The sequence below is a fragment of the Phyllobates terribilis genome, unplaced genomic scaffold, assembly GCF_046119375.1.
Source record: "Phyllobates terribilis strain yellow unplaced genomic scaffold, ASM4611937v1 Scaffold_283__1_contigs__length_2490627, whole genome shotgun sequence".
Classification (NCBI taxonomy): domain Eukaryota; kingdom Metazoa; phylum Chordata; class Amphibia; order Anura; family Dendrobatidae; genus Phyllobates; species Phyllobates terribilis.
The window spans coordinates 1,590,532-1,662,620 of NW_027363043.1; the positions used below are offsets into that span (position 1 = coordinate 1,590,532).

Genomic DNA, 72,089 nt, shown 5'->3' on the forward strand with positions numbered 1-72,089 from the left:
ATTCCTGGGCTGATTTGGTCACTACACATATGGGTCTCGTTACTGTCGGACGTATGGAACTCATAATATTTCATATCGGAGTCGATCTGGCTATGGCTGGTGGCCGGGAATTGTTTGTGAGTGCCTTTGAACTTAACAAACCATTTCCTCTTTCCTCCAAACTCTGGCCTGGGAGAAGGTGTCAATCTATCTCAGGTCTATGTTTTAATTACCTCCTGCGTCTTTCAGAGACAAGATGCTTGCTTCCTAACAAAGTTATAACACTCCTTGCCTGGCATCGTTTGCATTAGCTATTTCTCAGGCGTGTGCTAAGTTTTGCTGAGCAGAAGGGGAATAAGGGAGGGGGGTGAACATCTATGTCAGGCAGATATGGAAGAACATTTTCCTGATACTAATATTTTCCTGACAATAACATTAGGTCATCATGTTGAATAAGTTGTCATTAGTTTTGCGCGCAAGTGCTCGTTACTTGAGTTTGCATCGGGTACTCGGATATGCACCAAGTATCGCGGGTGCTCGAGTGAGATGCTCGAATCTACGCATTTTCACTGTTAGACACCCCCCAAAAATAAACGTGTGGGGGATTGCTCGTGTATGGCAGGCAATCCCCCGTGTTTTGTTTTGGCTGTATAACAGACGCAAAACTTGCGGGGCGGGGCGGAGACTCGAGCACCCCTGATACTCAGTGCATACCCAAGCACCCGATGCAAACTGAAGTAGCGAGCATTTTTTTTTTTATTCTTTTTTTTTAAATAAAGGAGGTTCACAAAACTGTGGCCGAAGGCACTTTTATGCGTGCCTAATGAAAAGACGGACACCGTGGGATCACAGGCCAGAGGGCGTCTCCATTTGCCTCCTTACAGGGAATCTTCCGCCGAGGGTTCCATCTGAAGCACGTATTTCAGAGATTTACACGGATACCCCGGCATAAGCGTTCAGAGCAGGATAAATGTGAGCCCAGCTATACTGCGATCTTTGGGAGGCTTTTTTTTTTCCTGCAGAGACTAGTTTTTGCATCGCCATATTTTGAGAGCTATAACTTTTTTCCATATTTTGGCTGACAGTCATGTAAGGACTTGTTTTTTTGCTGGACAAGTTGACATTTTTATTGGTACCATTATTGGGCACATGACTTTTTATCGCTTTTGTGACCACACAGCTTCTAATCTTAATTAGCCAGACTTCTAAATTTGTTAAGCCAAGAGAAATACACTATTATCGTTGTGTTGACAATATTGACTACTCTTGGTTTGGAAACAATGTTTGTTAATATGCTGATTATCAATTGTACTAAAGTCAGCTAGTTTATTTACAAGAGCAGGGGATTTAGCTCAAACAATGAGACCTGAGCACTGTACCCCCCCTCCCCACGTGACTGATGACCTTAGCCACATATATAAATATAAAAAGGGGTTTTCTATCCTGCTGAAAAGGGAATCACGGAGAATCAGATAGACATTCTTCAGGACAGCAGATGGATAGCATGGCTCAATCCAGATTTGCATTCTACATGATTCCGGCCTAAGGGTATACGACCATGACTGGAAGGATATAGATCTGCTCCATTGACCATCAGAGAACCCATGGATACATTTGGGGGAACCAGGTTGGGACGATGAAGTCATCTAGTCCCATGGATATGTTGTTTGGAGTTGCCAGGTGGGACCCTCTGGTCACCTGGAACCCATGGAGACGTTCGGAGAAGCCAGATTGGGACCAGCCGGTCATCTGACCCCATTGAAGCTCTTGGAGAAGCCCAGGTGGGACCATCGGGTCTCCTGCCCTGTACCTCGGTGGACTGTCAGCTTCCTAAGCTTGCTGCTACCTCCTCTCTGTGGCAGCCCGCCAAAAGTGGGAAGCCACTAGTGAGGTAGCTGGCCCTGGAAGTCCCGAAGTTGCAGCTGATCTATTCTGGGCGGGCCAGCGGCCGGGTGAGACTGTGCAATGTTGTGGCATCTTGGGTGTTTGCTGGGACTGTTCTATATGTTTGGTGGTTCAATAAAGTATTGCCACACTGTTTTACCCTCACCCTGCGTTGTCTGAATAGTGTTATGCCCATGGAAGACTCAAGGTCTTCACAGCATTTAGGGGGTTAAAGTGCGGAGAGCGGTGCAGGCACTGCTCCTGGCACAGAGTGCCAGCTGTCAGAATCAGCTGACACCTGGCGGCTATCACACCCGCACAACCTGTGTGCGATCGCCATGTCGTAATACCTCCCTGGTCAATAAAGCCAAGGGCACAGGAATGTATTACCATGTCAGAAAGGGGTTAAAGGCAGGGAACTTTACCTGTGATTAAAATATACTGCAAGAGAGGAAGGTGTTAAATGTGTATTCATCTACATTTCTCAGAGATCACCTTTAACAATGCTCAAGCACAATTAGCTTGTAGTGAAGTGCAGTCATCGTTCTAAATTAGAGATATACAGTGCTGGCCAAAAGTATTGGCACCCCTGCAATTCTGTCAGATAATACTCAGTTTCTTCCTGAAAATGATTGCAATCACAAATTCTTTGTTCTTATTATCTTCATTTAATTTGCTTGCAAGGAAAAAACACAAAAGAGAATGAAGCAAAAATCAAATCATTGATCATTTCACACAAAACTCCAACAATGGGCCGGACAAAAGTATTGGCACCCTCAGCCTAATACTTGGTTGCACAACCTTTAGCCAAAATAACGGTGAACAACCGCTTCCGGTAACCATCAATGAGTTTCTTACAATGCTCTGCTGGAATTGTAGACCATTCTTCTTTGGCAAACTGCTCCAGGTCCCTGATATTTGAAGGGTGCCTTCTCCAAACTGCCATTTTGAGATCTCTCCACAGGTGTTCTATGGGATTTAGGTCTGGACTCATTGCTGGCCACCTTAGAAGTCTCCAGTGCTTTCTCTCAAACCATTTTATAGTGCTTTTGGAAGTGTGTTTTGGGTCATTGTCCTGCTGGAAGACCCATGACCTCTGAGGGAGACCCAGCTTTCTCACACTGGGCCCTACATTATGCTGCAAAATTTGTTGGTAGTCTTCAGACTTCATAATGCCATGCACACGGTCAAGCAGTCCAGTGCCAGAGGCAGCAAAGCAACCCCAAAACATCAGGGAACCTCTGCCATGTTTGACTGCAGGGACCGTGTTCTTTTCTTTGAATGCCTCTTTTTTTTCCTGTACACTCTATGTTGATGCTTTTTCCCAAAAGCTCTACTTTTGTCTCATCTGACCACAGAACATTCTTCCAAAACGTTTTAGGCTTTCTCAGGTAAGTTTTGGCAAACTCCAGCCTGGCTTTTTTATGTCTCGAGGTAAGAAGTGGGGTCTTCCTGGGTATCCTACCATACAGTTCCTTTTCATTCAGACGTCGATGGATAGTACGGGTTGACACTGTTGTATCCTTGGACTGCAGGGCAGCTTGAACTTGTTTGGATGTTAGTCGAGGTTCTTTATCCATCATCCGCACAATCTTGCGTTGTAATCTCTCGTCAATTTTTCTTTTCCGTCCACATCTAGGGAGGTTAGCCACAGTGCCATGGGCTTTAAACTTCTTGATGACACTGCGCACGGAAGACACAGGAACATTCAGGTCTTTGGAGATGGACTTGTAGCCTTGAGATTGCTCATGCTTCCTCGCAATTTGGTTTCTCAAGTCCTCAGACAGTTCTTTGGTCTTCTTTCTTTTCTCCATGCTCAATGTGGTACACACAAGGACACAGGACAGAGGTTGAGTCAACTTTAATCCATGTTAACTGGCTGCAAGTGTGATTTAGTTATTGCCAACACCTGTTAGGTGCCACAGGTAAGTTACAGGTGCTGTTAATTACACGAAGTAGAGAAGCATCACATGATTTTTCAAAGGGTGCCAATACTTTTGTCCACCCCTTTTTTAGGTTTGGTGTGGAATTATATCCAATTTGGCTTTAGGACAATTCTTTTTGTGTTTTTTTCATTGAAGACAAATTAAATGAAGAGAATAATACCAAAGAATTTGTGATTGCAATCATTTTCAGGAAGAAACTGAGTATTATCTGACAGAATTGCAGGGGTGCCAATACTTTTGGCCAGCACTGTATACACGGCTCCGGAAAAGCTACATTCCTCCAACACATGGTGAATTTACACTTTAGCAGAAGTAGAGTAGAAATTCCCAACTGTAATGCCATCCTTCAATATATGTAACAAGCAATACATTCATTAAAACATTTTTTTTTATTATTTAAGAACAAGCGCACTAACAAAATGGAGGACAAATAAATAAGTGACGTTTCACTGTTTAAACTGTTCAGTCAGTCAGGGGCATCTCCACAGCGATCTCTTCCAGCATGGCAAGGAAAGATGGAAGACTGTCAGCAGCATCTGGAATACAAAGTTATTTTGACTAGTGTAGAAAACCTATTTGACCTGCTATATAGCAATTCAGTGGTGTCCAATGACCCACATTAAGCATATAACGGCAGTTAAAGATCCGGTGCCCCCACCGTTCTAGGAGGTATACTTAATGAGTACCCCTGGATGTGACCCCATCAGGTATTCTCCCATCACCTCTAGCTTCAAGCGCCCTCTAACCGGCAGTATCATTTTCTCTCAAGCTTCCCACCCATCTACACATCCAGATCTGCTGTTCTTTGCAGGGTTCTTCACAAGTCACCATCTGGAGACCTGCTCTTTATGGCTGTTCACTAGACCTGATGTAAATGCACCCAGCTGTAAGGCACACGGGGGGTCTGAGCCCCAGAATGCGGACCCCTGCTGTAGGGACTGAGGCTAGTGACACTGGATAACAGTTATATGGGGAGAGTGAGGAGAACAAGGAAGCTAATGGTCAAGTCACTCAAAACCCAGCCCACAAGTCTAGACATGGATGAGGATTGTAGCCTGTTACCAACATGGCCGAGATTACTACTTAAATGGAATCTGCCATCAGGATTTTGGGACATAATCTGAGCGACCGATTCCAGCGGTGTGACACTTATCGGACTGCTTAGTGTAGTGCTGATAAATATCAATAATTATCAGTAGGAGACCACCACTAGAGGACTAGTAAACCTGCTGCCATGTAGTCCTACAGAGCTCATCCTCATCACTGATTAGCAGCTTTGACCATGGGTACAATTAATGGTGGGGTTACACAGAGCTCAGCATTCAGAGAACTGCTAGACAGAGAAAAGTGATGTCGCTTGCTGTCATTTTTAAGACCACAGGAATCAGGGTCTCTGCTACCCCATCTGAGTGCAGCACAATGTAGGGGCAATCACCTGGTGACAATTTTAACCCCATCAGCTGTACTCCTTCCCCTGCTGCTAGTTATAGGCTGCAGCAGTGACAGTGCAGGGGAAAGGGAGCGAGCTGTAAACCCTGCATGGCAAAACAACGGGGCTCTGATTCATCCAGACTGGTGTTATTAAAGTATTTGCACCATAATTCTGGCGTCATATCTAACTGCTGGCAGTCACTGTTTTCACCAAATGGTTTTAGGCTTTTACAGTGCTTGGTATGAAGGTGTCAGAACTGCAGTCACCCGTATTGATGACAGTACCATGATGTGTAGTGATCTCTGCAGAGTAAGGCTGGCTTTCACCATCTTATCTGCCATTTCAATTATAATCACCTACCTGACACCCAACTAAGTGCAGGGATGTCCATGAGGGCCGGCTCTAGGCTTAGTAGAGACGCAAACCTTTTAGCATCATTCACATTAGCTATAAGACCGACACCAGCCAGGGAGAGGTGACTCAGTTTATGTTCTTCTGGGACATCAAAGGTCTCAAAATCTACAAGGCAAAAAATATATAATATAGTTTTAGCATAGGTTGATCTTTGGAAAAGGAATAAGCAACTGGCTGCTCAAAGATACCCAGCAATCTTGCTGCAAGTCCACTCATATCTTATGGTTTAAAAGGGCTTTAATGTGGTGCTTAAGATTAGGAGGCATTCCTAGATTGTAGTAAGATACGGCACTAAAATCTCTGTAAATACTACACCAACATGTGTGCTAGTTAGAAATTCACACATTCACCAGACATGTGGACAGGACAGTTTGGAAGAAATTACAAAAAACCAATCAAGAACCGAATATAGAAAATGTATGCATAAATAGGAAAAAACCTTTAATGAATACACGGTTAGGTAAGAGAGTGACACTAGAGACCGGCGCTCACACCAATGTACATACAATAGTTAAAATACAAAAATATAGAATAGATCTCACAGACACAGGGCAAAGTGTGTGGTATGGAATCCAATATATAATGTATCAGAGCAAAGATTATAGATCTAACCATGCAATAGCTCTGTCCAAGAGTAATTGAATAAATCTACTATATGACAAGATAAGAGTGCTTGTGCATAATCCAAATAGGGATTCCCAACACTTGGGTGGGCTCCACACAAGTCTCTGGACCACACAGGTACTAATGCTTTATTCACTACCGACCTTGATATGCACTAAGCACCTTTACATACTTCCTGTGTTGGGAATCCCTATTTGGTCTATGCACAAGAACTCTTATATTGTCATAGAGTAGATTTATTCAATTACTCTTGGACAGAGCTATTGCATGGTTAGATCTATAATCTTTGCTCTGATACATTATATATTGGATTCCATACCACACACTTTGCCCTGTGTCTGTGAGATCTAGTCTATATTTTTGTATTTTAACTATTGTATGTACACTGGTGTGAGCGCCTGTCTCTATGGTGTCACTCTAAAAAACCTTTAATGAATACACGGTTAAGTAGATTTCCTATTTATGCAGAATTTGACTATTTTGTTCGGTTGTTTTTGATTGGTTCTTTGGCATTCCTAGTTTACCTTTGGGCTCAATGCACCAAAATGGGTCATCTAGCATCAATGAGCTTGAACCACCTTCACTGCACACGTCAGTGTTGTGCCCTCCTCTCCCCACCCCCAAATAGCTGCAGAGTCCCACCTGTATAGTGGAGCCCAAGACCACACTCTGGATCTCTGGCACTCCTGATGTCACGTGCAGGGGCCCCAGGAGCCTCCGAACACCACACTGACATCTGTCTGCTCTCCTCCACAACTGAGCAGCAGCAGAAGCCCAGCTAACAGACATTGCTGTCACTGCAAACACTCATTGGATTAACTGACACGATGTCAGCGAGTTTCTGAAGATCCGGATACTGCAGCCATGAGATCTGTGGCTGCATTAGGCAGATGGGACATTGCAGCTAATAGAGAGTAAGAGTGTAACAGAGATGGCCCTAAACTGCATTTAAAGGGAATCTGTCACCAGGTTTATTGCCACCTGATGTGAGAGCAGCACAACGTGGGGACAAAGATCCCCAATTCCAGAGACGTGTTGCTTTCTGGGCTGACTGCTGTAGTATTGATAAGTGATCCTCCCCCAGCAGGAGACTGCCACCAGAGGACTAGTAAAGCTGCTGCCATGAAGTCCAACCCTGTCCCCACAACGGATGGATAGCTCTGTACACTGTGCATAGGCAGAAAGCTACTAATCAGTGGTGTGGGTGGGGTTATACAGAGCCCAGCATTCAGAGCATTTGTAGATCTGCAGCAGACACAGTTACTCTAAACTGCACCAAGTGACCCATCACTGTAATCAGGGTCTCTGCCCCTAAATCATGCTGCTCTCAGATGGGGCAGCAAAATCCTGGTGACAAATTCACTAACCCCATCCAGCTTGAGGTGCAAATATTAGAATTGATTCTGATGCTCAAAATTAAATGTAAAGGCAAGTGGCTAATGGCAGGCAATAGGTACAGCAAGGTGTGGAAGAGTTACCTGCAGGATTGTAGGGAACAAACTTCTCAATGTCGGGGTACTGCTGCTCGTCTGTCTTATCAGAAGTGTCAGAAACCTAGTGGGGAACGGGAACCAGGTCACAAGCTTCATTTATCCAGTATTTACCATTAGGTTCTCCATATATGATCTGAAAAGGAGTCAGCCAAGCCCTTGTGGCCTAGCTGTGGCCTGGCCATACACTGTTTGGCTAGCAGCCATCTCTCCCAACATACAGATGAGCTCTCATGTGTTCTGTGGGGAGGAGGGTAATCTGCTGCCTCTAAGCAATGTGTGCCTAGAGAACAAGGAGCGGGTATTTGAACTGAACATTTGTTAGGGCAGCCAGGAGACCCCCATACACGTTACACAGCTAGATTAGCCAGATATTAGCCCACTTTAATCCAACAGATAATAATGGGACCTGTAATAGTAGAAAATGCCATGTGATCTTCTTGCAGAGGTTCCTGTGGCATTTTAGGATTATGTAGATACAAGTCTGTACATCAGTACAGGGCAGAACACAAGAGCGGTGTATGATCAGAGCTGCGGTAGTACATTATACCTGTATAACAGCTGGCGCAGGCTTTGGCACTTTCCGGTCTCCTTTCAGAGGCTGCCCGTTCTTCTGGGTCATTACTTGCTTGTTGATATTTCCTAGAGCTTTTCTTGATGTTTTCCCACATGATACAGAACCGTGCACTTTGTCCTGGTAGGTTTTCACAAGCGACTTTCCTTTTTTAAAATAAAAATCAGATACCTTTTATTAAAAGGACTTTTTTAACATTGCACATAAACATTGAGGCATCACCCAACTGGCAATGCCCTTCAAAACCCACCCGTTCCCCCTCCCCCCGCCCATTACACCCCCAAAAACCATATGGCAAAGACAAATTTAATTACAGACGGCATATTATCATATAGCTTATCTAACTGTTAAAGCATTGATAATTTGATCCATGGATACAGAGCATAATATCTAATAGTCAGTGATTAGTTAAGTAGAACCTGAGAGACCACAACATTTCAGACTCAATTGATATTTAAAATGGACATAATATGATAACCATGAAACGTGCTCCATCTACCCCAGATTTGATCAAATTTCCGTATAGCCTTCCACTTTTTGTACACTCCCTCTTCTAATCTTAATAAAAGACGCAATCTATCCAAGAATTCCTGGAACCTGAGAGGGATCCAACCAATGTGCAGCTATAAGCTTTCTGATCTGATATAGAGTCCTCTTAACGGCTATTATTTCATCCTCGTCACATCCTATTATTTCTACATGGCCCAACACACACTTTAGGATATAAGGGTAGATTACACTCAAACACATTATTAATGTACTACACACACATTCCAGAATACCGCGACCCTCCTACACGTCCACATCATATGCATAAGATCTGCTCCTTCCTCTCCACATTTTGGACACACACTGTCATTCCTTGCTCCAATGCGCTGTAGAAATTTGGGAGTTCTATATACCCTATGCAATAAGTACAACTGTGAGAGTCTATGTGCCGCACATGTAGATAGTATCGGAACACTCCCCACCACATCTTCCCATTCTTCCGAGGTTATAGTACCAATGTCATGCTCCCACCTCTCCTTAACATTTAAGGGTCTGTCCCACTGAAATTGCTGCATAAGTATCCCGTAGATTCTGGAAATCAATCCCTTCCCACCTCTATGGCATAATAATGTGTTAAACAGTAGATGATGTTGGATTTTACTCTGCATATGTCGCAGCTGTACAAACCATGCATGCCTTATTTGGAGATAAAAGTAGAAACTAGTTTGTGGAATACAGTATTCTTCTTTCAGCTGATGGAACGATTTAAATATTTCCCCCTCTAATATTTGTGCCACATTAGTTATTCCCAATTTTTCCCATATTCCGAATCCTTTCAATTTCTGGATCTCTGGAAGGCCCGCATTATGCCACAATGGGGTAAAACCCTCTATTCCCAACAACAGTTTGATTTTCTGCCACGTTTTCCCCATAAGTGCTAGGGTCGGAAGATGCCGCCTAGCATCCCACCCCGAGATTCCCGTTTCTAGAAAGGAGGTAATTGGCAAATTGTGTTTGAGTAGACGTATCAGTTTATCTAGGTTCCCCTGAATTAACCAGAGTTGTTGAGTCTGAGAGGCTAGAAAATATATCCATGGATTAGGTGCGGCTAGTCCCCCCTGATCTTTGGGCCTTTGAAGTGTATCCAACCCCTTTTTTTCCAGATCAATTCCCGAAATAGTACTTGAAATTTATAAAATTTTCTCATGGGGACCCAGACAGGTGAATTATGAAGGATATATAATAATTGGGGCATTAACACCATTTTAATGAAGTTAGTTCGACCTACTACTGATAGGGGGAGTTTGCTCCAAGTATTGGCCTTTTGTTGAAATCTGGTAAGCAGTTCAAGTAAGTTTAAAGGAATGTAATCTCCGATAGATGTGGTCACTCTAACTCCGAGATATTTAAATTCTCGCACAATCTTCAATCAAGTATTCCCTGCCCTAGTATTCAGAGACAAACCATCCACCGGCATAAGAACTGATTTATCCCAATCAATCCGTAGGCCAGAATGATCTCCAAACTCCCTTATTAAATTCATAGCCGTCGTCAGAGATTGCTCCGTGTCGCCCAAAAACAACAGAAGGTCGTTGGCATATAGGGCCACCCGCTCCTCCAGTGTTTTATAGCGGAACCCCTGTATTTCGCTGCTGGAGCAAAGCTTAACAGCCAACGGCTCCATAGCCAGGGCGAACAGTAAGGGAGACAACGGGCAGCCCTGACGCGTGCCTCTGCCCATTTCAATGCTACCAGAAAGATTGCCATTAATTCGAATCTGAGCTACCGGATTGTTATACAGAAGCCGCGACCATGCCCGAAATCCAGTACCAAACCCCATCTTTCTCAAAACAGCCCATAAATACTCCCATTCGACACGATCAAAAGCCTTAGCGGCGTCAAGTGATAGCACTGCCCTACCACCCGCATTTTGTGACTGCATTTGCAGATTAAGAATTAATTGCCGTCGACTTGGCCAGTATAAACCCAGTCTGGCCTTCTGCAACCAAATGTGTGATAACCGCCACCAGTCTGGTAGCCAAGACCTTAGCTAAAATTTTTACATCTACCGAGAGTAAGGATATTGGCCTATATGATTCAGGGTTTAATGCATCCTTTCCAGGTTTTGTCAAAAGAACTATGCTAGCCTCCCTCATTGAAGTCGGCAAAGCCCCCCCCCTCCCTCGCCCCCTTAAGCCCTTCCAGTAACCTGGGAAGCAAAACCCCCCCAGCTTCCTTATAAATTTCCGCGAGGATCCCATCAGTACCAGGGGCCTTGTTATTTTGAAAATCTTTTAAAGCTTCCTGCATCTCCTCCAGAGTAATTGGTGCATCTAGTTGCTCTCTCTGGCCATCTGTCAGACATGGTATTTGCATATCATGAAGATAGAGATCTATGTCCCTTTGCGCCTTAGTCAGTTTGGAGGAGTATAATTGTCTGTAAAACTTCCATTGAATCAGTAGTTACCGCACCCTTAGTATCCCTGATAGGTGCAATCATAGGAGCCCCAGTCTGGGCCTTGGCTATGGTGGCCAGCAAGTGCCCTGTACTCTCTCCCTCCACATAAAATTGCTGTTTAAGAAAGAACCGTTTATGCTCCGCTTGTTTCAATATATGATCATTTAGTGTAGCCTGTGCCCGTGTCCAGTGTTCCCTATCCTCTATGCTTGGGGACCCAACATACCTCTGTTCCAATATGTCTACTTCCCTCCGCAGCTCCTGAAGACGGGCCCTGTTTTTGGATTTGATCATGGAAATTTCCTTAATCAGGATCCCCCGTAAAAATGCCTTCATGGCTTCCCATACCGTATTTAAAGGGGCAGAGCCTATGTTGTCTTTAAAGAAACGATCCAATTTACCTGCTAAGTCCATCTGTTCCCCAAATACATCCAGCCAGTAGGGGTTAAACCTCCACAGTGCCCTTCTGTTTATGGTGCCAGGATCGACCCCCAAAACAACCAATAATGGTGAATGATCAGATAACAATCTCGTGCAGTATTCTACTTTAGTAACGAGAGGGACTAGATGACTATTTCCCAGAGCCAGGTCAATTCTGGACAGAGGAATAGGATGGCGAGTAACACGAATACTGCTTAACATTTGGGAATCGAGCCCGCCACACATCTACCAAGCTAATTTCCTGCAAGACCCTTGCCAACGACGTCTCTTGATGAGCCCCTCCCCCCATATTACCCCTATACTTATCAAGCTCAGCGTGTAGGTACATATTAAAATCACTGATGACTAACAGGGGTATGGTAGCAAATTCCGTTATCCACGGGAATAGCTGGCGCACAGTCTGTATAGAGAAAGGTGGAGGAACATACAGAGCAATTAGACAAGTTCTAAGCCCAGCCACTCTGCACACTAGACATACATACCTTCCCTCCCTGTCACAAATACTTCCTTCACATTCAAAGGGTAAATTCGGATGAATCAATCTACTAACCCCCCTAGAATAAGTACTATGTGTAGAATGATAGGCCGGCCCCCTCCAAAACTTGCTCAGTGCCGCAGCGGCCCCCGTATCGCAATCCGTCTCCTGTAAATCTTTAGTTGTGATCTCCCATACCTCTAATATTCCAGGATACTACATTAACCTGCTTAACCATATTTTAACGATTGAAAATGAACTGTCACATGCCCCCCTCTGTACCCACTCCTGCGTCTGACCATCAACATTATAACATTGTACTAATACACAGTCTGTATTAATCAAAGTAGATTTTGTTCTTTTACCGCCATCACTCCCTCATTTAACATCCCCCCATTAATTAAATGAATACCAACAGCCGTAACATGAAGAGCCGGATATTTAGCCTCATGCAATCTAACACGCCTTAGCACACGAGGCGCCGTGGCATAAGGTGCATCACAGACTCCCCCATTTTTCCCCCACACAGCGACTTTCCTTTAGGGAAATCTAGATCATGTGAGGACGGTTCCTGAGCCAACCATGTGGACCATCAATGGGCATGAAAGTGTAAGATTGCCAACACCAAAGCTGCAGAGGCAAAAGTCTTCCAATATACAAGGAACAGAATTATGCCCACCTGGATGTCAGGTGTACTAGTAATCCCAGCACCCAGCCCTCATGCCCAAAAGGACTACGTCATTTCTGCACTAAAAGGATTTCACGCAACAAAACCCCACTGGAGTGGCACTTTAACCCCTTACCAACATGATTTGCAGTTACATCATATGCCAGATGTGACTTCACGCCTGGAAGATGATGGCTGTGATATTTAGCCATCATCTGCCTTTAATAGCCACATGTAGGCCAGAGCTCCACCTGTTAGAGATGGACAGCAGCATTACCAGCGAACTGAGAAGGGAGTCATGCCATGTGCCCATCTGTGCCCCTGTAACACGATCATGGGATGCCATCACTGCCAGGAAGGAGTCTGCTGAAAAGACCCATGCCTGTCATGACAGATCTGTGAATGCTGGCTATATACTGCAGTATTGCTGTACATAACACAAGAAATCAGATGATTGCATGTTCAAGTCCCCTAAGGGGACAAAAAAGAAAAAGTAGAATCTGAACATTCAAATCACCCCTGCCCCTCTATGACCCATTTTAAAATAAAACATATGGGCGTTACTTCTGTAAAAGTCCAATCAAAATATAAAAATAATTTACCTGATCAGTGAACGACATAAAAACAAAAACCCTCATATGGCTGTACTGACAGAAAAATAAAGTTACTGCTCTTAGAAGAGTAAGAAAAATGCAGAGACGGGAAATAACATGGTCAGGAAGGGGTTAAATTCTGCCACTTCTATAGAAAATTGAACCCATTTCGCTGACTGCCTTCAATGGCAGCCAAATAAGACAGAGGGTTAGAGGAACACCGACCTTATATTGTAGAGATCAGGGGTGGTCTTGTAGACTTCTAGGATGCTTAAGAAGTGGACATTCCCTTTAAGCTACATTGTGCAGACAAAGCCATGGCAGTGTAGAAGGCCGACAAGATCTCAGTGGAAAGGCTGCAGGTTTGCGTCTGCATTAGGCAAGTTATAGAGGTAGAAGTGTTGGGACCTTGTTGCTGTGCAGGTAGAATCTGGAGCCTCGGCACCGTCCTGCGTAGCCCATACTACAGGGAGGAGGAGCAGCGCCATGTGTAGTAATCTGAGCAGGATAGTCAGTGTTCAGCCAGCACTGATGGAGACTGACACCCCAACTCATTACCCAATACATGACAGGCTTAAAGACCCTCTCCCATCAGAGCTTATCCTCTTAGTATATTGTAATCAGATTATACAGCACTGCACTTACAGCTGCTCATTATACCTTTCTACTGGGCTAATTATTCTCTTTTCTCTGCTCTATGTAGAATTAGGAAGACTCTTCCCTGCAAAAATCATTCCCCTCCTGACCAAGCTGCTCTCATCCCCCTGCCAGGGACTTTTGCAGTGACTTATGACTCATACAAGGAAAACTGACCTCCTGTTTCTACATACAGCTTATAAATATTATCAAAAATGTCCAATCACATTGTAAATATAACGACATCCAAAAATGGGTGTGTGGCAATGGACACATGGACAGTGTAGAGCAGGGGTCCTCAAACTACGGCCCGCGGGCCACATGCGGCCCGCGGAGGACTTTTATCCGGCCCGCCGGGCTATGGGCGGAGGAGAGGAGAGCGGTGCCATTGCCCGCCCTTCCGCCCGCTTGCTCAGGGCCCCGGCAGGCGGATACTTACCTCTTCCCGTGCCTCCGCAGATCTGCTGTCTTCCTGCTGTGCGCTTCCTGTGACGTCTCAGGTCAGAGGGTGCGGTGACGTCTTTACACCGCGCCCTCCCGAGTGCTGTCACAGGGAGCGCAGAGCGGGACGCCGCCGCCGCGACGCTGGAGTCCAGACCAGACCAGAGCAGCGGCAGCAGGTGAGGAGGAGTGAGGTGAGTATTGGATTTTTTTTTTTTTTTATGTATGGAGGCATAGGTCATTATATGGGGGGTGACATCCTGCATGGGGTATGATATGGGGGGTGACATCCTGCATGGGGCATTATATGGGGGGGTGACATCCTGCATGGGGAATGATATGGGGGGTGACATCCTGCATGGGGCATTATATGGGGGGGTGACATCCTGCATGGGGCATTATATGGGGGGGACATCCTGCATGGGGCATTATATGGGGGTAAAGGGACATCCTGCATGGGGCATAATATGGGGGGGGGGTGACATGCTGCATGGGGCATTATATGGGGGGTGACATGCTGCATGGGGCATTATATGGGGGGGTGACATGCTGCATGGGGCATTATATGGGGGGGTGACATGCTGCATGGGGCATTATATGGCGGGTGACATGCTGCATGGGGCATTATATGGGGGGGGGGGTGACATGCTGCATAGGGCATTATATGGGGGTGGCATCCAGCATGGGGCATTATAAGGGGGAACAGCCTGCATGGGGCATTATAAGGGGTGGAACAGCCTGCATATGGCATTAGAAGGGGGAAACAGCCTGCCTATTGGGAACATTTACCTGCCCATTGAGGACCTATGCTGCCTATTGGGGATATTTACCTGCCTATTGGGGACATTTACCTACCTATTGGGGACATTTACCTGCCTATTGAGGACCGATGCTGCCTATTGGGGACATTTACCTGCCTATTGAGGACCTATGCTGCCTATTGGGGACATTTACCTGCCTATTGGGGACATTTACCTGCCTATTGAGGACCGATGCTGCCTATTGGGGACATTTACCTGCCTATTGGGGACCTATGCTGCCTATTGGGTACAGTTACCTACCTAATGAAATACCGGTTGATTTAACTTTACTTGTTCTTCATTTTAAATATTATATTTGTTCCTGTATTGTTTTTTTTAACTACAAAATAAGATATGTGCAGTGTGCATAGTAATTTGTTCATAGTTTTTTTTAAAAAACTATATTCCGGCCCTCCAATGGTCTGAGGGACCGTGAACTGGCCCCCTGTTTAAAAAGTTTGAGGACCCCTGGTGTAGAGGGTTATGTAAAAGAATGGGAAGCCACTAGGCGGCAGCACAACCTCACATAACAGGATTTTTGATCCAGATGGCTGTGAATCTACTAGTCATTAGGTTACCTGACTCAGGGTCCTTCTAAGAATGAAATAATCATTCATAGATCCCAACAGCGTATTGAAGTACAACAGTGAGACATAATACCTGTGTAGGATTGCAGTGCCAAACCCAGGAAAAAAAAACCCAACCCAGACGTACATTTCGGCTTCTGCCTTCTAAAATTTTAAGTGCTATACAATATGATGATTGCAATATATTGAGAATAAAAACTTTGATTATTGCTTCTTTAAAGATGGGTGGGCAGAAGAAACCAAGTTCATTATGAGGTGGACCCCAAATTAACACTTGTGGGGAGGCGCAATTAATTTGTAAAAAACCAAAACACTGGAGTGGTGCTTTTTTTTACTGCATTGCTTGAGTGGCACTTTATATACAATTGCCCGGCCTCATACTCACTTGCTGCCGCCTTTGTTTTCCAGAGTTGCTCCCATCGTTGGCCGGTGAAGAGTGACCTGTTGGCTGCTCCAGTGTTTCATGGAGCTGCGGAGGTCACTTTCCCATACAAGTCTATGAGAGCCTTGTTCTGGCTTCCATAGAATTGCATTGAGATCTTGTGTCGTAGCTTCTGACTTATGCCCAGTCAGCTGCGCTCACAAGATAGTGCCATAGGAACAGAACAGTGCCGAAAAACAGTGAAGACGCCGGAGGGCGAGTATATGTCCAGAGGCCCTACATTTAAAAGAGCCATCCCAGCGCTGAAAACCAAACAAAAAAAGCTGGAGTGGTGCTGTAAGTCCCAACTTTCCATGAGTATCAGGCGGCTCCACCATGCCCTGTTCATGCTCCACCCACTTGGCAGAGCTGGCTGACCCTGGCATGAAAGCGCTAAAAAAGGTCACAATTTTTAATCATTAAGTTGCATATAAGTTTTGACCTGTCAGAGTTCTGCTAGAAATCTATTAAACCCCTTGATTAATTGGGGCCAGATCGGCCGTTACCTTTAGAAACTACTTACCGGCAGCTGATAGTTGTGCACGACCTCTGGACAACAGCGCAGCATTAACTTCACCGTTCTCCTGGTCAGTGCAGATCACGGTCGCCATTATAGTCAGATTCTGCAGGCAAAATATAAGAATGAGCCACGTTTCATTGTACAACACACAAACAAGTAGTGTCCTCCTCACCAACCCCTGGACAATCTCCTCACACCACAACTCAGGAATATTAGAGGAGCCCTTCATTATGCTGGTCCTTGTCAGGAGGAGTATAGCGTAAGCTCAGAAGAGGAAGCCATTCCTGGTAAGCAGGTGCCCAGTGTTATAGCGATGATCCTCCTACAGATGCCAGGACCAGAGAATAGAGGCCTGTGCCTCCAACCACAGCAACAACCCATTACAGGGACCGGACAGATCCATAGTGCTATGAGCAGCACTGATCAGCCGCCATGTCCACAATGCAGCAATTACGCATTAAAGGGTCCTGACAGATCCATAGTGCTATGAGCAGCACTGATCAGCAGCCATGTCTACACTGCAGCAATTACCCATTACAGGGTCCTGACAGATCCATAGTGCTATGAGCAGCACTGATCAGCAGTCATGTCCACAATGCAGCAATTACCCATTACAGGGACCTGACAGATCCATAGTGCTATGAGCAGCCATGTCTACACTACAGCAATTACCCATTACAGGGTCCTGACAGATCCGTAGTGCTATGAGCTGCACTGATCAGCAGCCATGTCTACACTGTAGCAATTACCCATTACAGGGTCCTGACAGATCCACTCTGCTATGAGCAGCACTGATCAGCAGCCATGTCTACACTGCAGCAATTACCCATTACAGGGTCCTGACAGATGCATAGTGCTATGAGCAGCACTGATCAGCCGCCATGTCTACACTGCAGCAATTACCCATTACAGGGTCCTGACAGATTCATAGTGCTATGAGCAGCACTGATGAGCAGCCATGTCTACACTGCAGCAAATACCCATTACAGGGACCTCACAGATCCATAGTGCTATGAGCAGCAATGATCAGCAGCCATGTCTACACTGCAGCAATTACCCATTACAGGGTCCTGACAGATCCATAGTGCTATGAGCAGCACTGATCAGCCGCCATGTCTACACTGCAGCAATTACCCATTACAGGGACCGGACAGATCCATAGAGCTATGAGCAGCACTGATCAGCCGCCATGTCTACACTGCAGCAATTACCCATTACAGGGTCCTGACAGATCCATAGAGCTATGAGCAGCACTGATCAGCCGCCATGTCCACAATGCAGCAATTACCCATTACAGGGTCCTGACAGATCCATAGAGCTATGAGCAGCACTGATCAGCAGCCATGTCTACACTGCAGCAATTACCCATTACAGGGACCGGATAGATCCATAGAGCTATGAGCAGCACTGATCAGCCGCCATGTCCACACTGCAGCAATTACCCATTACAGGGTCCTGACAGATCCATAGTGCTATGAGCAGCACTGATGAGCAGCCATGTCCACAATGCAGCAATTACCCATTACAGGGACCGGACAGATCCATAGTGCTATGAGCAACAATGATCAGCAGCCATGTCTACACTGCAGCAATTACCCATTACAGGGTCCTGACAGATCCATAGTGCTATGAGCAGCACTGATCAGCAGCCATGTCTACACTGCAGCAATTACCCATTACAGGGACCTGACAGATCCATAATGCTATGAGCAGCACTGATCAGCAGCCATGTCTACACTGCAGCAATTACCCATTACAGGGTCCTGACAGATCCATAGTGCTAGGAGCAGCACTGATCAGCAGCCATGTCTACACTGCAGCAATTACCCATTACAGGGTCCTGACAGATCCATAGTGCTATGAGCAGCACTGATCAGCAGCCATGTCTACACTGCAGCAATTACCCATTACAGGGACCTGACAGATCCATAGTGCTATGAGCAGCACTGATCAGCAGCCATGTCTACACTGCAGCAATTACCCATTACAGGGACCTGACAGATCCCTATGAGCAGCACTGATCAGCAGCCATGTCTACACTGCAGCAATTACCCATTACAGGGTCCTGACAGATCCATAGTGTTACGAGCAGCACTGATCAGTAGCCATGTCTACACTGCAGGAATTACCCATTACAGGGTCCTGACAGATCCATAGTGCTATGAGCAGCACTGATCAGCAGCCATGTCTACACTGCAGCAATTACCCATTACAGGGACCTGACAGATCCCTATGAGCAGCACTGATCAGCAGCCATGTCTACACTGCAGCAATTACCCATTACAGGGTCCTGACAGATCCATAGTGTTAAGAGCAGCACTGATCAGTAGCCATGTCTACACTGCAGCAATCACCCATTACAGGGTCCTGAGAGATCCATAGTGCTATGAGCAGCACTGATCAGCAGCCATGTCTGCACTGCAGCAATTACCCATTACAGGGACCTAACAAATCCATAGTGCTATGAGCAGCACTGATCAGCCGCCATGTCTACACTGCAGCAATTACGCATTACAGAGTCCTGACAGATCCATAGTGCTATGAGCAGCACTGATCAGCAGCCATGTCTACACTGCAGCAATTACCCATTACAGGGACCTGACAGATCCATAGTGCTATGAGCAGCAGTGATCAGCCGCCATGTTTACACTGCAGCAATTACCCATTACAGGGTCCTGACAGATCCATAGTGCTATGAGCAGCACTGATCAGCCGCCATGTCTACACTGCAGCAATTACCCATTACAAGGTCCTGACAGATCCATAGTGCTATGAGCAGCACTGATCAGCAGCCATGTCTACACTGCAGCAATTACCCATTACAGTGACCTGACAGATCCATAGAGCTATGAGCAGCACTGATCAGCAGCCATGTCTACATTGCAGCAATTACCCATTACAGGAACCTGACAGATCCATAGTGCTATGAGCAGCACTGATCAGCCGCCATGTCTACACTGCAGCAATTACCCATTACAGGGCCCTGACAGATCCATAGTGCTATGAGCAGCACTGATCAGCAGCCATGTCTACACTGCAGCAATTAGCCATTACAGGGTCCTGACAGATCCATAGTGCTATGAGCAACAATGATCAGCAGCCATGTCTACACTGCAGCAATTACCCATTACAGGGTCCTGACAGATCCATAGTGCTATGAGCAGCACTGATCAGCAGCCATGTCTACACTGCAGCAATTACCCATTACAGGGACCTAACAGATCCATAGTGCTATGAGCAGCACTGATCAGCCGCCATGTCTACACTGCAGCAATTACCCATTACAGGGTCCTGACAGATCCATAGTGCTATGAGCAGCACTGATCAGCCGCCATGTCTACACTGCAGCAATTACCCATTACAGGGACCTGACAGATCCATAGTGCTATGAGCAGCACTGATCAGCCGCCATGTCTACACTGCAGCAATTACCCATTACAGGGTCCTGACTGATCCATAGTGTTATGAGCAGCACTAATCAGCAGCCATGTCTACACTGCAGCAATTACCCATTACAGGGTCCTGACATCCATAGTGCTATGAGCAGCACTGATCAGCTGCCATGTCTACACTGCAGCAATTACCCATTACAGAGTCCTGACATCCATAGTGCTATGAGCAGCACTGATCAGCCGCCATGTCTACACTGCAGCAATTAACCATTACAGGGTCCTGACATCCACAGTGCTATGAGCAGCACTGATCAGCAGCCATGTCTACACTGCAGCAATTACCCATTACAGGGACCTGACATATCCATAGTGCTATGAGCAGCACTGATCAGCAGCCATGTCTACACTGCAGCAATTACCCAGTACAGGGACCTGACAGATCCATACTGCTATGAGCAGCACTGATCAGCAGACAGGTCTACACTGCAGCAATTACCCATTTCAGGGTCCTGACAGATCCATAGTGCTATGAGCAGCATTGATCAGCAGCCATGTCTACACTGTAGCAATTACTCATTACAGGAACCTGACAGATCCATAGTGCTATGAGCAGCAGCCATGTCTACACTGCAGCAATTACCCATTACAGAGTCCTGACATCCATAGTGCTATGAGCAGCACTGATCAGCTGCCATGTCTACACTGCAGCAATTACCCATTACAGAGCCCTGACATCCATAGTGCTATGAGCAGCACTGATCAGCAGCCATGTCTACACTGCAGCAATTACCCATTACAGGGACCTGACAGATCCATAGTGCTATGAGCAGCACTGCTCAGCAGCCATGTCAACACTGCAGCAATTACCCATTACAGGGACCTGACAGATCCATACTGCTATGAGCAGCACTGATCAGCAGACAGGTCTACACTGCAGCAATTACCCATTACAGGGTCCTGACAGATCCATAGTGCTATGAGCAGCATTGATCAGCAGCCATGTCTACACTGTAGCAATTGCTCATTACAGGAACCTGACAGATCCATAGTGCTATGAGCAGCAGCCATGTCTACACTGCAGCAATTACCCATTACAGAGTCCTGACATCCATAGTGCTATGAGCAGCACTGATCAGCCGCCATGTCTACACTGCAGCAATTACCCATTACAGGGTCCTGACATCCATAGTGCTATGAGCAGCACTGATCAGCAGCCATGTCTACACTGCAGCAATTACCCATTAGAGGGACCTGACAGATCCATAGTTCTATGAGCAGCACTGATCAGCAGCCATGTCTACACTGCAGCAATTACCCATTACATGGAACCTGACAGATCCATAGTGCTATGAGCAGCACTGATCAGCAGCCATGTCTACACTGCAGCAATTACCCATTACAGGGTCTTGACATCCATAGAGCTATGAGCAGCACTGATCTGCCGCCATGTCTACACTGCAGCAATTACCCATTACAGGATCCTGACAGATCCATAGTGCTATGAGCAGCACTGATCAGCAGCCATATCTACACTGCAGCAATTACCCATTACAGGGACCTGAAAGATCCATAGTGCTATGAGCAGCACTGATCAGCAGCCATGTCTACACTGCAGCAATTGCCCATTACAGGGTCCTGACAGATCCATAGTGCTATGAGCAGCACTGATCAGCAGCCATGTCTACACTGCAGCATTTACCCATTACAGGGTCCTGACAGATCCATAGTGCTATGAGCAGCACTGATCAGCAGCCATGTCTACACTGCAGCAGCTCAAAACCATTTGACAAGGAGCAAGGTGGTGGATGTGACTGGTCTGACACCGGGGCCTACTTCTAGTCACGATGTGATTGGTCTTTACATCAGGAGAGACCTGCCACATCTGCCATGGGACCAGTCAGGTCTCTTTCTATAGTCCATAAACTACATTTTCTCTGAAGTGTCAGGATAAAACACATCTGGCTCCATTTCATGCTGTCTGTGGTTTGGGCAACATGAACCTAGTGACAGGTTCCCTCTAAATGCCGTAGACATTGTTTGACAGCAGCTTTATCATGATCCGGATGGCAACAGTTTAGAGCACCCATCGGTTCCCCCTGAAATGCAATGTAGGGTACTAACGGGTAGGCATGGGGGAACCATCACAGGCTCTGGCACAGCCATAAAAGACCAATTAAAATGTGACCCTTCTGGGTAGAAAGTAGAAACCAGCTCTGATTGTTCAGGTCAGCTTTAGTGATGCCAATCAGTGCCAAAAATAGAAAGAAAACAACAAAAAAAAACCCACAAACCTGGATTAAATTGTGTGCATGGGGGAGGGTGTTTCTTGCCTTTTCACTGCACCTGGAGATTCCCGATTTATGGGGTAAAATGAATGGTGTCATTCAAAATTACTACCCAACTTATGAGAACAAGCCCTTACATGGCTGTGTGCACAGAAAACTAAAGCACAAAGTGGAACAGTTCATGAACACGGTGCGGCCAGAAATGCCACAATAAGTGATCCCCGGATCAGCGGCCCATAGACCAGGAGCAGTGCGTGGCCTCAGCTCCTCCGCCAGGCAGCACAGGGCTGCAGCACAGCTCAGGATAGGAGGCGCCGCAGCAGTGTAAGAAGTTATTGCCCTAGGAAGGCAACAACCAGCACAGGTGAGGAGCACAGAGACTGCAGAGTCCTGGTGTCTGCGCAGCGCATGGAATGGGTTTAGGATACAGCAGCAAACACCATCACAGCACAAGAGCGACAAATCAGAGCTTTTACTCCAGAAGAGGCATAAGACAGGAATAAGACAAGAAGTCTTTTTTACATAATGCAAATTTGCACAGTGTGACGGCAGCAAGACACAGAAGAAGCTTCATTCAGCGACGTGCGCCTCTTAATGATCATCCTCCAGTAAGATCGGCTCATGCACAACTCCAGTCTTATCAGCCCAAATGATTGCTGTGTGGATACTCCCAATCCAAGTCACTGTCTAGGGGACGTCCTGCCAAACACATCACCAGACCACTGTACCGGATACAAGAGTCTTCAGTCACCAGACTCCTCAATGGCCCCACATTCATTACTGCAATGAAGTAAAGGAATCTGTCACCAGGCTTTTAACACCTAATCTAAGAGCAGCATAATGTACAAACAGACCAGGATTCCAGCAATGTGTCACTTACTGGGCTGCTTGCTGTAGTTATAAAGTCAGTTTTATCAGCAGGAGATTATCTAGATATATAAATCTGCACCAGGTAGTCCAACCCCACCACCGATTATAAGATTTCTGTGTACACTGCATACTCTGAAATCTGCCAACCAGCGGTGTTATACAGAGCTCAGCAGTCAGAGAAATGCCGCAGGTAGAATTTTTTAATCAAAATCGCAGCAAGTGACATCACTGGAATCAGGGTCTCTGCACCTACATTATGTCACTCTCCGATGAGGTAGCAAAAACCTGCTGAGATTCCCTTTAAGGGTGCAGTTATCAAGGAGGGCTTTAAAGAGAACCTGTCACCAGATTGAGCCCATGAACAAATGCCACCACTTTTACTGCATCCCACAAACGTGTCCATCAGCTCCTGACTCCCCCTGTGTACCCCAAATAATACCATTTGATCTGCTCCCACTATGTAAATGAGGGTGGTCCAGTCTTATGATCGTCCTCGCTGCGGCCTCTGTCCCTCTCTGCTCCTAATCAGCAGTGCGCCTAGCAGCATCGGAATAAGCTACTGCACAGGCCAGCGATATCAGCTCGCTGCTCACATGAAACAAAGCTATGCGCGGTGCTGTTGTATGCGCTGCTCACAGTAGGGCAGAGCAGAGTGCGCCAGTGCGGTGCCATGAAGCTACTGCGCAGGCGCGAACTCTCTGTTCACTATGTGGATGACACGTCACATCTATCATAGGAGGATGCGTTTAGGAGCGGAGAGAGGGACAGACACCGCAGCGAGGAAACCCATCAGACCGGACCACCCTCATTTACATACAGAGCAGATCAAGTGGTATTATTTGGGGTATATAGGGGGAGTCAGGAGCTGACATGTTTGTGAGATGCAGCACAGGAGCAGTAAAGGTGGTGGCATTTGTTCATAGACTCACACTGGTGACAGGTTCCCTTTAACAGCTGGAATCCCACAGATGTAAATGGTATGGGCTGATGCAGCAAAGCTTTCACCAGAAATCTGACAAAAGCTGCAAAGTTTAAGCCCAACTCAGTTGAGCCATCATGTCAGTTTCTCCCAGGGTCAACAAAATGGGCAGAGGTGGCGCAGGGGCATGGTGGCCGCTGCTCATCGTACAGACAAGTAGAGACGTTCACTACAAGTATTAGGCCAACATGGGGTGGATTAGGATTATGGGCACAGGTGTACAACATAATCTGACACTCCTGACTCATGAAGAGGTTTGCCTGACGAGCTAGGACTCCAGGACAGCCGCTCATCAAGACCAGCACCAACAACACTGGTCTTCATTAGTGATGGGCGAGCACTAAAATGCTCGGGTCGAGCACATTGGAATACTCGGGTGCTTGACCCGAGCAACAAGCCCAAAGTAAGTCTATGGGAAACTTGAGGATTTTTCAGGCGGCTCCCCTTGGCGGTCTGCAGAGGGCCTAAAAATTGCCCAAATCAATGGGAAATGTGCTCAAATGACATGGGAACAACATGGGGAAGACCCCTGGAAGCATCTCTGACTCCCAGGTCACTGCTGTCAACAATGTTGTCAGAGGTATTACGCCACTTTTACGGACTCACAATAAAACATACAAAAACGAAACCATAATGGATTTTCCTGGGAAATATGTTAAGGAACATTCCAGGGTAATGACTTGTATATAAGGCAAAATAAATAACCAAAAACAAAAATACTCCTCCACACCTTGGGCTATGTTCAAACTTAGCGTTTTTGCATTGCTTTCACCTGTGACAAATGCATTCACCGGGAAATGTCATTTTAACATTTTACAACCTTATCTGGCCATGTGGTGTAGGACACATCAGACACATCCTGTTTTATTTATGATGGAGGGACTCTGAAAGCCGCAAACCTATTTTTAGGGCCATCATGCGGCCTTTACTATTCTTAGAGAGCCATCAGCTGGCTAGGCTTTGCTGTTCCCATTACTAAAGAGTGGGTCTCCTATACTGTTATTGCGTATGCAGTGAGTGGCTGGGCTGCCAAAAATTGGGAGGCACTCCAATGCCCCTTGGAAGAGACGTGGAGGAGGGCCTCATAAAAAAAAAAAGGTTCCCATTAGAAAGGAGCGGGTCTCCTATACTTGTAATGCCCATGCACTAAGTGTATAGGCTGACAAACATTTACCCCTGGGGGGTATACATGAACATACGGCATAAAAAAAAAATTTTTTAAGGGCATCATAAACACCCTTTAAAAAAATTATGTGGGTGTTGCATCACGGAGCACGGTCACGCTGGTGATATGGTGGTGGAGGATGAGGAGAAGGAGGAGGACAAGAGCAAATAGCCAAAATCAGGAAGCATATACCCATGTGTGGGTGTGAAAAGGTGCATGGGAATACACCTTCCAAGAAAAGACACTGGCTTTGAGTTTATGTTACACTGCTATCATTCGGTGGTGTTGAGAAGTCTGGCCCAATCCAGTCCTTGTTCATTTTTATAAGAGTCAGCCTGTCAGCATTTTCAGTTGACAGGCGGATGCGCTTATCAGTTATAATTCCACCAGCGACACTAAAAACCCGCTCTGACAAAATGCTAGCGGCAGGGCAGGTCAGGACCTCCGAGGCGTAGAGAGCCAGTTCACTCCACGTATCCAGCTTGGATACCCAATAATTATAAGGCACACAGGAATTACAGAGGATGTTGGTACGGTCGGCAAGGTACTCCCTCAGCATCTTCCCAAACTTTGCAGTCCTTTTGAGATTACCCCGAGCCTCAGGACCTGTGCGATGGGAGGGGCTGAGAAAATTCTCCCAGAACCAGAAATTTTGAGAACGCGAGGGTCATGGGAAAGGCAGCGTAACAAACTTAGCCATGCGTGCCAGACTGCTAACAGGCAAGACTTCCGTGTCCTCACCAAGAGGACTGACCATGCTCTCCTCCTTCTCCTCTCTGTCCTCAGGTCATCCACGCTGAACAGACGGTATGACAGTAGTGCAGGTAGTACCATCTATAGCGCATGAACCTAGCTCCTGTCATTCCTCCTCCTCATTGTCACCCAATCCAAGTTGGGATGAGATGAGGCTGGGCTGTGTGTAATCACCCTGTATGGTTCCTTGCTCCATCTCATCGTGCTCCGCCTGCAATGCACCCTCTTTTATTGTGAGCAGAGAGCGTTTCAGAAGACAGAGAAGCGGGATGGTGACGCTAATTATGGCATCATCGCCACTCACCATCTTGGTTGAGTCCTCAAAGTTTTGGAGGATATGTCTGACATCCATGTCCACTCCTGAGGTCTTATGTGTGGAGTCTGAACTGAATACCGACGGCTTTGTTGATGCTGGTAGTCAACAACTGCTCTCTTCTGCTCACAAATCCTTCCCAACATCTGCAGTGTAGAGTTCCAACACATGGGGACATCACATACCAGTCTGAGCCGGAAGCTGCAAATGCTGCTGAAACACAAGGGTGGCGGAAGCTGTAGGCGATTTTCTAAAATGGGCACACAGGCGGCGTACTTTAACAAGCAGATCCGGCAGCTCCGGGTAGGAATTGAGAAACCGCTGAACCACGAGGTTAAGCACAGGGGCCAGGAATGGTACATATGTGAGCTCGCCTCGCCTCAGAGCCACCACCATGTTCCGGCCATTGTCACACACGACCATGCCTGGCTTTAGGTTCGGCGGTGTGAGCCACAGATCTGCCTGCTCTTTCAGAGCTGTTCACAACTCTTCAGCATTGTGCGCTTTGTCACATAAGCATATTAGCTTCAGCACAGCCTGTTGCCGCTTGGCCGAGGCAGTGCTTTCAGCTTGTGACTGATGTGGTCATTTCGGAGATGGAGGAGGCTGAGGTGCAGGAGCTGTAGACTGTGGGGGCAACCCCGATTGACCTAGGGTCCGCAATCCTTAACCCAGTGTGCCGTGATTGAGATGTACTGTCCCTGCCCACAAGCACTTGTCCACGTGTCCGTGGTTAGGTGGACTTTCCCAGTAACTGTGTTGTTCAAGGCACGGCTAATGTTTTGGGACACGTGCTTGTGTAATGCGGCACACGGGGAGAAATAGTGGGTGCAGGGGACCGAGTACCGAGGGACGGTGGCCGCCGCCATCAGGTTGCGGAATGCTTCCACCTCCATGAGCCTAAAAGGCAACATTTCAAGTGTAAGCAGTCGTGAAATGTGGGAATTTAGTAGTGTGGCCTGTGGGGCGTTGGCTGCGTATTTGCGCTTGCGTTCCAAGGTCTGGGGTATGGACAACTGGACGCTGCGCTGGGACAAGGACGTGCTTCCTGATGCTGCTACTTGATAGAGTGTGCAACGACTGGTGCAGGGAAGGAGGCATCTTCGCATGCATTATGGACAGGGGATTGGCTTGCATGCACAACAGCGGAAGAAGCAGTGGTGCCACCTGCAGACACTGTTCCTGGACCCTGGGGTTTGGCCCACAAAGTCGGGTGCTTTGCTGCCAAGTGCCTGATCATGCTGGTGGTGGTCAGGCTGCTAGTTTTGTCACCACTGCTGATGCTGGCCTGGCAGGTGGTGCAAATGGCCTTTTTGGGGTTATCAGCAGAGTCTTTAAAAAACAACCAGACTCGGGAAGACCTAACAGTTGCACTGGCAACTTCCTTTGTGTTGGTGTTACGGGGAACGGTTGCCTGCCTTCTGTCTGCGGCCACCACACTGCTTTTTCTTGCCTGTTGGGGTGTTCTGCCTCCCTCCCCGTGTGCTGCTCTCTTCTCTCTGCATCTCCTCCTGCCAGGTTGGGTCAGGTACTATATCATCCACCACCTCGTCTTCCACTTCTGCACCCTGGTTCTCCTGACTTTCTGGCAATTGTGTCTCATCATCGTCCACCTCTTGTGACAGTTTCCCACCGTCGCCTTCGTGTGGCCGTGGCTGCTCAAATATTTGGGCATCGCTACATGCAATCTCCTCTTGCCCCGCTTCAAGTGGACCGAGCAAGAGGCCCGAATCTATAAATTGAAAAGTGAACAACTCTTCAGAGTGTCCAAGTGTGGGATCAGTTGTCTCCGGGCACGCGGCATGGTGGGAGGAAGGAGGTTCAGGGTGAGGAATATGCGGTCCAGACTCACTGGCCACTGAGACTTGACTGTTTGGAAGACAGGGTGGTGGTGGCTAAGTGACTGGAAGCATTATCTGCTATCCAACCAATGATCTTTTCACACTGCTCTGCGTTCAATAGTGGTGTTCTGCAGTCCCCTATTAATTGGGAGAGGAAGGTGGAGCGAGAAGATGTGGGTGTTTGTTGCGGCACAATTTCAGCTTGCCCACGGCCTTGGCCTCTGCATGCACCATCACCATCACATTCAGTTGCCCCTTCCCTTGCCCATTTTAGCAAACTGGTGTCAATTGCAACAAAATTTTAATGGAGGCCAGAAATGGCAATATTTTCAGAGCAATTATATGTGATCCGTGTGACGGACAAACAGTTTTAAATACCTGGACTTTTAGCGCTGTAATATGAAAAGGACCTGGCTGTATTCTGCAGTGCCAACAAGCAAATGGCGCAGATAAATGGTGTTCTCTGACTTGCTTTTTAAGCAAATAATGAGGATTAAGATCCAAAAAAAAATTATTCCTGGCCCCTGAGACCTGGGGCTATGTCTAGAATTGTCTAACAGCAGCAGACAGAACTGGAATGGAGCCTCTTGTGCTATTTGCACTGCAGTCTGCTATATACCCTGCCTGACTGGTATCTCTGCAGATGGATTAGTCCTCAGAAGGACTGTTTGTTGAGATGGATATGTGTAACTTACTTCTGTTCTCCCTACACTACCTAATAAACAAGCAAATCTCTCCCTAGCTCAGCAGCACCTCTCCCTACACTGTCTGATTCCGGAGTGACTGACGAGCGCAGCGGCCCCAGGTCTGATATAGACCTGATGACTCTGTGCGGCCAGCCAATCACTGTAATGCCACAACCAACATGGCTGCGGCATTACAATGAGTGGCAGGCAATCCCTGCATGTTCATTAGCTCGGTAAAGAGCAACAAACATGCAGGGAGGGGACTCGAGCTCCCGCCGAGCAACCCCGGAAATACTCAGCGAGCACCACCGAGCATGCTCGCTCATCACTAGTCTTCATGCATCAGGTCCATGTATTTAGCAGTACATAATTCATCTGCACTACCACAGACTGTAGAGACAAGGAGAAGAGGAAACCCCAGAGAATTAGTAGGGAGGTTTCTCTCTAACTACAGAAGCCGGGCGAAGAGCAGCTCATCATTCAGCCCCATGCTATACCTGCATCCACCACCAGGGGGAGCCTAGGGAACAGACTTGGGTTATAGAGCCCATATATGAAATCCTATGCACAGGGCTCCCCCTACTGGTGTCTAGCAGCAGCGCAAGACTAGAGTAAGCCACAGGAGCGCCAACATCGCGACATTACAGCTCCCAGCACCATCAGGACATAGGCGGGAATGCTGGGAGTTGTAGTTTCACGAGAGCCGACAAGCCAGCGCTTGTCATGTAACGGAGGTAATAAGACGCCATACCACAAACCGCCCTCCACCAGCAGCGTAACAGGCAGGGAAGCCGGGAACGTATTCACAGACGGTTACTAGACACAGCCTGACAGCCGCTCCTGAGAGCGGACCGGGCACCGATAAAGAGCATGGCCGGGAAGCCGGAACCGCCGATACAGAACGCGGCTGTCATCAGCGCGTCCTGATTGGTCGCTGCCCCGGCACCTCTGTAATCTGATTGGATAATGGACGGGCCATTCTTATTGGCTGGAGACACGTTACCTACTCGCCTGTAATAGCGCTATAATAGTCCTGTTATCACTGTACAGGGGAGGAGCTTGTCTGCGCTTTATAGGGGGTCGGGGGGTTATAGGATTTCATCCCTGGTGGGTCTCATCTGTTTTATCTTATGTAACGTAAATCTGTAGGCTCCAAGATACATAAAAGCACGGGGTTTCCTGTGTCCCTGCTGGGCTCTTGTTATTCTCAGCTGGGGATACCCGTGTTACATTGTGGGGTCCAGCACAGAGTCTCGCAGTGTCTGCCAGTAAGGCTGTGTTCACACTGCGCCTCTCACAGGCGGATTCCGCCACAGAAAGCCCCTGAGGAAGCCGGAGGCCACTGCCAGGAATAGACGGAGTCTCTGTACTCCCTCGCGGGGCCCATGGCGGCTCAGACACGTCTTTTATCAAACCGCAGAGAAGTGTCCCCTCCGTCCTCCGCTCCGTCCTCAGTTTCTTCCTCCCCTCCGCTCCGTCCTCCCCTCCGCTCCGTCCTCAGTTTCGTCCTCCCCTCCGCTCCGTCCTCAGCTCCTCTATCCTCCGCTCCGTCCTCCCCTCCGTCCTCCGCTCCGTCCTCTGCTCGTCCTCAGCTCCTCTCCGTCCTCCTCTTGTCCTCCGCTCTGTGCTCCGCTCCTCTGTCCTCCGCTCCTCTGTCCTCCGCTCCGTCCTCCGCTCCGTCCTCTGCTCCGTCCTCCCCTCCGTCCTCCGCTCAGTCCTCTGCTCGTCCTCAGCTCCTCTCCGTCCTCCTCTCGTCCTCCGCTTTGTGCTCCGCTCCTCTGTCCTCCGCTCCTCTGTCCTCCGCTCCGTCCTCCGCTCCGTCCTCCGCTCCGTCCTCAGCTCCGTCCTCCGTTTCGTCCTCCCCTCCTCTCCGTCCTCAGCTCCTCTATCCTCCGCTCCGTCCTCCCCTCCGCTCTGTTCTCCTTTCCTCTGTCCTCCGCTCCAGCCTCCCCTCCGTCCTCTGCTCCGTCCTCTGCTCGTCCTCCGCTCTGTCCTCTGCTCCGTCCCCCGCTCTGTCCTCCGCTCCTCTGTCCTCCGCTCCTCTGTCCTCCGCTCTGTCCTCCGCTCCGTCCTCCGCTCCGTCCTCCGCTCCTCTGTCCTTCGCTCCGTCCTCCCCTCTGCTCCGTCCTCCGCTCTGTCCTCCGCTCCTCTGTCCTCCGCTCCGTCCTCTGCTCCTCTGTCCTCCGCTCCGTCCTCTGCTCCGTCCTCTGCTCCTCCGTCCTCCGCTCTGTCCTCCGCTCCTCCGTCCTCTGCTCGTCCTCTGCTCCTCCTTCCTCCGCTCTGTCCTCCGCTCCTCTGTCCTCCGCTCCTCTGTCCTCCGCTCCTCTGTCCTCCGCTCCTCTGTCCTCTGCTCCTCTGTCCTCTGCTCCGTCCTCTGCTCCGTCCTCCGCTCTGTCCTCCGCTCCTCTGTCCTCCGCTCCTCTGTCCTCCGCTCCTCTGTCCTCTGCTCCTCTGTCCTCTGCTCCGTCCTCCGCTCTGTCCTCCGCTCCTCTGTCCTCCGCTCCTCTGTCCTCCGCTCCTCTGTCCTCCACTCCTCCGTCCTCTGCTCCGTCCTCTGCTCGTCCTCCGCTCTGTCCTCCGCTCCTCCGTCCTCCTCTCTGTCCTCCGCTCCTCCGTCCTCCTCTCTGTCCTCCTCTCCTCCGTCCTCCTCTCTGTCCTCCGCTCCTCTGTCCTCCGCTCCGTCCTCTGCTCCGTCCTCTGCTCGTCCTCCGCTCTGTCCTCCTCTCCTCCATCCTCCTCTCTGTCCTCCTCTCCTCCGTCCTCCTCTCTGTCCTCTGCTCCTCTGTCCTCCGCTCCTCTGTCCTCCGCTCCGTCCTCTGCTCCTCTGTCCTCCGCTCCGTCCTCTGCTCCTCTGTCCTCCTCTCCGTCCTCTGCTCCGTCCTCTGCTCGTCCTCCGCTCTGTCCTCCGCTCCTCCGTCCTCCGCTCTGTCCTCCGCTCCTCTGTCCTCCGCTCCTCTGTCCTCCGCTCCGTCCTCCGCTCCGTCCTCTGCTCCGTCCTCTGCTCGTCCTCCGCTCTGTCCTCTGCTCCTCCGTCCTCCGCTCTGTCCTCGTCTCCTCTGTCCTCCGCTCCGGCCTATACGGGACAAGGCAGGAGAAGGAGCAGAAGATGTCAGGGGGGTCTGGGCTTTTCCATTTGTTAATAAACCACAAGTGTCTCTTCATTATTTAGTGGAACGAGACCGAAAAACCACAATAAAGAAAACGCCACAAAAACCGTGAGAAAGGCTGTGTGACCACTATGCGTTTTTTAAGCATTTCCACAGCAGCAATTCCGCTGCAGAAACGCTTAAAAAAAACGCTTGGTAGAAGGTCTGCCATGTTCCCCAATGATGATCCGCATGTGCTGTGCACATGTTGTGGAAATTTCCGCTGTGGATTATCATTGCGGAAAAATCCGCAGCACAACCAATTATTTTGCGGAATCGAGGCGTTTTCGCCGCCATTGACTTGCATGGAATCCGCATCACTGCATCTGCACATGCGTATATCATGCGGTTCAATGCGCGGATGGTACCAGGGTTTGGAGAAGAGGAGACTCTCCTCCGGAATCGGGTACCATAGTACCTGTAAAAAAAAGAATAAAATCAAAAATATACATTATACTTACCTTCTGATGGCCCCCCGGTGTCCTTGTCCTGGCTTGCCGGCAGCTTGTGGTGGACTAAAAGGACCTGCGGTGACATCATTTAGTCATGTGACGGGTCACTCAACCTCTGACGTCGGCGGTCGCGTGACCCGTCACATGAGTAAATGACGTCATGGCAGGTCCTTTTAGTCCACCGCGAGCTGCCGGCAAGCCAGGACAAGGACACCGGGGGCCATCAGAAGGTAAGTATAATATTTATTTTTTACCATTCTTTAGGGTCACACTATATAAATCCATGCCGGTTGCATGGATTTATATAGTGTGACCAAGTTGTCAAGCACTTTCTAAGTGATGCTAAAATCGCTTGGAAAGCGCTTGTCAACCCGCATGCGGAAATGCATGTGAAGAACGTTTCACATCCACATCTCCCTGGCAGGAAAATGCATGTACAATCCGCATGTACAATCCGCATGTACAATCCGCATGTACAATCCGCATGCGGTTTTTCTGCCAAGGAGATGCAGAAACGCTCAGGAAAAAATCCGGAGCATTTCTGCATCGTGGGCACATAGCCAAAAACTATAAAAAAAAGTCCTGGAAAAACACTAAAGGGAAAATGCTCAGGAGACGACCGAAAAACACCCAAAAGAAGATTCAGGTAACATGTCAGAGAGTCTAAGGAACGTGGTGTGAACACAGACCTGAGGCCGGAGACACTGAGGATTATACAGGGCTCTTCCAGCTAAACTCACTGCAGCAAAATCCACATAAACCTGCACTTCAGCTCTGCTTGTATACAGCTTATATATATCCTGTATACAGCTTGTATGTATCCTGTATACAGCTTGTGTATATCCTGTATAAAGCATGTATGTATCCTGTATACAACTTGTGTGTATCCTGTATACAGCTTGTGTGTATCCTGTATACAGCTTGAGTGTATCCTGTATACAGATTGTATGTATCCTGTATACAGCTTGTGTGTGTCCTGTATACAGCTTGAATGTATCCTGTATACAGCTTGTGTATATCCTGTATACAGCTTGTGTGTATCCTGTATACAGCTTGTGTGTATCCTGTATACAGCTTGTATGTATCCTGTATACAGCTTGTGTGTGTCCTGTATACAGCTTGAATGTATCCTGTATACAGCTTGTGTGTGTCCTGTATACAGCTTGTATGTATCCTGTATACAGCTTGTATGTATCCTGTATACGGCTTGTATGTGTCTTTTATGTATCCTGTATACAGCTTGTATGTGTCTTGTATGTATCCTGTATACAGCTTGTGTATATCCTGTATACAGCTTGTATGTATCCTGTATACAACTTGTGTGTATCCTGTATACAGCTTGTGTGTATCCTGTATACAGATTGTATGTATCCTGTATACAGCTTGTGTGTGTCCTGTATACAGCTTGAATGTATCCTGTATACAGCTTGTGTATATCCTGTATACAGCTTGTGTGTATCCTGTATACAGCTTGTGTGTATCCTGTATACAGCTTGTATGTATCCTGTATACAGCTTGTGTGTGTCCTGTATACAGCTTGAATGTATCCTGTATACAGCTTGTGTGTGTCCTGTATACAGCTTGTATGTATCCTGTATACAGCTTGTATGTATCCTGTATACGGCTTGTATGTGTCTTTTATGTATCCTGTATACAGCTTGTATGTGTCTTGTATGTATCCTGTATACAGCTTGTGTATATCCTGTATACAGCTTGTATGTATCCTGTATACAGCTTGTGTGTATCATGTATACAGATTCTGTGTATCCTGTATACAGCTTGTGTGTATCCTGTATGTGTCTTGTATGTATCCTGTATACAGCTTGTGTGTATCCTGTATACAGCTTGTGTGTATCCTGTATACAGCTTGTGTATATCCTGTATACAGCTTGTGTGTATCCTGTATACAGCTTGTATGTATCCTGTATGCAGCTTGTGTGTATCCTGTATACAGCTTGTGTGTATCCTGTATACAGCTTGTGTGTATCCTGTATACAGCTTGTGTTTATCCTCTATACAGCTTGTATATATCCTGTATACAGCTTGTGTGTATCCTGTATATAGCTTGTGTGTGTTCTGTATACAGCTTGTGTGTATCCTGTATACAGCTTGTGTGTATCCTGTATACAGCTTGTGTGTGTCCTGTATACAGCTTGAATGTATCCTGTATACAGCTTGTGTATATCCTGTATACAGCTTGTATGTATCCTGTATACAGCTCTTGTGTATCCTGTATACAGCTTGTATGCAGCTTATATGTGAATTGTAGGCAGATTCTGTGCCTCTTATATGTATCTTGTGTGCATCTTGTATGCTGCTTGTATGTAATGTCGTGGGAGCCCTTCCAAGAAGAGCTAATTTGGATTGAGATAACAAATTCTCTCTAAATCTGTCTGCCATTTTTGGTTCAAATTAGAGAAATAGAATCAATACGAAGCATCGGAGATAAGAGAATAACTCACAGCCAGTGTCTGAGTGCACAATTCTTGTCTGAGTCTCAGAAGCCCAGTCACATATATTTATTACAACAACAGAGATATGAAAAGGGGAATGTCTTTACAGGCTTTACATCACCTAATGCTGCAGATATTTTAATTGGGGAAAGAAAGCATTTTAATTGGAAATAACAAAATCGTAAATTATGGAAACATCTGCAGTTGTCCTTGAAACTAAAATTAGCTCTATCCAATTAAATATACTTAAAAAAAAACAGAGGAAAGTGTAACAGAAACACAGCTCTACTGTTATGATCTGCAACATGAGCTAAGGAAAGATAGGGGAAAGCTGTCCCTACAGTAAGACTAAGCTGAATCCCTACGATGTAAAGGGCTGCCTGTTCCTAGCGAACAGACCCGCCTTAGTCCTCGGCTAGTCTGATCGAAGACCTATAGCATTAGGGGAGGGGTCCCTAAAAGAACTAAGTACTGGGACAAAAATTGGACACCTCCTAAACAGAGAAGTTGTTGCAGAACACAAAAGACAAACTGACAAAAAGGTACTAAAGGTCCCAGAAGGACCAAGCGAACTGACAGAGAAAGGCACCAAAGTACCTGGCTAGAGAAACAGTCAAACACTGAAGTCCAGCACAGCCAAAAGGGCGGAGCTGGAATATAAAGGCAGATGGTCATGTCACTGCAAAACACAAGATGGAAAAAACAAACAGGAAGGTTCTAACAGTACCCCCTATTTTATGAGAATCCTCCGGATCCTCCAGGTCCAGGCCTATCCGGAAACCTCTTGTGGAAAGCTCTGACTAGCCTAGGGGCAGAGACATCATCTGCCCTTACCCAGAAGTTATCCTCGGGACCGAAACCTTTCCATGAGACAAGATACTGCAATCTCCCTCTATGCCATCTAGAATTCAAGATATGAGAAATTTCATATTCACCGTCTTCCACCACAGGTGGAACTGTGACAGTGGCATCCCTATCTGATACATCAGCCTTTTTCAACAAGGAAACATGAAACACAGGATTAATCTTCCAGGAAGTAGGGATATCCAACCTAACAGCAGACGGGTTAACAACCTGAAGCACTTTAAATGGCCCCTCAAACTTAGGACCCAATTTTTTAGAGGGAATCCTCAACCGCAGGTTCTTTGAGGACAACCAAACCATGTCACCCACAGTAAACAAAACCTCCTTACGTTTCCTGTCAAAATACTTCTTGGACTTCTTGTTAGCCTCTTGAAGGTTGCAACGTACATTAGTCCAAACTCTCTCCAAATCACCAGAAAAATTCTCCCCCTCCGGCACCGCCGACCCCAATTTGGAGAACGAACCAAAAGACGGATGTCTCCCAGTACAACAAAAAAAAGGAGAACACCCAGCAGAGGAGGATGTATGATTGTTAAGAGCAAATTCTGCGAGAGGCAGAAACTCAGACCACGCCTATTGATTGTCCGCCACAAAACAACGCAAAAACTGTTCAACATTCTGGTTCTTTCTTTCAGTCTGTCCATTAGACTCAGGATGATACCCAGATGAAAATGACAAATGGACTCCCAACCTGTCACAAAAAGCACGCCAAAAGCGAGCCACAAACTGAGGCCCTCTATCAGAAACAATATCCGTGGGAACGCCATGGAGCTTGACAATCTCCTTAACAAACGCCTTAGCGAGTGTCTTGGCGCAGGGCAACTTAATGAATGGAACCAAATGACACATCTTACTAAAATGGTCCACGACCACCCAGATGACAGTAAAACCCTCAGACACAGGAAGATCAGTAATGAAATCAATTGTGAGATGCGTCCAAGGCGCACTAGGAACCTCCAGAGGGCAAAGCAACCCCGCAGCAGGGGTATGTGAAGCCTTTGACCTAGCACACACAGTTCATTGACGCACCCACTTGATGACTTCCTTCTGCCATCCAGGCCACCAAAAACTGTGACTGATAAGTCTCTTAGTCACCGAAATTCCTGGATGACCTGCCAACCGAGACTCATGACACTCCACAAACAAATCTCTCCTAAAGGCTTTAGGCACGAACAATCTCCCATGGGGAGTGTTAGATGGAGCATCATCTTGAGCTTTCAGAATCCCATTCTCCAAAACGGAGTCCAATGCCGCCACCACAACTCCTTTCTGTAAAATGCTCTCCTGCTCCTCGGCACCAACCATAGGAGAAAAACTGCGAGATAAAGCATCGGCTTTAACATTCTTAGTACCAGGGATATAGGAAACAGAAAAATGAAACAGAGAAAAAAAAAAGCCCACCTAGCTTGACGGGCATTCAAGCGCTTGGCAGCATCCAGATAGATCAAATTCTTATGAACTGTGAAAACCTGAATAGCGCCTTCCAAAAAATGACGCCAATGTTCAAACGCGAGTTTAATAGCCTGCAACTCATAATTCAGTTCAGTTTCCGAAAATTTTTTCGAAAAGAAGGCACATGGATGTACTCCATCCTTGTTCTCCTGAGACTAAACTGCTCCGACCCCCACCGATGAAGCATCGACCTCGACCAAAAAAGGCTTGGTCTCATCAGGCTGCATAAGGATAGGGGCAGAACTGAACCTCTCTTTGAGATACTCAAACGCTTCAATGGCCTCAGTAGTCCACTGGACCGTATTCGCACCTTTCCTGGTGAGATCGGTCAGAGGCTTAACAATTATAGAAAAATTCTTAATGAATTTCCTGTAATAATTGGCAAAACCCAAAAATCTCTGTATAGATTTCAAACCAATAGGCCTAGGCCATTCATGCACAGCCTGAACTGTCACCGGGTCCATCTCAAAGCCCTCGCTGGAGACAATGTAGCCCAAAAAACTAATTCTCTGCACAGCGAACTCACATTTCTCCAGCTTAGCAAAGAGTGAATTATCACTCAACCACTGCAAAACTTCACGTACACTCTGCCAATGGGACTCTAGATCTGGTGAATAAATCAAAATGTCATCCAAATACACAACCACATTCTTACCAATCAAAGGTCTCAGGATGTCATTAATAAGGTTCTGAAAAAATGAAGGTGCATTGGTAAGATCAAAAGGCATCACCAGATTCTCAAAATGACCTACCGGAGTGTTAAAAGCAGTTTTCCATTCATCACCCTCCTTCACTCGTAACAAATTGTATGCCCCCCGGAGATCAATTTTAGAGAACCACTTGGCCCCCACCAACTGGTTAAACAAGTCAGGAATTAACGACAATGGGTAGGAGTTGCGTACGGTAATCTTATTAATTTCACAAAAATCCAGACATGGACGTAAACTCCTGTCCTTTTTTTTTAACAAAGAAAAATCCAACTGCCAGAGGCGACTTAGAAGGTCTAATGTGACCAGCAGCCAGGCTAGTCTATGTACTCCTCCAAGGCCTTTCTTTCAGGAATAGTCAGATTAAATAAGCGACTCTTGGGAAGAGTAGCTCCAGGAACAAACTCAATGGCGCAATCATAATCCCTATGGGGAGGTAAAACTTGCGACTCCTCCTCTGAAAACACCCTCCAAAAATCCTGAATAGGTACAGGTAATTCCCCTTTTTCCACAGCCGCAATGCGACCATTACAACATCTATCATAGTACTTCGGACTCCCAAGACTTAATAACATTAGTAGACCAGTCCAGTAAAGGATTGTGTAGTTTTAACCAAGGCAAAGCTAAAACGACCGGAGAGGGTAAATTATCTAATACAACCAAGTCCAAATTTTCTTGGTGAACTCCATTGATAGTGAGGGGAAATGCAGCAACCTTGTGAGTAATACATTTCAAGGGAGTGTTATCAATTGCAATCACAGAAATAGGTGATGACAAAGGTTTGGATTCCAATTTAAGGTTTTCCAAAAACCCTTTATCAATCACATTAAGTGTTGAACCACAATCCACAAATACCTGAAATTCAATCAAATTTTCCTGCAAAGTAGTACTCCCTGAAAGAAATACTCCTGCGGAGCGTAAACAAGCAATACGGGTGTAACTGACCTTTTTTTTTTCTTTACTTAAACAAAGCTTATAATCCTTAATCAAATGGTCAGCTTTATCACAATAAAGACACAATCCCTCCGCGAACCTCCGGTCTCTTTCCTGAGAGCGGAGTGACATCGCCCCAACCTCCATCGGTTCTCCGCCGTCAGAGCAGATTTTCTGGGGACTAGGACCTGACGTTAAAGGAGTTTTTACCTCATTAACCCTGGACCTCAGTCTCCTGTCCACACGAACAGCTAATTGCATGGCATCCTGCAGAGTCTCAGGTGCAGGGAATGCAATTAGCAGATCCTTAACCCTTTCACTCAGACCAGCAAGAAATAAACATTTCAACACAGGATCATTCCATCTGACTTCTAAAGCCCATCTCCTGAAGTGTGTGCAATAATTTTCAACATCACCTGACCCCTGATTCAAACGCCTGAGTTCTGCTTCAGCAGATGAGATTCTATCAGGATCGTCATATAAAAGACCCATAGCAGAAAAAACATTTTCAACAGACCTTAAACATGGATCATTAGGTTGGAGAGAAAAGGCCCACCCCCCCAAGTGACATAATAAAACCAATGCGCTGTGATTCATTCCCAGAGGACCTTGGTCTCAAACAAAAAGATAACAAGCATTTTTAAAGGAAAAAAAAAATCTTGCTGTTTACCATAAAAAAACATCAGGCAGGCCTACCTTCGGTTCCACAAAATGCGCTCCAGGACAGCTACTCACGTGTTGCTGTAGCTCGGTCACCTCCAGAGACAATCCCTGCAAGCGTTGAGCCAAATCCTGGACGGAAACCATACTGATCCCCAAATTTCTTTCCTTTTAGTTTTTTGGGCTGGACTTACTGTTATGATCTGCAACATGAACTAAGGAAAGATAGGGGAAAGCTGTCCCTACAGTAAGACTAAGCTGAATGCCTACGATGTAGCGGGCTGCCTGTTCTTAGCGAACAGACCCGCCTTAGTCCTCGGCTAGTCTGATCGAAGACCTATAGCATTAGGGGAGGGGTCCCTTAAAGAACTAAGTACTGGGACAAAAATGGGACACCTCCTAAACAGAGAAGTTGTTGCAGAACACAAAAGACAAACTGACAAAAAGGTACTAAAGGTCCCAGAAGGACCAAGCGAACTGACAGAGAAAGGCACCGAAGTACCTGGCTAGAGAAACAGTCAAACACTGAAGTCCAGCACAGCAAAAAGGGCGGAGCTGGAATATAAAGGCAGATGGTCATGTGACTGCAAAACACAAGATGGAAAAAACAAACAGGAGGGTTCTAACATCTACACCCTGTGTTATCGCTTTTATGAGTAAAACTTATAAAGCTAATATTAAGAATATTAAGTTATTTAGATATATAGGTAGATTTAATTGTCTAAAATAATAATCAACGCAAAGTATAAATATTTACCACAACAATTCCTCCCTTTTTATGATTTACAGACAATTTATCCGTCAGCTACTTCCCCATGCTATGAGAGCATGGAGGGGACAAATCCCATTCACTGACAGATAACTTGTCCGCAAATCTCATCATAACAAATACACCAGTTCTAGCAGTTACATACACTAGTAATACCAACATTCATGTAAAGAAAGGGTAAATGAATATACTTTTATTCCCTATCCCCATTTCCACTATATGAGGTCTACCATTCGGTTGAATTGTCTGCAACTCATGTATATAGGGAATGTTTGTGGACAGCATTTATACCTAGGTCACCATGCAGAAGTCTGAAGATTGCAGGCGTAAGGCGTGCTAAGGTGCAGGTTCCTTCTGCACCTGGGAGAAGCCATTTAGAGGCTTGGTGACCACATACTAGATATAAATCCTTGGCAATATGCAGGGTATGATGTCAGTGAGTCTCCCAAGACAATAAGTCAAAAGTCCTTGCATCAGAGGTTTCCTCCGTCGTAACGGGCAGTATCAAATGTCTCTTTGTAGAAACAGCTATAGTTGAAAGCCTCATATGGGGTTAGGGGCACTGCGAGATATGGCATAGTATCAGAGGATATTGGGCTGTGGGTGCATATCCAGCTGTTCTTAGGACAGTCTTTAGAAACTATGTCTCGCAGCAGGACTTGGTGATACTTATCAGTTTGTTGTCCCAGTGCTCTCCTAGTACGTCATTGAGAGTTAGGGTTAGGGATGCAATTGCCATCAGTATGGTCCAAAGGGGCAGGGTCAGCTCTGCGGCCGGGAATCAGGACCTTTTCCAGTTGCTGGTGTTGATCTTTGCCTTGGAGCTTGACAGAAATAGCAGTGGTCAGTACTTAAAACGACTCACTGTATCTGGGTCCACTGGTCTCTTCATATGTCTCTTGACCACGACCCAGTCTCCTGGTACCAATGTGTGTGTGCCGCTTATACAGTTGGGGTCTGGAGGAAAGAACATGGTTAAAAGTAACAGTCAGATATTTGTGCAACTCCAAGACATATTCAGTGAGGGAACCATAGGAGGCTGCAGTTGCTGCGGGAAATACAACCGTCTTAGGGACGCCACCAAACAGTATTTCATCGGAGACAGCTTCTGTCTATACCTTGGGGCGGTCCTCACTGAATATAATGCAATGGGCAAGCAATCTACCCAGGACTAGTGTGTTTCCTGCATGCAATTCTGGATTTTTATCTTCAGGGCACTATTAAGGTGTTCCACATTCCCACTACTTTGTGAGAGATAGGGAACATGGAAAACCTGTTCGATCCCCAGAGTGGCCATGATCTGTTCCATCAGTTCTCTAGTGAAGTGTGTCTCTGTCACTCTCTATAGTTTGGCCACCCCATATCTGCAAACCACCTCATTTATCAATTTTCCTTTTTTCTTTTTTGTGTTAACTTTGGTCACAGCCCAAGCTTCAGGCAACCAAGGGAAGAGATTGGTGCATACCAGGACTTATTCATAAGTACCCACCTTAGGTAGCTGTATGTAGTCCTCCTGTAGTCTCTGAAACGGGTAATCTGGTTTTGGCGTGCATTTTGTGGGACCTTCGAATAGATCTACCGGGGTTATATTTTGCACAAACGAGACACACTTTGTAGCCGCATTCAGAAACCCTGGAGCGCACCGGTTTTGTAGCACCACTGCACACATAACACCATTTGAGTTGTGCACCGGAGGAATGTGCTAGGGCAGCCATCATGGGGAACACGCAGCGTGGGAGGCAAATCCTGGTGTTTACCTGCCATACCACTGACTCTGACCGTACAGCACCCGCTTTGGCACATGCGTTCTGTTCATGTGGGGGAGCCTGGGTCTGGAAGACCTGCAGCAGTTCACGATCAACGGCCACTGAGGCCGATGCGGTGACAGTCCCCTCTGTGAAAAGGTAGCTTCCCGCACTCTCGGTCACTGAGTCCCCTAGCGGGGCCGTGTCTGCTATGGCCAGTATTTCAGTCAGAGGTAGTTGTGCTGCTTCCTTAGCCGCCTGGTCGGCCAAGGCATTCCCTACAGCAAGGGGCGTTTGTTCCCGTGTGTGCGCCGGTAGCTGCCCTTCGGGTAAGGGTGAGTGCTGTGAGTAGCTGCTCTACTGCCTCATAGGATTGCTAGCAGAGGTCAGAAAATTACGACTCCGCCAAATGGCGCCAAAATCATGTGCGACCCTTTAAAACATATCTGAAGTCCGAAAATACATAAATCTCTTTACCTTTTCCCAGATTACACGTTGCAGCGAGCGCCTTCAGCTCAGCCTCTGGCGCAGAGCAGCTGGAGAAGAGTGGTTCATGCATTACTGCCTTACCATTGTGGACTACTGCATGCCCGGTGATGAACCATCCTTGTTCACTGTCCCGAGCTCTGTAACCATCTACAAAATACTCAGCAGAGGGGTTAGTGAGGGATACTAACAAGCCCTATGTCTCTGTGTTACACACACGCCGTTAGGTTCAGATAGGGCGAGACGGGTTTCAAAGCCCTATGTCTCTGTGTTACACACACGCCGTTAGGTTCAGATAGGGCGAGACTGGTTTCGTGAATTTGTTGGAATCCTGGGGAGATCGTTACTTTGGGCGACCAGAGGCTGCAGCTTCTCTCAGACACACGATAGATTCAGTTGCTGACAAGACACATCTGACAAGAGTCTTTTTCAACAGTTTAACAGTGGAATTTAATCTGAAGCACGGCCAGTACAATTCAGGAATATTACAACAACAATCTTCATTACAGTACAATTTAATAAAGCAGGCACAGTATCATCAGTCTCTTCAGTAGCATAATTCAGCACAGATTAGATCTCTTAGCAGCACACTTCTGTGCATACATAACCACAGTCTTTTCCTTCACAAGGACTCAAAAGTACACAGCATCCTTTATCCTGCATGGAGATGGAGGGGGGGGGGTTTGATGAGGGACATTATCCTTGTGACATGATTCCTTTCAGTCTTATCTTTCTGCCCGATAATACTGTGCACTGTTAGTTCATGTTGTCTATCTGACCTGTGTTTAGCTTCCCTCCTAACCTGAATTCTATTTACTTGCCTTATGTGAGATACAGATTACACACCACCTTTCTCTTCCACTCCAGCCAGAAAGTAAACAACTTCCCCACAATCCCCCTGGGGCACTGCTAAACACTCCCTGTCTCTTGTGACTCTGTTAACCCCTGTAGTTGCTGAATGCTTCTGGAGCACAACACTTACTGTCTCCTGTGTTTGTGTTACTTCTAATAGTTGCTGGATGCGTTTGAAGCAACAGCACTACTTCTGCATGTCACACTCTTCCCTCCTTTTTGAATGTCGTCCTTGACATTAGTCTTAATTGGTCAATCTGACCAATTCTGAGACAGTGGTGAAAGTTGAATAACTTTATATACAAATTGGCATTGTCCAATTGGTATAACATTCATAAACATTGATAACAACCTATTCTTACGACCTTTTTCTTGTAGGATGCCTGTAAGAAATAAACAATACAATTAAAGCAATCAGCATCTCTTCAGCTGGAGCTTTTCAAACGTCTTCAACCAGCTCTCTCTAACTAGGCTTTAACAGTTCTTTGTTTCTACAAAGTCTTTTAAGGAAAATCAAAGCATGAAAACAAGTCTTTCCACTACTACAGTATCTTTCATACTGCTTCTCGGTGGTGAATACCACTCAAGTGGGCTTACCTGGTCCGCAGCCAGAGATACTTGTTTCTAGTTGACAGTCCTTGGCACTTGACTTGGTTCACCAAGTGTCTCATACGTCAGCATCACGGGCCTCCTCACTTCTCGAGTCGACATCCTCCTTGTGAGTTGTTCCTCAGACACCCGGGGTTCTTAGGTCCCAGGAATTTCTTCCTCCGCACTCCTTTCCCATGCTTCCTCAGATGCTCTTGGACCTGCCTATGTAAGTTCCTGTACTTCTCCTAAATCACTTGTTTCCACACGATCTGGTAATTCCACTCCTCATGAGTGTCGATCGTTCTCTTCAGGGGCCGGTGTTCGATCATCAGATCTGAATTGGACTTCATCTGTACTCCTTGGAACGAACTCTGGAACCTCAGGACTTAATTCACTTTCCTGAGAATGGTACATCCCTCTCCTTGCCGGTCCGAGAAATACAACGGTGTGTTCTTCTCCATCGAAACTTTCAAGGTCACTATCCACCTCCGGAGCTTCAGTCTGTGGTGGTCCCTTAGTTGATCGCGGACCATGTCAGTCTACTTCTGGGAAGTCTTGTTGTGGTGGGACATAATCACAGGGTAATAGTAAATTCCAGTGGACTATTCTGTTTTTCTTTTCTCCCGTTTCCAATCGGATTTCATACACTGGGCTGTCATCAGCTTTCCTCCTTACGACCACATACACCTTGTCTTCCCAGTACGAACGAAGTTTTTCTGGACCACCTTTCTCACGTACGTTCTTGACCAGCACCCGGCTTCCCGGTGCCAATTCTGCTCCATAACATTTTTGATCATAGTACTCCTTACTCTTGCTCTGTCCTTGCGTAACCACTTTGGACGCTATGTTGTATCCCTCTGCCATCCGTTCCTTCCATTTCCGAACGTACTCCGGATATGTTCTGTAAGTCTCTTACACCGGAGTTTCGAACATGATGTCGATTGGCAGTCTTAGCGATCGTCCATACAATATGAAAAAGGGTGAGTAACCCGTTGCATCGCTCTTTGTACAGTTATAGGCATGTACCACTTTTGACAGAGAACTCTTCCAATTTTTCTTCTCATCAGCTGCTAAAGTGCGCAACATCGACAATAATGTCCGGTTAAAACATTCCACTTGTCCATTACCCTCTGGGTGATAGGGCGTTGTGTGGGATCTCTGAATTCTACAGTACTTTCCTAGCTTGTCAAAGAGCTGGTTCTCAAATTCTCTTCCTTGGTCATGGTATAACCTTGTAAGGAACCCAAACCTCAAAACAAAATCATTGAAGATCTTCTCTGCCGCTGTTCGACCCGATTTATTGGTGGTGGCATATGCTTGAGCAAATCGAGTGAAATGGTCCATCACCACCAAGATGTATTCGTAACCACCTTTGCACATCTCGAGATGTAGAAAGTCTATTGAGACCATCTCAAACAGGTATGTAGTTTGGATATTGCCCATAGGTGCCCGGGTTGATGTGTTGGGACGTTTATCTTTCAGACACCAACACTCCCTGGTCACGTACGTCTCAATATCTCTCTGCATGTACGGCCAGAAGAAATGTTCACGGATCAAATTTGTTGTCCTTTCCACTCCCAGGTGTCCCATGTTTTCATGGAGCTCTTTGAAGACCAACCTACGGAATACTCTGGGTAGTACCAACTGCCGGTTTTGTCCTCCTTTACGATACAGGATACCATCTTCACTGAGGTAGAGCTTCGTCCATTCTGTAATTAAAACAGATACTGCTGGTGACTCATTGTCGCTTTCCTGTTTACTTGCAAATCGATTTTGATCCACATAAAGTAGTATTCTACCAATTATCTGATCTTCCTGTTGTGCTCTACGGATTTTCCCTTTTGGTAGTTGTTGAATAGACAAGGGGTGATCTTGTTCTCTCGCTTTTATGGTGGTCAACGGACACCACAATGGTGTATCTTCCTCCTGATAAGCTTGTATAGTAGTGGTCTGAATTGCTTCTGTCATGGTTCCACTCCTCACTGTGTGTGGGACACAGCTGCTCACAGCTCAGCCGTCCAATCTTGTACAGGGGTGTGCTGGAGCTGTCAGTACTGTGATTGACAGCTCGACCGTCAAATGTGGTACAGGGGCATACAATACCTCAGTGTGGTGATTGACAGCTCGGCTGTCCAATCTTAGACTGGGAAGCACTGGCTATCTTCAGGTGTTCATTATCCCAGGTTAATGTCTAGCTACTTAACTGAGCTGTTTGTCACAGATCTCTGCCAGACGTACATTCAGCTAGAGTGTGGTTTGTTCTCTGTGCCTTGTTCTGTTTATTGATCTTCTACTGCCTGACCTTGGACCTTGTTCTGACCATCCGTCTGTTTAACCCCTTCTGCTCTGATCTGCTGTCCTCGTGGAATTCTGACCAATGGTATGTTACCTGACTAAGCCTTTGCCTCTTCCCTCTGTTTATGACGTACTGTTCTGGCTTTGACTCCGGTCTCCTTGACTATCCCGTCTCACGGCCTGGCCGTGAAAAGTGACTCAGCGTCACATTATGTCTGGCCCATACGTTTTTCTTTTTCGCCAGTATGGAGACTGTCCACACTTTCTGTGATCAGGTGGCGAATCTGAAGCAGATGACTCAGGATCTGGCTAAGGAATGCCACAGTCTGGAGTCATCACAATGTCAGTTGCAGGGTCAGATAACTAATTTAATGAAGACCTCCCATAGCCCTCCACTGCCGGCAGTGGCTGTGACGTCAGTATCCTCTGATGTACAGTTGGTCTCTCCCGAACCTGTAATAGCCCTCCCTGATAAATTTTCTGGAGAGAAAGGCCAGTTTAGACTTTTTAGAGAGAGCTGTAGGTTATTTTTTACCCTGCTCCCCCGATCATCAGGGGAGGAGTTCCAGCGGTTGGGAATAATCATGTCCGTACTGGGGGGGGGCCCTCAGACCTGGGCATTTTCATTGTCCCCACAAGCCCAGAACGGTTTTCTGTTGACGCCTTCTTTGGCATTTTAGGACTAATATATGACGAACACAACAGGATCCAGGTCGCTGAGGCTAAGATCACGAACCTGGCACAAGGGTGTCGCACAGCTGAGGACTACTGTACTGAGTTACGGCAGTGGTCCACTGCAGTTCTGTGGAATGATGCAGCTCTCAGGTGCCTGTTCCACAAAGGCCTTTCCGAAACCCTTAAGGACGGCCTGGTCCTGCATGATGCCCCTTGTTCTCTGGCGGAGGCCATGACCCAGGCCATACTAATGGACCATAGAATCCGTGAGAGACGGGATGAAGAGCAGGCTGCCCATTATTCTTTCCCGGAGCAGGTCCATTTACCGGAGGTGGAGCCATCAGAGATTAGAGTCGCCACTCTTCGTGTGGTAGAGAAAAAACATGGACAAGATCTTGGACGCTGTACTCTGTACTGTGGTCTCTCTGGACATTTTGTCAAGAATTGCCCTACTCCTCCTCAGGCTGGCAAACCAGCAGGAGAACGTTTGAGTCTGGGTGATGGAAAAGGAGGTCACCCAGACTCCCAGGTACCTTTTTCTTTCTCTACTAAAGTACTGATAAATACTGTGTTATCCTTCGAGAACCAGGTGCTATCAAAATTGGCGTTCATTGACTATGGGTCTGCTGCTAACTTTATTGATTCTGGACTGGTTCGGAAGTTAGGGTTAGGGACAGTTAGTTTAGAAAGACCCATGCAAATCTTCGCCCTTGACAAGACACCATTATCCCGGAATTTGGTCAAGAAGGCAACGGTGGATTTCACGCTTCAAGTAGGCGCTCTCCACTCTGAATGCATCTCATGTTTTGTATTGGATAATTTGCCTGCTGGGTTGGTACTGGGGCTTCCATGGCTGCAGATTCACAATCCTGTGATTGATTGGTGTCAGAGGGAGATTGTTAAATGGAGCTCCAATTGTTGCAAGAAATGTCTAAAAACTGTACAAATATGTTCCGCCAGTCTGAAGGGTCTGCCGGGGTACCTGAAGGACTTCGGAGATGTGTACTCGGAGAAAGAGGCGGAGATACTACCTCCCCATCGTCCTTATGATTGTGCTATTGATCTTATTCCTAGTGCCAAATTGCCTAAAGCTCGCCTTTACAATTTGTCTGGGCCTGAACGGACCGCCATGAAAGAATATTATATTGAAAGATTACGGAAGGGTCATATCTGTCCTTTCTCCTCTCTGGTAGCTGCCGGATTTTTCTTCGTAAAAAAGAAAGGTGGGGTCTCCGTCCTTGCCTCGATTTCCGAGAACTAAAGAAAATCACGGTTAAAAATACTTACCCACTTACACTCATTCTCGACCTATATAATCATCTTCTAGGGGCCAGGGTGTTTTCTAAACTTGATCTTAGAGGGGCTTACAATTCGATACGCGTCCGGGAGGGTGATGAGTGGAAAACGGCTGTTACGGATCCGGGTGGTGGAACCTCTGTGCTTTGATGCAAGGAGGGACCAGAGGGGCGTAACTAAGTGCCTACTCGAACCGACCCAGGTCACACGGCGGCTTAGTCAACTCCGTGAACCAAGGAGAGACTGGGCAGGTGAACCAGGTGATAGTCTGGGACCGACCTTGTGTGAGAGCAGGTGACTCCCACGGGTCAGATGACAGGAGCTGACCGGTACAGCGGATGAGCACGGCAGGTAGCAGGCGGGTACGGTGGATAGCCAGACAGGTACTCTGGGCAAATGAGCAGGTGGGTAAGGCAGATAGCCAGACAGGTACTCCGGGTAAAGGAGCAGGCGGGTACAGCAGGTAACTTGGCAGATGCTCCGGGTAGGCTGGCGGGCATGGCAGGTAACTGGCAGACTAGCGGGCACGGCTGATAGACAGACTGGCGGGCAGGACTGTAGACAGACTGGCGGGCAGGACTGTTAGACAGACTGGCTGGCAGGACTGTTAAGACAGGCTGGCGGGCAAGGAACCTGAGGGCCAAGGAGAGTGTTAGCACACAATCAACAACCTTGCACAGGCACCTCCATTTTAGAGGAGGTGCTTAATATAGGGGCAGTCCTCCGGCCATTGGCCAGGGACTCTTTAGGATACCGCACGGCCCCTTTAAAAGGGAGCGCGCGTGCGCACCCTAAGCACACGGCCTGGGAAGCTGCTTGCAGTGAGCGCCTTAGCAGTGGGAGAGCAGGAAGACACTGGGACCGCGACGGTGAGGGGAACGGCGTCTCCGCCCGGCAGGAGGCAGAGACGCCGGTGCTACGACAGCGTTTCTAACGTCGTAGGGTCTGTTTGAAAACCTTGTCATACCATTTGGGTCGTCCAATGCATCTGCTATGTTTCAAAATCTTATGAATGATATTTTCTCTGTTTGCATTGGAAGATATGTTATGATTTACCTGGATGATATTCTAATTTTCTGTCCAGACTTGGATTCTCATCAGGAACATGTCCGGGTTGTGTTACAAAGGTTAAGGGACAACTCCTTGTTTGCTAAATCAGAGAAATATGTTTTTTCTGTTCAGGAAATTTCATTCTTGGGATTCATCTTGTCAACAGAAAGGTTTAAGATGGACCCTGGGGAGGTACAGGCCATAATTGACTGGGTTCAGCCTCGTGATCTTAAAGCTTTGCAACGAGTTCTGGGATTCGCTAACTATTATAGGAAATTTATCAAGAGTTTCTCTCAGATTGCTAAACCTCTTCCTTACCTGACATGTAAGGGGACTAATCTCAAGGTATGCTCGCTGAGTGCTATCAGGGCTTTTGAAAATTTACAAGAGTGTTTCATGTCTGCCCCCATTCTGATCCAACCAGATCTCCAAGAACCATTCATTGTAGAGGTGGATGCTTCGGAGGTCGGAGTACTGGTGGTTTTGTCGCAGGGGCCTAAAACTCTGACTAACTTGCGTCCATGTGCTTTTTTGTCTAAGAAATTTTCGCCGGCGGAAAGAAATTATGATGTTGGGAATCGTGAGTTACTTGCTGTAAAATTAGCCTTTGAGGAATGGAGGCAGGGACGCTGTTCCCCTCACCTCTCCGCTCCGAGCCCGGCGTCCTCCTCCCGCTCTGCTGGCAGCGCGCGCTCCTTCCCGGCCACGGTGCTTAGGGCGCGCGCGCGCTCCCCCCCTCTTAAAGGGGCCGCACGCGCCGTCCTAAGGAGTCCCCGGCCAATGGCCGGAGGACTTCACCATGTATAAGGCACCTCCTCCAAAATGGAGGTGCCCGAGCAATGTTGTTGCACTGTTCACTACTCTGCTTCAGCCCTCAGGTCCCGTTTCCAGTTACCTGCCAGTTTCCTGCCAGATTGCTGTCTGATTCCTGCCTGTTATCCGCTTACCTGCTTGCTAGCCTGAGGTCCGACGGTCTGCCTTCCGACACCTGTCAGTCTGTCTATGGACCAGCTTGCCCGCTCACCTGGGAGCACTCATCTGCTACCTGTCTGCTAGCCTACCTGGAGGCTCCGCCGTCACGTGCAGTGACCACCTGCCAGTCCAGAGACTCTTGCCCGCTCACCTGGGAGCGCTCATCTGCTACCTGCCTGTTAGCCTACCTGGAGGCTCCGCCGTCACATGCTGTGACCACCTGCTTATCCAGAGACTCTCGCCTGCTCACCTGGGAGCACAAATCTGCCTGCTAGCCTACCTGGAGGCTCCGCCGTCACATGCTGTGACCACCTGCTTATCCAGAGACTCTCGCCTGCTCACCTGGGAGCACACATCTGCCATCTGCCTGCTAGCCTACCTGGAGGCTCAGCCGTCACAGGTCGTACCTACCCTTTACCCAGAGACTGTCCCGGTCACTTGCCGTGACCTCCTGCCCGTTCACCCAGAGACTGTCCCGGTCACTTGCTGTGACCTCCTGACCGTTCACCCAGAGACTGCCCCGGTCACTTGCTGTGACCTCCTGCCCGTTTAAACAGAGACTGTCCCGGTCACCTGCTGTGACTACCTGCCTGTCTTCCCTGGTCGCCACCCGCTTCCTTACAAGGACCACCCCCTTGCATAAGTTGCTCAGAGGTTCCGCCTCCCAGACCCGTTACAGTTTGCTCGGGCCATGGAACCCGGTGGCACCCAAGCTCCCTCGCTCTCGGACCTTTGTCATGAACTGTCCTGTCAGAGGTCCCAACAGGAGTCCATCCTGAGTCACCTGCGGAATGTCAATTCTCGCCTGGACACTCTGACTGCTCCACCAGCAACCACCGCTAGTGTTTTGACTCGCAACCCGGCAGCTCCGCTGCCCACCAATACCATGGCATCCTGCTCCGGACCCCGGCTTTCTGCACCTCCTCGCTTCGGAGGCGACTCTGCTCTGGCTCGGGGCTTCATAAACCAGTGCACCCTGCACTTTGAACTCCTGTCCCACCAGTTTAACTCCGACCGGGCCAAAGTAGGCTTCATCATGTCCCATCTCACGGGGGAGGCACTGGCTTGGCTAAATCCTCTATGGGAGAAAGGAGACCCCCTGGTGTCCGACTTGCCTGCCTTTCTCACGGCTTTCCGGAAAGTCTTCGACAAACCCGGACGGAAGACCTCATCCGCATCGTCTCTGCTACGCCTCCATCAGGGAAGTCTCACCGTGGGCCAATATGCCATACGGTTCCGTACCCTTGCCTCGGAGCTGGCCTGGGATAACGACGCTCTGGTGTCTGTCTTCTGGGAGGGTCTGTCCGGCCGTATTAAAGATGAACTCGCCGGTTGGGACATTCCTACCACTCTCGATGACTTAATAACTCTTGCCACCCGGATTGACCTACGGTTCCAGGAGCGTGCCAAAGAGGTCACCCGTGAGAGGAGGTTTCCACGTCTAGCTCCTACCTTCCAGAAACCCGTCACTCCCTCCGTTTCTCCCCAGGTACACTCTCCTGAGCCTATGCAGGTCGACCAGACCAAGATGGTCAAAACCCGTCAGGACTTACGCCGTGCCGAGGGGAGCTGCTTCTACTGTGGCAGCAAGGAGCACCGGATCTGTACCTGCCCGGAGAGGTCGGGAAACGCCTGTGTCTAGGTTCGCTCAGAGAGGTCGACCTAGACAAGAATAAATCCTCTCCATCTCTGCTGCTGTCAGTCTCAATTATCTGCAGGTAGAACCGTTTTTTCGAACTAGCCCAACTTGACTCTGGAGCAGCCGGGAATCTTATTTCACAGTCCCTGGTAGAAAAACACCGCATTCCCACCAAACCTCTGGCTGTACCCTTATCTGTCGCTGCCGTGGATGGGGGCCTCTTACCACGTTCCATCCAACTCATCACCGAATCCATTACTCTGCAGGTGGGAATGCTGCATTCTGAGAGCATCTCTTTTCATGTTCTGCCTGGACTCTCTCACGCCCTCTTACTAGGCCTACCTTGGCTCCAGAGACATGCACCCGTGCTTGACTGGAAGACCGGAAAAGTCCTTCGTTTGGGACAGGACTGTCATAAGACTTGTTTGGTTCCCGTTCATCCCGTCAGTCCTTCTCCTACCCCAACTAATCTACCTGGACTTCCGATTCCTTATTGGTCATTTGCTGATGTCTTTAATAAAAAGGAGGCAGAGACATTACCCCCTCATAGACCATACAACTGTCCTATCGACCTGTTACCCGGTACTACGCCTCCCCGTGGGCGTATTTACCCATTGTCCGCTGCTGAGACCCGGTCGATGTCCGAATATATTGAGGAGAATCTGGCCCGGGGATTCATCCGGAAATTTACCTCCCCGGCGGGAGCAGGCTTCTTTTTCGTTAAAAAGAAGGACGTCTTTCTCCGTCCCTGTATAGACTATAGAGGCCTTAACCAGATCACGGTGAAGAATAAGTACCCCCTTCCGCTCATTCCGGAGTTATTTGATCGTCTGAGGGGGGCTAGAATCTTCACCAAACTGGACCTCCGTGGGGCGTACAACCTGGTCCGTATCCGTCAGGGGGATGAATGGAAGACTGCATTCAACACCCGGGACGGCCACTATGAATATCTGGTAATGCCCTTTGGTCTCTGTAATGCTCCTGCCGTCTTTCAAGAGTTGGTCAATGACATCTTCCGGGACCTTCTCTACTCCTGCGTAGTGGTGTACCTGGACGACATCTTGGTCTTCTCTCCGGATCTCCAGACTCACCGGAGGGATGTTCGTCAGGTCCTGCTCAGGCTCAGGCAGAATCACCTCTTCGCTAAATATGAGAAGTGCCTCTTTGAGCAGACCTCGCTTCCGTTTTTGGGCTACATTATTTCTCAGACCGGCCTCCGAATGGATGCAGAGAAACTGTCTGCCATCGAGAAATGGCCTCGACCGGAGGGGTTGAAGGCTATTCAGCGGTTCCTGGGCTTCGCCAACTACTACCGCCTCTTCATACCGCATTTCTCTTCCCGGACTGCACCAATTTCCGCGCTCACCCGTAAGGGCACTAATCCCAGAGACTGGCCGCCCGAAGCAGAGGAGGCCTTTCTTTCCTTAAAACAGGCCTTCTCTTCCGCCCCGGTGCTGCATCGCCCGGACGGCAACAAGCAGTTCTTCCTGGAAGTTGACGCCTCCTCCTCTGGGGCCGGAGCGGTACTTACCCAAAAATCGTCTTCCGGGAGAATGGTAACTTGTGGCTTCTTCTCCAAACTCTTCTCCTCTTCTGAGCGCAACTATTCCATAGGACACCGAGAATTATTGGCCATCAAGCTGGCATTGGAGGAGTGGCGTTACCTACTCGAGGGGGCTCTTCACCCGGTAATAATCTACACTGACCACAAGAACTTGGCTTACCTCCAGCATGCCCAGAGACTTAACCCGCGCCAAGCCCGGTGGTCCTTGTTTTTTGCTCTCTTTGATTTTGTTCTTCATTTTCGCCCGGCTGACATAAACATCAAAGCAGACGCCTTGTCCCGATCCTTTCTGGTGTCCGATCTCGAGGAAGAACCCAAACATATCATCGATCCCGCCAGAGTAATGCAAGTGGCTCCCGTGAGTCTAAATCGTCTCCCTCCCGGTAAGACGTTCGTTTCAGTACCTGATCGGGAGAAGATCCTACACTGGGGCCATTCATCTAAACTAGCTGGTCACGCCGGTCAGAAAAAGACCCTCCAGCTTATTACCCGGCACTACTGGTGGCCTACCCTGCACAAGGACGTAATAGACTTTGTTTCTGCCTGTGTGTCCTGCGCCCGCAACAAAGTCCCGAGACACCTGCCAGCCGGTCGCCTCCTTCCGCTTCCTGTGCCTGCTGCCCCCTGGCAGCATATTGCTATGGACTTCATAACTGATCTCCCCATCTCTGCCGGTTGTACGGTCATTTGGGTGGTCGCTGACCGCTTTTCCAAGATGGCTCACTTTATTCCCCTGCCAGGCCTCCCGTCTGCACCCGAGCTGGCTAAAGACTTTATCCGCCACATCTTCCGTCTTCATGGCCTGCCCCTCCACATCGTGTCGGATCGTGGGGTACAGTTCACCTCACGTTTCTGGAGAGCCACTTGTAAATTGCTAGACGTCACCCTGGACTTCTCCTCCGCTTACCACCCACAGTCTAATGGTCAAGTGGAGCGGATCAATCAGATCCTGACCAGTTACCTCCGGCACTTCGTGCCCACCATTCTGACTGACCGAATTCTCTTACAACAATCACGAGAGCGAATCTTCCTCCAAATCCCCGTTTTTTGTAGTCTTCGGTCAGCATCCTCGGATCCCATTTCCCGTCTCCACCTCGGTGGATAATCCGGCTGCGGAATCTCTTGTTAACAAATTTTCCTCCTTGTGGGAGAGTACCCGGTCCGCACTCCTTCAGTCGTCCGAGCGTATGAAAAGACATGCTGACAAAAATCGTTTGGATCCTCCTCAATTCCGTCTAGGGGATAAGGTCTGGCTCTCGTCCAAGTATGTCCGGCTCAAGATTCCTTCCTATAAGTTAGGGCCTCGGTTCATCGGTCCTCTGGAGGTCATCAGTCAGATCAACCCGGTGGCCTATAAATTGAAACTCCCGGCCAACTTGCGGATCCCTAACTCCTTCCATGTATCTCTCCTCAAACCCGTGGTACTTAACTCTTTTTCCAAGTCTACAGGTACGCCTCCTGCTCTGGTTTCCGCTGAAAACGAGTTTGAGGTAGAGAACATTCTGGCCACAAAAAGGGTAAGAGGAAGGACCTTTTTTCTAGTAGATTAGAAGGGGTTTGGTCCTGAAGAGAGAACGTGGGAGCCCCGGGAGAACATCCATGCCCCTCTCATCCTTGCTAAATTTCTGTCTGGCCTAAAAAAGGGGGGGCCTAAAGGGGGGGGGGGTACTGTAGCGTCGGCGTCCCTGCCCTCTGCTAGGCAGGGACGCTGTTCCCCTCACCTCTCCGCCCCGAGCCCGGCGTCCTCCTCCCGCTCTGCTGGCAGCGCGCGCTCCTTCCCGGCCACGGTGCTTAGGGCGCGCGCGCGCTCCCCCCCTCTTAAAGGGGCCGCGCGCGCCGTCCTAAGGAGTCCCCGGCCAATGGCCGGAGGACTTCACCATATATAAGGCACTTCCTCCAAAATGGAGGTGCCCGAGCAATGTTGTTGCACTGTTCACTACTCTGCTTCAGCCCTCAGGTCCCGTTTCCAGTTACCTGCCAGTTACCTGCCAGTTTCCTGCCAGATTGCTGTCTGATTCCTGCCTGTTATCCGCTTACCTGCTTGCTAGCCTGAGGTCCGACGGTCTGCCTTCCGACACCTGTCAGTCTGTCTATGGACCAGCTTGCCCGCTCACCTGGGAGCGCTCATCTGCTACCTGTCTGCTAGCCTACCTGGAGGCTCCGCCGTCACATGCAGTGACCACCTGCCAGTCCAGAGACTCTTGCCCGCTCACCTGGGAGCGCTGATCTGCTACCTGCCTGCTAGCCTACCTGGAGGCTCCGCCGTCACATGCTGTGACCACCTGCTTATCCAGAGACTCTCGCCTGCTCACCTGGGAGCACACATCTGCCATCTGCCTGCTAGCCTACCTGGAGGCTCCGCCGTCACATGCTGTGACCACCTGCTTATCCAGAGACACTCGCCTGCTCACCTGGGAGCACACATCTGCCATCTGCCTGCTAGCCTACCTGGAGGCTCAGCCGTCACAGGTCGTACCTACCCTTTACCCAGAGACTGTCCCGGTCACTTGCCGTGACCTCCAGCCCGTTCACCCAGAGACTGTCCCGGTCACTTGCCGTGACCTCCTGCCCGTTCACCCAGAGACTGTCCCGGTCACTTGCTGTGACCTCCTGCCCGTTTACCCAGAGACTGTCCCGGTCACCTGCTGTGACTACCTGCCTGTCTTCCCTGGTCGCCACCCGCTTCCTTACAAGGACTGCCCCCTTGCATAAGTTGCTCAGAGGTTCCGCCTCCCAGACCCGTTACATTGAGTCAGCTAAAAGGTTAACTCCCAGATAGGCCAGATGGTCCTTGTTTTTCTCAAGGTTTAATTTTTCGATTACATTCAGACAGGGGTCTAAGAATGTGAAATCTGACATATTGTCTCGTAGTTTCGATCCAGTTTCTCCTCCAGAACCTCCATCCTCCATTAATTATTCCTCAGGGTATTGTGGTTTCTATGGTAACCTCAAAATTGGAGGAGGAGATCCGTAATGCCCAGTCATTAGCTCCTCCTGCTACTCCAGGGTCTAAATTATTTGTGCCTTTGTATCTAAAATTACATGTGTTACAGGAATTTTATGATTCCGTTTTGAGTGGTCATCCTGGGGTTACTGATACACGGAAAGCCATTGCCAGACTTTTTGGTGGCTGTCCATGCATAATGATATCAAAGTTTTGTATCTGCTTGTGAGGTCTGCGCACGCTCCAAAGTCAGTCAAAGCCAGCCGGGGAATTGGCTCCATTGCCAATTCCAGAAAGACCATGGACTCATTTGTCCATGGATTTCATCACAGATTTGCCTCTGTCTGATGGGAAAACTGCTATCTGGGCGGTAGTGTAGCATCGGCGTCTCTGCCTCCTGCCCGGCAGAGACGCCGTCACCTTTACCGCAGCGGTCCTGCTCCGGTGTCTTCTGGCCTATCTGCAGCTGCTGCTGGTGCACGCAGCCTCCCTGGCTCTGTGCTTAGGGCGTGCGTGCGCGCTCCCTCCCTCTTAAAGGGGCCGCGCGCGCCTTCCTAAAAAGTCCCCGGCCAATGGCCGGAGGACTTCCCCTATATAAGGCACCTCCTCCAATTTGGAGGTGCCCGTGCAAGGTTGTAGCTTTGTGTTTGATACTCTGCTTCAGCCCTCAGGTCACACTGCTAGCCTGACTACAAGTTCAGTCCGCCAGCCAGACTACAAGTCCAGCCCGCCAGCCTGACTACAAGTCCAGCCCGCCAGCCTGACTACAAGTCCAGTCCGTCTGCTTGTCTACTCTCCAGCCCGACAGTCTGTCTACAGTCCAGTCCGCCAGTCTGTCTATGGGCTCTGTCCGCCTGCTTACCTGGAAGCACCTGCCCGTTACCTGCCGTGCCTACCAGCCAGCCTACCTGGAGGCTCCTGCCTGTTACCTGCCGTGCCTGCCAGCTCGCTTACCTAAAAGCACCTGCCTTTTACCTGCCTTGCCTACCAGCCAGCCTACCTGGAGGCTCATGCCTGTTACCTGCCGTGCCTGCCAGCTCGCTTACCTAAAAGCACCTGCCTTTTACCTGCCTTGCCTACCAGCCAGCCTACCTGGAGGCTCCTGCCTGTTACCTGCCGTGCCTGCCAGCTCGCTTACCTAGAAGCACCTGCCTGTTACCTGCCGTGCCTACCAGCCCGCTTACCTAGAAGCACCTACCTGTTACCAGCCGAGCCTACCGGCCCGCCTACCTGGAGGCTCCTGCTTGCTACCTGCCGTGCCTGCCAGTCCGTCTGCCCGGGTCACCCGTAAGCCTGCCTGCCGTGCTCATCTGCTGTACCGATCAGTCCCTGCCTTCTGACCCGTGAGAGTCACCTGCTCTCATTCAAGGTCGGTCCCCAGAGTAGCACCTGGTCCCTCTGCTCGGTCCTTCCCTGGTCACGGAGTCAATTGAGCCGCCGTACGGCCTTGGTCGGTCCGAGTTGATACCTAGTTACGCCCCACTGGTCCCTCCTTGCACTGCAGCACAGAGGTTCCACCACCCGGATCCGTAACAGTTTGCACGGGCCATGGAACCCGGTGGCCCCCAGGCCCCTTCGCTTGCTGACCTGTACCAGGAGGTTTCTCGTCAGAGATCCCAACAGGAAACCATCCTGACCTACCTGCGGTCTGTCAACACTCGCCTGTACACGCTGCCTGTCCCACCTGTGTCCGCCTCAAGTCGAGTGTCACCCGCTCTGGCAGCTCCGCAACCTACCAATACCACGGCATCCAGCTTAGGACCCCGGCTTTCTGCGCCTCCTCATTTTGGAAGTGACCCCGTCCTATATCGGGGCTTTCTGAACCAGTGCACACTACACTTTGAACTTCTGCCACATCAGTTTCCCTCCGACCGGGCCAAGGTGGCGTTCATCATCTCTCACCTCACCAGGGAAGCATTGGCATGGCTAAACCCTCTATGGGAGAGAGGGAATTCCCTGGTGTCTGATCTTCCAGCCTTCCTCACTGCCTTCCGGAAGGTCTTCGATGAACCCGGACGAAGGATCTCTACTACCTCCTCATTGCTACCTCTCCGCCAAGGGAGTCTCACCGTGGCCCAGTATGCCATACGGTTCCATACCCTCGCTTCTGAGCTTGCCTGGGACAACGAGGCCCTGGTGTCCACCTTCTGGGAGGGCTTTTCCGGTCGGATTAAGGACGAGTTAGCCGGCCGGGACGTTCCTACCACCCTGGATGACCTGGTGTCGCTAGAAACCCGAATTGATCGCCGTTTCCTAGAACATGCTAAGGAGACTACCCAGGAGAGAAGATTTCCTCGTCTTGCTCCTGCTTTCCAGAAACCGGTCTCTCAATCAACAGCTCCCCGGGCACGCTCGCCCAAACCTATGCAGATCGACCAGACCAAGGTGGTCAAATCTCGCCAAGAGACATGCCGAGCCGAGGGGAGCTGTTTCTACTGTGGTAGTAAGGAGCACCTGATCCGTTCCTGCCCGGTGAAGCCGGGAAACTCCAGTGTCTAGGACCACTCGAAGAGGTCGTCCTAGGCAAAAGTAAATCCTCTCCTTTCTTGACTTTATCCGTCTCTATCTCCTGTGGAGAGAACCGCTTCTTCGAAACCGCACATCTGGATTCCGGAGCCGCTGGGAATCTCGTATCCCAGTCCCTTGTAGAGAAGTATCAGATTCCTACCAAACCTCTGGCCGAACCATTGGCAGTCACTTCCGTGGATGGAAGACTCCTTCCGGTGACCATCTTGCTCATCACTGAGCCCGTAACCCTGCAGGTGGGAATGCTGCACTCAGAGAGGATTTCCTTCCATGTGCTTTCCGGACTCTCTCACCCCCTTTTGCTAGGTCTACCCTGGCTACAGAAACATGAACCCGTTCTGAATTGGCAATCTGGTGAGGTGCTCCAATGGGGGCAGGATTGCCATGAGATCTGTCTGATTCCGGTTTGCCCGGCTCGACCCCAATTGACTCCGACTAATTTACCCGGTCTTCCGGCACCCTACTGGTCCTATGCTGATGTCTTCGACAAGAAGGAGGTAGAGACTCTGCCACCCCATAGGCCATATGATTGCCCTATCGACCTCATACCCGGTGCCACTTCACCCCGTGAGTGTATCTACCTGTTGTCGTTGGCCGAAACTCGGGCCATGTCGGAGTACATCGAAGAAAATCTGGCTAGGGGTTTCATCCGGAAATCTTCCTCCCCGGCTGGAGCCGGATTCTTCTTCGTTAAAAAGAAAGACGGTTCACTACGTCCATGTGTCGATTATAGAGGACTCAACCAAATCACTGTCAAAAACAAATACCCCCTGCCGCTCATCTCTGAGCTGTTCGACCGCCTTAAAGGCGCGAAGATCTTCACCAAGCTCGATCTTCATGGGGCGTATAACCTGGTCCGGATCCACCAAGGAGACGAGTGGAAGACGGAAGTCAATACCCGGGACGAATACGGTGTGATGCCCTTCGGTCTCTGTAATGCTCCCGCCGTCTTCCAAGAATTAGTTAATGACATCTTCCGTGACCTCTTATATTCTTGCGTGGTGGTGTACCTGGACGACATATTGGTCTTCTCTCCGGATCTTCCCTCACATCGTCAGGTCCTGCTTAGGCTCAGGCAGAATCACCTATATGCAAAATTTGAGAAGTGCCTCTTCGAGCAGTCCTCTCTTCCGTTCCTGGGCTATATTATCTCTAAGACAGGTCTACGGATGGACCCCGAGGAGGTCTCTGCCATCTTAAAGTGGCCCCGTCCGGAGGGGTTGAAGGCGATTCAGCGATTCCTGGGCTTCGCCAACTACTACCATCACTTCATCCCACATTTCTCTTCCCTGACTGCTCCCATCTCTGCGCTCACCCGAAAGGGAGCAAATCCTAAGGAATGGCCATCCGAAGCGGAGGAGGCCTTCCTCTCCTTAAAACAAGCCTTCTCTTCTGCCCCTGTGCTGCACCGTTCGGATAGCAACTCCGGATAGCAACAAACAGTTCTTTCTGGAGGTTGATGCTTCCTCTTCCGGAGTCAGAGCGGTGCTCACCCAGAAATCTCCATCCGGGAGAATGGTAACCTGCGGCTTCTTCTCCAAGCTCTTCTCCTCGTCTGAGCGCAACTACTCCATAGGAGACCGAGAACTGCTAGCCATCAAATTGGCGCTGGAGGAGTGGCGTTACCTGCTCGAGGGGACTCTGCACCCGGTGGTCATCTATACTGACCACAAAAACTTGGCTTATCTTCAGAATGCCCAAAGACTCAATCCTCGTCAGGCCCAGTGGTCTTTGTTCTTCGCCCGCTTTAACTTTACCCTACATTACCGCCCGGCGGACAAGAACGTTAAAGCAGATGCCTTGTCCCGATCCTGTCTGTCTTCTGATCAAGAGGAGGAGCCTATGTATATCATCGATCCCTCCAAAGTGATGAATGTGGCCCCCTTGGATCTGTCTCGTTTCCCACCCGGTAAGACGTTTGTAGCGGTCCCGGATCGTAAGAAGATTCTTCACTGGGGTCATTCATCCAAATTAGCCGGCCATGCTGGCCAGAAGGAGACCTTCCTGCTTATTACCCGGCATTACTGGTGGCCTACCCTGCGCCAGGATGTGGTAGACTTTGTCACGGCCTGTTTGTCCTGTGCCCGCAACAAGGTTCCCAGACATCTTCCTGCCGGCCGTCTCCTGCCTCTTCCCATATCTGCTGCCCCGTGGCAACACATTGCTATGGACTTTATTAGGGATCTCCCTGTTTCTGCCGGTTGTAAAGACATTTGGGTGGTCGCTGACCGCTTTTCTAAAATGGCCCACTTCATCCCTCTGCCTGGTCTCCCGTCTGCATCTGTGCTGGCTAAGGACTTCATCCATCACATCTTTCGTCTCCACGGCCTACCCCTCCACATTGTGTCTGATCGAGGGGTCCAGTTCACTTCGCGCTTCTGGAGAGCTACGTGTAACCTGCTGGATGTCACCCTGGATTTCTCCTCCGCTTATCATCCACAGTCCATTGGCCAAGTGGAGCATATCAACCAGATCCTTACCAGCTACCTCCGTCACTTTGTCAACGCTCACCATACCGATTGGGTGGAGCTCCTACCATGGGCCGAGTTCTCCTACAACAACCATGAGAGCGAATCTTCTTCCAAGTTCCCGTTCTTTGTGGTCTACGGTCAACATCCCCGGATTCCGTTTCCCGTCTCCGCTTCAGTGGACAACCCGGCCGCGGAGTCTCTGGTCAGCGAATTTTCCACTATTTGGGAGGACACTAGATCCACACTTCTTCAATCCTCCGAGCGGATGAAGAAGCATGCTGATAAGAGACGTCTGGATCCACCTCAATTCCGTCCGGGTCTCCTCCAAACATGTTCGTCTCAAAATACCCTCCTATAAGTTGGGTCCACGGTTCATCGGTCCGTTTGAAGTCCTCAAGCAAATCAACCCAGTAGCCTACAAGTTAAAACTCCCGGCCACCTTACGGATTCCCAACTCCTTCCACGTATCTCTCCTCAAACCAGTTGTGCTTAATTCTTTTTCCGACAATCCTGGTACCTCCCCAGCTTCGGTCTCCGCTGAGGACGTCTATGAGGTAGAGAACATTCTGGCCACCAGGAGGGTAAGAGGAAAAACCTTTTTTCTGGTGGATTGGAAGGGGTTTGGCCCAGAGGAGAGAACTTGGGAACTCAGTGAGAACATCCACGCCCCGCTTCTCCTTAAAAAATTTCTTGCTGGCCTGAAAAAGAGGGGGCGTAAAGGGGGGGTACTGTAGCATCGGCATCTCTGCCTCCTACCCGGCAGAGACGCCGTCCCCCTTACCGCCGCGGTCCTGCTCCGCCGTCTTCTGGCCTCCCTGCAGCTGCTGCTGGTGCACGCAGCCTCCCTGGCTCTGTGAAGTGAAAACCATTTCCGGTGACTACTTCTTGAAGCTCATCAAGAGATTGCCAAGAGTGTGCAAAGCAGTCATCAAAGCAAAAGGTGGCTACTTTGAAGAACCTAAAATATAAGACATATTTTCAGTTGTTTCACACTTTTTTTGTTAAGTATTTAATTCCACATGTGTTAATTCATAGTTTTGATGCCTTCAGTGTGAATGTACAATTTTCATAGTCATGAAAATACAGAAAAATCTTTAAATGAGAAGGTGTGTCCAAACTTTTCGTCTGTACTGTACATTCAGCTAGTGTGTGGTTTGTTCTCTGTGCCTTGTTCTGTTTATTGATCTTCTGCTGCCTGACCTTGGACCTTATTCTGACCATCCCCTTCTTCTCTGATCTGCTGTCCTCGTGGAATTCTGACCAATGGTATGTTAGCTTGTATGTGTCTTGTATGAATCCTGTATACAGCTTGTGTGTATCCTATATACAGCTTGTATATATCCTGTATACAGCTTGTGTGTATCCTGTATACAGCTTGTGTGTATCCTGTATACAGCTTGTATGTGTCTTGTATACAGCTTGTATGTAACCTGTATACAGCTTGTTATGTCTTGTATGCATCCTGTATACAGCTTGTGTGTATCCTGTATACAGCTTGTGTGTATCCTGTATACAGCTTGTATATATCGTGTATATGTAAGGTGCCCCAGCGAGGTAGTCGTGGGCGAGCTGTAGCCCCCTCTCGCTATGGCACCCTACAGACAATACGTGTCCTCCCTCTGAAGTGTGGCTGTGTATGTAGTGCTCTTCACTTACTTCAAGCCATCCGATCGCGGCTGTCTCCAGGCATTTCTCTTCTGGGACCAGGGCAGCAATAAATTCAGAGTACACGAGGTTCTTAACCAGAACTTGGACTTTACTTGGGGAAGAGGAATATATACAATATTTACAGGCAGATATAATGGATAAGGCCCGACAGGTTATCATCTCTCTCACAGGCGCTGGTAACTCCTTCAGCCCTGGTTCCCTCTTTAAGTGAAGCATCTCTGTGACTCTAATCTCTGGCCCAAGAGACTCTTCTGTAATACTGACAGTGACCTGGATCCGATATCTCTCCCCCACGTCTTAGCCTGGAGTCCTATTTATCTTCCTCTGCTTCCTGCAGACTAGAAGTGCCCCGGGTCCTCACTACCTTTGATGAGTTTCCCCGGCCGGCTGACAGGACTCGTGCTCTTGTGTGGGGAGACTTGCACAATGGTGATCCCACTGTCTGAGGGTATGGAGCTCCCGTCTACCCTAGCAGCCACTATAGTCAGGCTGCCTGAACGATTTGCTGTCCAATCTCTTACTGAAGAATCACTTCCTGATTCTGGAAACTAAACAGAGATTTTCCTAATGTGCCCACCCTCAGTGAGCTGTCATCACACAGCATTAACTCATCCTTGTCTGTAACACTGCTAGCAGACTCAACCTGACATCTGCACCCAGGACAGTGGCATCTTGTGGCTGTTTACAGGTACTGCAGCCCACAATGAATTATGCCAGGAACAAGCTCTATATCACTCAAGGCTTGATCCGGGCACTAAGTACCCCCTCTACTCTACTGACTGGACCACTGAAGCTAACCCCTTAGCTTGGCCTACGACAGTTCAGAGAGGATTAACTAAGGGACCATTTTCCTTAACTACTTCAGTGCCTAGGGAAGGCTACATCCTTCCCCACTATTACATATATAGCTTGTGTGTATCCTGTATACAGCTTCTGTGTATCCTGTATACAGCTTGTGTGTATCCTGTATACAGCTTGTATGTATCCTGTATACAGCTTGTGTGTATCCTGTATACAGCTTGTATGTATCCTGTATACAGCTTGTATGTATCCTGTATACAGCTTGTGTGTATCCTGTATACAGCTTGTATATATCGTGTATACAACTTGTATGTATCCTGCATACAGCGTGTATGTATCCTGTATACAGCTTGTATGTGCCTTGTATGTATCCTGTATACAGTGTGCATGTATCCTGTATACAACTTGTATGTATCCTGTATACAGCTTGTGTGTGTCCTATATACAGCTTGTGTATATCCTGTATACAGCTTGTGTGTATCCTGTATACAGCTTGTGTATATCCTGTATACAGCTTGTATATATCGTGTATACAACTTGTATGTATCCTGCATACAGCGTGTATCCTGTATACAGCTTGTATGTGCCTTGTATGTATCATGTATACAGCGTGTATGTATCCTGTATACAGCTTGTATGTGCCTTGCATGTATCCTGCTGTAAGGTGGCTGCCGGACAGGTCGTGGACGGGAGGTATGTGTCCCCGAAGTGCCAAGCTTCGGTGATGTAGGACCCGGAGAAGCAGGCTCCAGCACACATAGTGCTGAGAGGAGTTTAATGGGCCCGGATTACAGGGCCGGGTTTTAAGAGCAGCTGAAAGAGCTGGGGGTGGGGGGACAGCTGCTCACTTACCTCCAGTCCAGGTCTTGGAAGGCTGATTTAAGACAGCTGCGCCTGTCTCAGTCTGTCTGTGTGTGTTGGGCAAGGTGAGCAGACCTTGCATGTGCTGCTTAGACTCTGCAGGAGGCAGAGGAAGGCACTTTGTTTAAACGGCTGAGGCCGTGCTGCATGGACTTGTTATTTTGAGCTTTGTTCTGTTATTCCTTTTTTGTGCCAGGAAAAGGCTGTTACTTTTGTTTCCCCATTGGTGTATGTACACTAAATAAACCAGTAGTGGTAGAAGCACGGGCACAGATCCCAAGTGGCAGTGTGACTGCTACAAGCAGACGTATATGTCCTGGGTGTAGTCAGCAATAAGCCAGCAAGTGTCGCCGGACAAAATGGAGGAACTGCTTAAACATCTGTTACAGGCACAGCAGGCGCAACAAGTGCAGCACCAGCAGCAAATTCAGCAACAGCAGGCGCAGTTCCAGCAGCAGTACCTGCAGAGCAAGCAGCAGCAACGGGAGCAGCAGCAGGAAACAAATAAACTTCTGATGCAGCAGATCCAACATTAGCAAAGACAAATGGAAATCTTGGCAGAGCAGATCCGTGGCAGGACGACCGCCACATCATCAGATCCAGGTGATGACTCACACGTCAGGAAGACGGTAAGAAGAGCATAACTAAAGATGACCCTGGGTGATGACGTTGAGGCGTTCTTGACGATCTTTGAGAGGGTGGCAGAGCGGGACAAATTGCCTCCAGAGCAGTGGATGGAGGTGCTGGCGCCATATTTGATAGGCGATCCGCAGAAGGCCTATTATGACTTGGCCTTTCAGGACGCGAAAGAGTACGCTAAGTTGAAAACTGAGATTTTGGCATGCTTGGGAGTAAATCTTACTGTCAGGGCGCAACGGGTGCACCACTGGGCCTATTGCAGTGACAAACATGCCCGGTCCCAGATGTTCGACCTCCTACACCTGGTCCAAAAGTGGTTGCAACCTGAATCTTCCTCCCCAGCACAGATGGTGGAGAAGGTCATTATACACAGGTTTATACACTCTCTCCCGAAGTCGGTGAAATCCTGGGTTGCCCAGGGAGATCCCCATAATGCCGATGGCTTGGTGGGGTTGGTGGAAAGATACCAGGCGGTTGAGAGTTCGTTGGGAAAACAAGGGGTCATAGCTTCTCAATACTGGGGTTCCCAAAAGGTTCCCAAAAGGAGGCGGACACCCAAAAGAATGGAGCTAGCGCCACACCTGAGGGGCGTCCTACAGTTCAGGAGGGGACTGAGTTGCTGCCCAAGGTCACACCCCATAATATAGTGTGTTGGAGATGTCATACCCCTGGCCATATTGCCGCATGGTGTCCCATAAACTCTGAGCCAATGGACTGCAACATGGGCCGGCGTTGCTCCTATTTTGCTTACCCCGCCTGCAGCGCGGTTCCTCAACATTGCGAGCGCCCTCAGGCATGCTCAGTGTCAGTAAACGGGGTACAAGTCTCTGGACTATTGGACTCAGGAAGTTTGGTGACCCTGATAAGGGCCACAGTCCCTCATCGACTGGTTCCTGGGAAGGTGGTGGTTGTCTGGTGTATCCATGGGGATGCTAAAACTATCCTGTGGCCCAGGTGGATGTAAACACAGACTGAGGCACATCTCATGAAGTGGCGGTCGTTAAGGACCTATTGCATCCCATAATAATTGGACGTGACTTTACATTATTCTGGGAAATGTGGGGGAAAGCGGGGACACCTAGTTGCTCGGTCGACAGTCAGATCGCCCCTAAGGAAATTTACCCGCAGAACATGGTAGATGAGTTTCCCATGTGTGTGTTTGTGGGCGATGAGGATGAGGCAACATCCCCTGAGGCCAATATCCCTGAGCTGGAGGTGTCCGAGGGAAACTTTGGAACTGCCCAACTCTGAAAGAGGCCTTTGAAAATGTTACTGTGTTAAATGGGGTGCCTCAGGAACCGGGGGCTGACACTCGGTTCCCTCATTTTGCTGTGAATGCGGATTTGCTGTACAGAGTAACCAAGCCCAGGGGTGAGGTAATAGAACAGTTGCTGGTGCCAGAGCCCTATAGACTAAGGGTGTTAGACATGGCTCATTCTCATGTGTTGAGTGGTCACCTGGGTGCAGACAAGACTCAGGAACGGATCCTCCAGAGATTCTACTGGTCAGGTTGCTATAGAGAAATAAAGAGTTATTGTCGTTCCTGCCCCACATGCCAGATAACCTCCCCAGTGGCCCACTTCCGCAGTTCCCTAGTGCCCCTACCCATCATCGAGGTTCCATTCGAATGCATAGCAATGGATCTAGTGGGGCCTCTGGTCAAGTCCGCCTGAGGGCATCAGTATATCCTGATGGTATTAGATTATGCTACACGGTATCCGGAGGCCGTACCACTACGAAACTCCTCCGCCAGGTGTATCGCCTGTGAGTTAGTCCTCATGTTTTCAAGAATGGGGTTGCCTAAGGAGATCCTAACAGACCAAGGAACTCCATTTATGTCGAAGGTCATGAGGGAATTGTGCAAGACATTGCAGATAGTACAACTGAGAACCTCCGTGTACCATCCCCAGACGGACGGACTGGTCAAGAGGTTTAACAAAACCTTGAAAGCAATGTTGAGGAAAGCAGTGGAAAAGGATGGCCGAGACTGGGACTGTCTGCTTCCCTATCTGTTGTTCGCCATCAGGGAAGTTCCCCAAGCTTCTACAGGTTTCTCCCCGTTTGAACTACGACACCCTCGAGGACTCCTGGATGTGGCGAAAGAGTCCAGGGGAGCTGAAACCACGCCCTATAGGAGCGTGGTGGAGCACGTTGCCCAGATGCAAGAGAGGATTGCCCACGTGATGCCCATCGTGAGGGAGCACCTCCTCAAGGCATAAGAGACACAGTCCAGGGTGTACAATAGGTCAGCCAGGGTGAGATCGTTCAACCCAGGAGATCGAGTGCTTGTGCTAGTGCCGACAGTGGAGAGCAAGTTCATGGCCAAGTGGCAGGGCCCCTATGAGGTGGTAGAGAAAGTGGGGGAAGTGAACTATAAAATCCACCAACCGGGGAAGAGGAAGCCCTACCAAATTTACCATGTTAACTTGATTAAGCCATGGCAAGATAGAGAGCCCATGGAAGCTCCCTGTTTAGTGGCTGAGGCCGATGTGAAAGAGGTCAAGGTGGCAGAGTCACTGTCACGTGCCCAAAAGTAACAGTGCAAAGAGTTGCTACAGCGAAATAAAGACCTGTTTTCGGAGTTGCCAGGACTCACTCAGGTCATAGAGCATGAGGTTCTCACAGAGCCTCATGTTCGCGTCAATCTAAAACCATACCAGATCCCCGAGGCCCGCAGAGAGGTGATCTCAAAAGAAGTGAGGCGGATGCTAAACCTGGGAGTCATTGAAGAGTCCAAAAGTGGATGATCCAGTCCTATAGTCTTAGTGACGAAAGCAGATGGGGAATGGTGGTTTTGCAATGACTATAGGAAGCTGAACAAGATCTCGAAGTTCGACAAATACCCAATGCTTATCGAAAGGCTAGGACTTGCTAGCTACATCACCACTCTGGACCTCACCAAAGGATATTGGCAAATTACCCTGTCCAAAGAGGCCAAGGAGAAGAGAGCCTTCTCGATGCCAGACGGATGTTATCAATACGTCAGGATGCCGTTTGGGTTGCAGGGAGCTCCGGCCACCTTCCAGGGAGCCATGGACCGGATCTTAGCACCCCACAAAAAGTATGCAGCGGCCTACCTAGATGACATCGTCATATTCACCCAGGACTGGGAAAGTCATCTGGACAAAGTTCAAGCCATACTTGATGCCCTAAGGAAGGCGGGCTTTACTATCAACCCAAAGAAATGTGCCATGGAGATGGAGGAAGCCAAGTACCTAGGGTATGTGGTTGGTAGAGTGGAAATAAAATCACAAATAAATAAGGTCGAGGCGATCTTGAACTGGCCACAGCCCCTCTCGAAGAAGTAGGTCAGGGCGTTTCTAGGCATTGTGGGCTACTATCGAAGATTTGTCCCTAACTTTGCCCTGATAGCAGCCCCGCTGACGGATCTTCTGAAAGGGACGAAGTCGGCTATGGCCAAGTGGTCCCCGGAAGCAGAAGCGGCCTTCCAGGAATTGAAACTGGTCCTCTGTAAACAGCCAGTCTTGGTGGCGCCCAACTTCTCCAAGGAGTTTGTGGTCCAGACGGATGCATCGGATGTTGGGCTGGGAGCAGTCTTGTCCCAGGAGATTAACGGAGAAGAACACCCTGTAATATACCTCAGTCAGAAGCTCTCCACTTGTGAGAAGAACTACTCCATTGTAGAAAAAGAATGTTTGGCCATTAAGTGGGCGTTAGACAGTCTGAGGTATAACCTGTTAGGTAGAAGGTTCAGGTTAGTGTCAGACCATGCCCCACTGAGGTGGATGCGTGAAAAGAAGGGGAACAATGCCAGAGTGACTAGGTGGTTCCTGGCTCTACAAGATTTTTGTTTCCGGGTAGAACATAGGCCTGGGAAACAACATGGGTATGCTGATGCCTTGTCAAGGGTTTATTGTATGGTGACAGAAGGTGCCAAGCCCCCCGGCTTTGGGCAGAGGGGGGGGGTATATAAGGTGGCTGCTGGACAGGTCGTGGACGGGAGGTATGTGTCCCTGAAGTGCCAAGCTTCGGCGATGTAGGACCCGGAGAAGCAGGCTCCAGCACACATAGTGCTGAGAGGAGTTTAATGGGCCCAGATTACAGAGCCGGGTTTTACGAGCAGCTGAAAGAGCTGAGGGGGGAACAGCTGCTCACTTACAGTACCTCCAGTCCAGGTCTTGGAAGGCTGATTTAAGACAGCTGCGCCTGTCTCACAGTCTGTCTGTGTTGGATAAGGTGAGCAGACCTTGCATGTGCTGCTTAGACTCTGCAGGAGGCAGAGGAAGGCACTTTGTTTAAACGACTGAGGCCGTGCTGCATGGACTTGTTATTTTGAGCTTTGTTCTGTTATTCCTTTTTTGTGCCAGGAAAAGGCTGTTACTTTTGTTTCCTCACTGGTGTATGGGCACTAAATAAACCACCAGTTTGTTTGAACCCGCGGACTGCATCACTGTAGCGCCGGCGTCCCTGCCCTCTGCTAGGCAGGGACGCTGTTCCCCTCACCTCTCTGCTCCGTGCCCGGCGTCCTCCTCCCGCTCTGCTGGCAGCGCGCGCTCCTTCCCGGCCACTGTGCTTAGGGCGCGCGCGCTCTCCCTCCCTCTTAAAGGGGCCGCGCGCGCCGTCCTAAGGAGTCCCCGGCCAATGGCCGGAGGACTTCACCATATATAAGGCACCTCCTCCAAAATGGAGGTGCCCGAGCAATGTTGTTGCACTGTTCACTACTCTGCTTCAGCCCTCAGGTCCCGTTGCCAGTTACCTGCCAGATACCTGCCAGATTCCTGCCAGCTTGCTGTCTTATTCCTGCCTGATATTCTGCTACCTGCCTGCTAGCCTGAGGTCCGACGGTCTGCCTTACAACTCCTGTCAGTCTGTCTAAGGACCAGCTTGCCCGCTCACCTGGGAGCGCACATCAGCTACCTGCCTGCTTGCCTGAGGTCCGATGGTCTGCCTTCCAACTCCTGTCAGTCTGTCTATGGACCAGCTTGCCCGCTCACCTGGGAGCGCACATCTGCTACCTGCCTGCTAGCCTACCTGGAGGCTCCGCCGTCACATGCTGTGACCACCTGCCTGTCCAGTGACTCCTGCCCGCTCACCTGGGAGCGCTCATCTGCCGCCTGTCTGTTGGTCTTCCTGGAGGCTCCGCCGTCACATGCCGTGGCCACCCGTTTATCCAGAGACTCTCGCCTGCTCACCTGGGAGCTCACGTCTACCATCAGCCGCCACAGGTCGTACCAACCCTTTACCCAGAGACTGCCCCGGTCACTTGCCGTGACCATCTGCCCGTTCATCCAGAGACTGCCCCGGTCACTTGCCGTGACCATCTGCCCGTTCATCCAGAGACTGCCCCGGTCACTTGCCGTGACCATCTGCCCGTTCATCCAGAGACTGCCCTGGTCACTTGCCGTGACTTCCTGCCCGTTCTTCTAGAGACTGTCCCGGTCACCTGCTGTGACTGCCTGCTTGGTCGCCACCCGCTCCCTTACAAGGACCGCCCCCTTGTATAGTAGCTCAGAGGTTCCGCCTCCCAGACCCGTTACAGTTTGCTCGGGCCATGGAACCCGGTGGCACCCAAGCTCCCTCGCTCTCGGACCTGTGTCATGAACTGTCCCGTCAGAGGTCCCAACAGGAGTCCATCCTGGGTCACCTGCGGAATGTCAATTCTCGCCTGGACACTCTGACTGCTCCACCAGCAACCTCCGCCAGTGCCATGACTCGCAATCCGGCAGCTCCGCTGCCCACTAATACCATGGTATCCTACCCCGGACCCCGGCTTTCTGCACCTCCTCGCTTCGGAGGCGACTCCGCCCAGGCTCGGGGCTTCATAAATCAGTGCACCCTGCACTTTGAACTATTGTCCCACCAGTTTAACTCCGACCGGGCCAAAATTGCCTTCATCATGTCCCATCTCACCGGGGAGGCCCTGGCCTGGCTAAATCCTCTATGGGAGAGAGGAGACCCCCTGGTGTCCGACTTGCCTGCCTTTCTCACGGCTTTCCGGAAAGTCTTCGACGAACCCGGACGGAAGACCTCATCCGCATCATCACTGCTACGCCTCCGTCAGGGAAGTCTCACCATGGGCCAATATGCCATACGGTTCCGTACCCTTGCCTCGGAGCTGGCCTGGGATAACGACGCTCTGGTATCCGTCTTCTGGGAGGGTCTGTCCGGCCGTATTAAAGATGAACTTGCCGGTCGGGACATTCCTACCACTCTCGATGACCTAATAACTCGTGCCACCCGGATTGACCTACGGTTCCAGGAGCGTGCCAAAGAGGTCACCCGTGAGAGGAGGTTTCCACGTCTAGCTCCTACTTTTCAGAAACCCGTCACTCCCTCCGTCTCTCCCCAGGTACACTCTCCTGAGCCTATGCAGGTCGACCAGACTAAGATGGTCAAAACCCGTCAGGACTTACGCCGTGCCGAGGGGAGCTGCTTCTACTGTGGCAGTAAGGAGCACCGGAT

General features: G+C 49.0%; 1 protein-coding gene across 1 annotated transcript; it reads right to left on the minus strand.

The window, feature by feature from the left end:
• Nucleotides 1-4,271: 4,271 nt before the first annotated feature.
• LOC141220355 (securin-like) lies at nucleotides 4,272-47,146 on the minus strand. Its single transcript, XM_073666282.1, has 6 exons — nucleotides 47,096-47,146; nucleotides 16,875-17,058; nucleotides 8,320-8,489; nucleotides 7,758-7,833; nucleotides 5,602-5,760; nucleotides 4,272-4,345 (listed from the first exon to the last, which is right to left on the minus strand). The coding sequence occupies exons 1-6, from the start codon at nucleotides 47,144-47,146 to the stop codon at nucleotides 4,272-4,274; spliced, it is 714 nt and encodes a 237-aa protein (XP_073522383.1).
• Between the last annotated feature and the right edge of the window lie 24,943 nt (nucleotides 47,147-72,089).

What these genes read in the sequence shown, in the direction of transcription:
- LOC141220355 (XM_073666282.1), bottom strand. Translation starts at nt 47,146, where the DNA reads ATGATTATTCCCAACCGCTGGAACTCCTCCCCTGATGATCGGGGGAGC. An exon ending in CTGATGATCGGGGGAGCAGG is followed by an intron (nt 17,059 to 47,095) that starts GTAAAAAATAAC and finishes TGGTGTGAGGAG; the next exon opens with ATTGTCCAGGGGTTGGTGAG. An exon ending in TGCACTTAGTTGGGTGTCAG is followed by an intron (nt 4,346 to 5,601) that starts GTAGGTGATTAT and finishes TTTGTATTCCAG; the next exon opens with ATGCTGCTGACAGTCTTCCA.